The sequence below is a fragment of the Elephas maximus genome, chromosome 3, assembly GCF_024166365.1.
Source record: "Elephas maximus indicus isolate mEleMax1 chromosome 3, mEleMax1 primary haplotype, whole genome shotgun sequence".
Lineage (NCBI taxonomy): Eukaryota > Metazoa > Chordata > Mammalia > Proboscidea > Elephantidae > Elephas > Elephas maximus.
Genome location: NC_064821.1, coordinates 25,463,438 through 25,535,526, shown reverse-complemented (window position 1 = coordinate 25,535,526; position 72,089 = coordinate 25,463,438). Strand labels below are relative to the sequence as shown.

The 72,089-nt window shown below is 39.2% G+C and overlaps 1 protein-coding gene and 1 pseudogene across 1 annotated transcript; both read right to left on the bottom strand.

The window, feature by feature from the left end:
• Window positions 1-29,656: 29,656 nt before the first annotated feature.
• On the bottom strand, window positions 29,657-35,937 carry LOC126071144 (olfactory receptor 7E24-like; annotated as a pseudogene).
• Window positions 35,938-55,077: 19,140 nt separating this feature from the next.
• LOC126071143 (olfactory receptor 18-like) lies at window positions 55,078-56,013 on the bottom strand. The gene has a single exon (XM_049875407.1). The coding sequence runs from the start codon at window positions 56,011-56,013 to the stop codon at window positions 55,078-55,080; it is 936 nt and encodes a 311-aa protein (XP_049731364.1).
• Between the last annotated feature and the right edge of the window lie 16,076 nt (window positions 56,014-72,089).

Sequence of the window (72,089 nt, the reverse complement as noted above, 5' to 3'; positions counted from 1 at the left end):
TTGAGGAGGCAGCTCTTCCCCAGTTGTACTTTGAGGGGCTTCCAACCTGAGGGGCTCATCTTCTGGTATATATCAGACAATGTTCTGCTGCTGTTCATATGGTTTTCACTGGCTAATTCTTTTCAGAAATAGACCACCAGGTCCTTCTTCCTAGTCTGTCTTAGTCTGGAAGCTCAGCTGAAACCTGTCTACCATGGGTGACCCTGCTAGTATTTGAATACTGATGGCACAGCTTCCAGCATCACAGCAACACACAAGCCCCCACAGAACGATAAACTGATGGACAGCATGGGGCTCTGATAAATATAGGCACAAATATTCCCAATGAAATACTAGTAAACTGAATCCATAAGCATATTAAAAGGTTTATACACCATGGTCAAGTGAGATTTATCGCAGGAATGCAAGGTGGTTTAATCATTAGAAAATCAGTTAACACCACATCAAAAGAGCAAAAACAAAGAACCACATAATCATCTCATCTGAGGCAGAAAAACTTTTAAGAAATCCAACACCCACTCTCACCATTGCTATTCGATATTGTGCTGAAAGTTCTAACTGGAGGAATTAGGCAAGAAAAAAAAAGCATCCAAATTTGGAAAGAAAAAGACAAAGTATCCCATTTTGCAGCTAGCTTTTCTGTGTATAGAATACAGGCAATCAATGCTTTACAAATGCGATCCATTCCTAAGTGTATATTTAAGTCGAATTTGTAGGTAATTCTTAACAGATGCGTGTGGTTCTTATTTAGTGTAAGAAAAGCCTCCAAGCCTTTTCCATAAACTAAAAGCTGCACTTGCAGCAAGTGAAGGTGATTGTGATGAAGAATTTGTTGTAAGTAGTGTTGGTTCAATTGTTTCAAAGTAAGAGAAAATTTACATAACAATAAAGGACATGTAGGAATTGTCTGTAAAGTTCATAATCCTGGGTCTTTCTGTACCTCAAAGATCCACCAGAAATGAATTCAGCAAAGTGGCAGGATATGAGGTCAACACAGAAAAATCAGTTATGTTTTTATACACCAGGAACAAACAATCAGAAAGGAAATACAGGAAAGAATTGTATTGAAAATAGCTTCTGAAAGAATAAAATACCTAGGAATAAATTTAACTATGAAGGTGAAAGACTCGTATACTGAAAACTATAAACATTACTGAAAGAAGTTAAAGATCATCCAAATAAACAGGACATTCCATGCTCATGGATCAGAAGACTTAATATTATCAAGATGTCAATACTACCTGAAGCGATTTATAGATTCAATGCAATTTCCTTCAGAATTCCAACATCTTTCTTTGCAGAAATGGAAAAGCCTATTCTCAAATTTATATAGAACAGCAAAGGGCCCAGAATAGCCAAAAGTATTGAAAAATAAGAATAGAGTAGAAGGACTCAGACTTCCCAATCTCAAAGCCTATTTTAAAGCTTCAGTAATCAAAACAGTCTGGTACTGGTATAGTGATAATCATATAGGCCATTGGAATAGGATTGAGAGCCCAGGGGTAAGCACATGCATCTATGGTTGATTAATCTTCGATGAGTTTACTAAATCCATCAAATGGGCAAAGAACATTCTCTTTAATAAATGGTGATGGGACAGTTGGATTTCTACATGAAAAAGAATGAAGTTAGACCCATACCTCATGCTATATAGGAAAATGAACAAAGACCTTAAAATTAGACCTAAAGCTGTAAAACTCTTAGAAAAAAATAGGCCTAAAACTGAAAAACTCTTAGAAAAAAAAATAGGGACATACTCTGCAACACCAGATTCTTAGATATGACACTAAAAGCACAAGTAACAAAATAAAAAATAGATAAATGAGATTTCATCATAATTAAAGACCTCTATACATCAAAGGACTTTATTAATAAAGTGAAGAGGAAACCAACAGACTGGGAGAGAATTTTTAGGAGCCACATTGCAGATAGTCTTTAAAGCCAGAATATATAAAGAATTCCTACAATTTAACAAGAAAAATATAAAAAAAAAAAATCAAAAAATGAACAAAAGGCTTAAATATAAAAATAACTAACAAATGCTGAAAAGTTGCCCAACTTTGTTAGCCATTACTGTTGGTGGTGGTGCCATCAAGTCAATTTTGAATCCTAGCCACCTCATGTGACAGAGTTGAATTGTCCCATAGGGTGTTCCAGGCTGCAATATTTCCAGTAGCAGATTGTGACCTCTTTCTACCTCAGAGCCACTGAGTGGAGTCAAACGTCCAACATTTAGGTTGGCAAACAAGCACCTAATCATTGGGCCAACAGAGCGCCTTTCATTAGCCATTAGGGAGATGAAAACCAAAACCGCAATGAGATATCACTTCACTGACATTTGGATGGCTAAAATTAAAAAATAAAGTAACAGATGTTGGTTACAAACAAAAACAGATGTCGGTTAGGACATGGAGAAACTGGAACCCTGTCCATTGCATGTGGGAATGCAAAATGGCATCACTGCTCTGGAAAACAGATTGGTGGTTCCTCAAAAATTTAAAAGTAAAGCCACCATATGAGCCAGAAATTTCACAGTCTGAAAGCACCAATGCAAACAGACACATGTCCACCAATGGTTACTGCAGGACTATTCACAGTGGCCAAAAGGTGAAATCAACCTAAATATCCATCAGCAAACAAATGGAGAAACAAAATGTGCATACAATGGCATATTAGTCAGCCACAATGAGAAATGAAGTCCTGCGTCATGCTACAACATGAATGAACCTTGAAAACATTAACCTGAGTGAAGTAAGTCAATCACAAAAGCACAAATATTGTACGATCTCACTTATATGAATACCTAGAATAGCCAAATGCATAGAGACCTGAATCAATTCAAAGGTAATGAAATTTTGTTTTTGGCTTTTGGACCAGCATTGGGAGGGAAGGGGAAAAGGGAAATCATTGATTAAGGAACATTGAGTTTCTTTCTTATGATGAATGAAAATTTGGCAAAGGATATTGGTGATAGTTATACAAAATGATTGATGTAATTGTTGTTGTTTTGTTAAGTGCCATCGAGTCAGTTCCGACTCATAGTGACCGTATGTACAACAGAACGAAACACTGCCTGGTCCTGAGCCATTCTTACAATGGTTGTTATGCTTGAGCTCATTGTTGCAGCCACTGTGTCAAACCAACTCGTTGAGGGCCTTCCACTTTTCCGCTGACCCTGTACTCTGCCAAGCATGATGTCCTTCTCCAGGGACTGATCCCTCCTGACAACACGTCCAAAGTATGTAAGACGCAGTATGGCCATCCTTGCTTCTAAGGAGCATTCTTGTTGTACTTCTTCTAAGACAGACTTGTTCATTCTTTTGGCAGTCCATGGTTTACTCAATATTCTTCACCAACACCACAATTCAAAGACGTCAACTCTTCTTCGGTCTTCCTTATTCATTGTCCGGCTTTCACATGCAAATGATGTGATTGAAAATACCATGACTTGGGAGAGGCACACCTTAGTCTTCAGGGTGACATCTTTGCTCTTCAACACTTTGAAGAGGTCCTTTGCAGCAGATTTGCCCAATGCAATACGTCTTTTGATTTCTTGACTGCTGCTTCCATGGCTGTTGATTGTAGATCCAAGAAAAATGAAATCCTTGACAACTTCAATCTTTTCTCCGTTTATCATGATGTTGCTCATTGGTCCAGTGTTGAGGATTTTTGCATTCTTTATGTTGAGGTGTAATCCATACTGAAGGCTGTTGTCTTTGATCTTCATTAGCAAGTCCTTCAAGTTCTCTTCACTTTCAGCAAGCAAGGTTGTGTCATCTGCATAACGCAGGTTGTTAATGAGTCTTCCTCCAAACTTGATGCCCCATTCTTCTTCATATAGTCCAGCTTCTCGTATTATTTGTTCAGCATACAGATTAAATAGGTATGGTGAAAGAATACAGCCCTGACGCACACCTTTCCTGACTTTAAACCAATCACTATCCCCTTGTTCTGTCCGAACAACTGCCTCTTGATCCATGTAAAGGTTCCTCATGAGCACAATTAAGTGTCGTGGAATTCCCATTCTTCATAGTGTTATCCATAGTTTGTTATGATCCACACAGTCAAATGCCTTTGCATAATCAATAAAACACAGGTAAACATCTTTCTGGTATTCTCTGCTTTCAGCCAGGATCCATCTGACATCAGCAATGATATCCCTGGTTCCACGTCCTCTTCTGAAACCGGCCTGAATTTCTGGCAGCTCTCTGTCCATATATTGCTGCAGCCATTTTTGAATGATATTCAGCAAAATTTTGCTTGCCTGTGATATTAATGATATTGTTCTATAATATCCACATTCCGTTGGATCACCTTTCTTGGGAATAGCCGTAAATATGGATCTCTTCCAGTCAGTTGGCCAGAAAGCTGTCTTCCATATTTCTTGGCATAGACAAGTGAGCACCTCCAGTGCTGCGCCTGGAAACATCTCAATTGATATTCCATCAATTCCTGGAGCCTTGTTTTTCTCCAATGCCTTCAGAGTAGCTTGAACTTCTTCCTTCAGTACCATTGTTTCCTGATCATATGCCACTTCTTGAAATGGTTGAATATCAACTAATTCTTTTTGGTGTAATGACTCTGTATTCCTTCCATCTTCTTTTGATGCTTCCTGAGTCGTTTAATATTTTCCCCATGGAATCCTTCACTATTGCAAGTCGAGGCTTGTGTTTTTTCTTCAGTTCTTGCAGCTTAAGAAACGCCGAAAGTGTTCTTTCCCTTTGGCTTTTCATCTCCAGCTCTTTGCACATGTCATTATAATACTTTATTTTGTCTTCTCGAGGGGCCCTTTGAAATCTTCTATTCAGGTCTTTTACTTCATGAATTCTTCCTTTTGCTTTAGCTGCTTGACACTCAAGAGCAAGTTTCAGAGTCTCCTCTGACTTCCAGCTTGGTCTTTTCTTTCTTTCCTGTCTTTTCAGTGACCTCTTGCTTTCTTCATGGATGATGTCCTTGATGTCATTCCACAACTCGTGTGGTCTTCATTCACTAATGTTCAATGCATCAAATCTATTCTTCAGACAGTCTCTAAATTCAGGTAGGATATAAGCAAGGTCATATTTTGGCTCTCGTGGACTTGCTCTGATTTTCTTCAGTTTTAGACTGAACTTGCATATGAGCAATTGACGGTCTGTTCCACAGTCGGCCCCTGGCCTTGTTCTGACTGATGATACTGAGCTTTTCCATCATCGCTTTCCACAGATGTAGTCAATTTGATTACTGTGTGTTCAATCTGGCGAGGTCCATATGTATAGTTGCCATTTATGCTGGTGAAAGAATGTATTTGCAATGAAGAAGTCGGTGGTCTTGCAAAATTCTATCATTCAATCTCTGGCATTGTTTCTGTCATCAAGGCCATATTTTCCAACTACCGATCCTTCTTCGTTTCAAGCTTCCGCATTCCAATCGCCAGTAATTATCAATGCATCTTGATTGCATGTTCGATCAATTTCATACTGCAGCAGCTGATAAAAATCTTCTATTTCTTCATCTTTGGCCCTTGTGGTTGGTGCGTAAATTTGAATAATAGTCATTAACTGGTGTTCCTTGTAGGCGTACAGATGTTATCCTATCACTGACAGCATTGTACTTCAGGATAGACCTTGAAACATTCTTTTTGACGATGAATGCAACACCATTCCTCTTGGAGTTGTCTTTCCCAGCGTAGTAGACTATATGATTGTGCAATTCAAAATGGCCAATACCAGTCCATTTCAGCTCACTAATGCCTAGGAGATGTGTTTCACTTCATTTTTGACGATTTCCAATTTTCCTAGATTCATACTTCATACACTGCAGGTTCCGATTATTAATGGATGTTTGCAGCTGTTTCTTCTCATTTTGAGTGGTGCCACTGCAGCAAATGAAGGTCCCGAAAGCTTTACTCCATGCACGTCATTAAGGTCGACTCTACTTTGAGGAGGCAGCTCTTCCCCAGCCATCTTCTGAATGTCTTCCAACCTGGGGGGGCTCATCTTCCAGCACTATATTAGACAATGTTCCGCTGCTATTCATAAGGTTTTCACTGGCTAATGCTTTTCAGAAGTAGACTGCCAGGCCCTTCTTCCTAGTCTGTCTTAGTCTGGAACCTCAGCTGAAATCTGTCCTCCATGGGTGACCATGCTGGTATCTGAATACCAGTGGCATAGCTTCCAGCAACACACAAGCCCCCACAGTACAACAAACTGACAGACATGTGGGGGGATGTAATTAGTGTCACTGAATTATACATGGGAAAAATATTGAATTAGCAAATGTTGTCTTATGTATACTTTCACACACACACACAAAAAGAATAAAATATAAGACTGCTCTTTATGAAGGTGACGCGGAATAAGGAATATCCCTCTCCATTCTAGAATTTAAAAAAAAAAGTGACATCTGGGGTCTTAAAAGCTAGCAAGCAGCCATCTAAGATGCATCAGTTGGTTCCAATTCACTTGGAGAAAGGGAAAATGAAGAACACCAAAGACACAAGGAAAATGTGAACCCAAGAAAAAGAAAGGGCCACATAAACCAGAGGCTCCATTAGCCTGAGACCAGAAGAATTAGATGATACCTGGCTACCACCAATGATTGCCCTGACAGGGAACACAACTGAGAATCCCTGATAGAACAGCAGAAAAGTGGGACGCAGACCTCAAATTCTAGTAAAAAGGCCAAACTTAAAGGTCGAGACTGCAGGGACCCCAGAGTTCATGGTCTCTGGACCCTCTGTTAGCCCAAAACTAAAACCATTCCAGAAGCCAACTTTTCAGACAAAGATTAGACTGGACTATAAGACATAAAATGATGCTGGTGAAGAGTGTGCCTCTTAACTCAAGTAGACACATGAGGCTATGTGGGCAGCTCCTGCCTGGAGCCGAGAAGAGAAGGCACAGGGGTACAGGAGCTGGTTGAATCACAGGAAATACAGGGTGGAGAGAAGGAGTGTGCTGTCACATCGTAGGGAGAACAACTAGGGTCACATAACAAAGTGTGTATAAGTTTTTGTATGAGAAACTGACTTGAATTGTAAACTTCCACTTAAAGTACAATAAAAAAAAAAAGAAAAAAATCAATCTAATTAAAGGACCCTAGGTTAGTTGCAGAAATCCTGGTGGCGTAATGGTTAAGTACTATGGCTGCCAACCAAAAGGTCGGCAGTTCAAATCCACCAGGCAGTCTTTGGAAACTCTGTGGGGCACTTCTACTCTGTCCTGTAGGATCAGTATGAGTCAGAATCAACTCGATGGCAACAGGTTTGATTTTTTTGGTTTAAGGTAGCTGTAAAATCTGCTGCAAAAGACCTTGTTAAAGTGTTAAAAAAAAAAAAAAAGCAAAGATGTCACCTTGAGGACGAAGGTATGCCTGACCCAAGTCATGGGGTTTTCAGTCACCTCATATGCATGTGAAAGCTGGATGATGAACAAGATCAATAAAGATTACAGCCTTGGAAACCCTATGGCACAGTTCTACTTTGTCCTATAAGGTCCAGACTCCACGGCAATGGGTTTTTAAGCTGCTCCCTGGAGCCCTGGTTGAGCAGTGGTTAAAAACACGACTCCTAACCAAAGTCAGTCGTTTGAATCTACCAGGTGCTCCTTTAAGACTCTATGTGGCAGTTCTACTTTGTCCAATAGGGTCACTAACAGTCCGACTGGATGCCATTTTTTTTTTCTTTTTTAAATAAGGAGCCCTGGGGGTGCAGTGGTAAGCACTTATCTGCTCTCTGAAAGGTCAGCGGTTAGAACCAGCCACTCCACAGGAGAAAGATTTGGCAGTTTGCTTCCATAAAGATTACAGCCTTGGAAACCCAATGGAGCAGTTTGATTCTGTTCTATAGGGTCACTGTGAGTCAGATTCTACTCAAGGGCAATTAGTTTAGTTTTTTGTTTCTTTGTTTGTCTTAATGTATTTTTGTTTGTGAAATGTATTTTATTTTTTCAAAATGCAATGTAATAAATTCTTTGATTCAGACTGTTTATAAACATCCTATAAGAGATGTGTAATAAAATGTGTGCCTCCATTTTTTTGGATGTTTTACTGCTCTTAAACCTCACCCTCCTCCTGCCTTCTGCCTCACATCTAGGCAAAGTGGTAAGACAGCCTAGTTGCTCCCTCTTTTGGCATTGGCAGTAGATTCAAACTGGGCAAGGCCCTGCTGGTGTGCTAGAACCCTCAGTCCAGGCCCAACCCTAACCACAATAAAAATTTCAGCCAGGCACTTTCTTTGTTCTATCTCAAGGCACATTTAAACCAGCATGGGAGCCTGTTCTGATCTCCCTAGACAGTCTCCTTATATGAGTGATAAACCTTTTCATATACTTTTGGAATATGAACGTGGCCTCTTCATTCACACCATTTGAACCAAATTTTGGGGAGCAATGGTGTCCGCTCTAACTTTTCAGAGGATTCACAACAACTAGAGCCACATAAGCTGTACTCAAAATCTTACCATGGGTGTTTGTCAGTTTGTCTTACTGTGGTGGCTTTCATGTTGCTCTGATACTGGAAGCTTTGCCACCATATTTCTAACACCATCAGGTTCACCCTTGGTGGACAGGTTTCAGTGGAGCTTTCAACTAAGACAAAGGAGGAAGAAAGACCTGGCAAGCTACTTCAGAAAAAATTAACCAGGGAAAACCATATGAATAGCTGCAGAATATTGTCTGATATAGTGTCAGAAAAGTTGAAGGCAATCAAAATAAAACTGGGGAAGAGCTGCCTCCTCAAAGAAGAGTCAACCTTAATGATGTGGATGGAGTCAAGCTTTCGAGACCTTCATTTGCTGATGTGGCACGACTCAAAATGGGAAGAAACAGCTGCAAACAACTCAACATAAAGAAAACAAAAATCCTCACAACTGGACCAACAAGCAACATCATGATAAACAGAGAAAGATCAAATTAGTCAAGGATTTTATTTTATTTGGATCCATAATCGATGCCTGTGGAAGCAGCAGTCAAGAAATCAAAGGATGCATTGCATTGGGCAAACCTGCAGGAAAGTCCTTTTTCAAGTGTTAAAAATGCAAAGATGTTACTTTAAGGACTAAGGTCCTCTTGACCCAAGCCATGGTGTCTTCAATGGCCTCATATACATGTGAAATATGGGCACTAAATAAGGAAGACCGAAGAACTGATGTCTTTGAATTGTGGTGTTAGGAAAGAATATTGACGCTTCTATGGACTGCCAGAACTAACAAATCTGTCTTGGAAGAAGTACAGCCAGAATGCTCCTTAGAAGCAAGGATGGGGTGACTTTGTCTAACATACTTTGGAGATTTTATCGGAGGGAACACTCCCTGAGAAGAACATCATCTTTGGTCAAGTAGAGGCTCAGCAAAGAAGAGGAAGACCCTCAATGACATTCACCGACACACTGGCTGCAACAATGGGCTCAAGGATAACAGCGATTGTGAGGATGGCGTAGGACCAGGCAGCAGTGTCGGAACTGACTTGAAGGCATCTCACAACAACAACAACAACAACAATTTAAAATCAAAATTCTTAATCAGATACACCAAAAACCAAACCTGTTCCCCAATTCCAACTCACAGCAATTCCATGTGTTACAGAGTGGAACTGCTCCAAAGGGTCTCCTTGTCTTTACAGGACATTGCCAGATCTCTCATCCAAGGTGCCGCTGTGTGGGTTGGAACCATTAACTTTTCAGTTAGTTGTTGCTGTTAGGTGCTGTCAAGTGGAATTCGACTCATAGCAACATCATGTGACAAAGTAGAACTGCCCCATAAAGTTTCCTAGGCTATAAGCATTACAGGAGCAGATCACCAGGTGTTTGTCCTGTGGAGTCCCTTGAGGGCTGAATGACCAACCTTTTGGTTAGCATCAAGAGTTTGACCATTTTTGCCACCCAGGGACTTCCTTAATGAAATTGCATTTTTATATGCATTTTATTAGAAGCATTTTATTTTTCGTGAGTTTTTGCCATTGCTTTCTATTCTGACATACATTCTCCTTGGAAATTAAATGTTTACTTGAGTGTGTGAATTGTCTTTGAAAAATCTTTTCAACTATAAATCCTAACCTTTAGCTTTAGTGGCCTTCACTTTTGATAAATATGATTTTGTTAAATGCACAAAAACATATCACATTGCTGATTCAAAATGAAATTCAGTATAATTCCCCCTTCAATGATTCAACAGTAATTAACTGCTAACGAACACTCTTTTCTTATTTTTTCATTTCATTTTCATTTTATGCAGGGTTGTTTGTATATAACTCTACACAATGTCAGGAAAACAACTATCTTTGAAGTTGCTTTGCTCTGTTGTCACCATTTTTAGAGGTTTGATAAAAGTGCTTAATTATGTTTCCAATCTTAAACATTTAAAGCGTTTGTTTTTTCATGAAAATCCAACCAGTACTTTTACAGTTGAAGAACTCAGGACCATAAGAAATCTCAAAGCTGGCCTGAAACCCAGGCATCTTATGCCTAGCTCACAGCTTTCCAAGCTAATCCTCCCTAGTACAGAGATTGCAATTTTTAATTCAGGTCTCTGAAAGTAACTCAGGTCTTCAACTCTCTTGGCAAGTAACAATGTGATATAATTTGGGAAAAATGCAAATGAAAAAAGTGCAAAGAATGATATCATAAATACCTGAGTGGTGTTTTCAGCCATAAAATAGCAATGATAAAGGAACTTACCTTATAGGCAGAGTTGTTGTAAGAAATCACTTTAAATAATGTACATATATTATTGGATGGTGCAAAAGGTTAATACTCTCAGCTGTTAATCAAAAGGGTGGATTTCTAATCCACCCAGAGAAACCTCAGAAGAAAATCCAATTTTACTTCTAAAAAGTCTGCCATTGAAAACACTTTGGAGCATAGTTCTACTCTGACACACATGGAGTCACCATGAGTTGGAGTCACTTTGGCAGAAACTTATAGTAGTTTATGTGTGTGCGTGTGTGCGTGTGTGTGTGGTAGTACTAGTCGTAGTAGTAGTTCTCACTCCTGGTTGATAATTATAATTACCTTTGGGTCTCTTAAAATATCCAGACTCTCTAGCCACAGCCTAGAACCAGTTAAATCAGAATCCCAGTACATGAGACCCTTGGTGATTATAATGTACGTTACAGCAAGTGTGAATCACTGTCTTAGAGCATTGCTATATACTTACTACATGCTCCATTAAGGTTATCTAACATTATTACCATTAATACTCACTGCCTCTATTAAATATGTAAATGTTTAATAATATTTACTTCAGAACTTCTACTTTATAGAGAAAAAGTATATAAATATAAAATATTTCCATTAACATTTATGTTTTCTCCTATCCCTGCAGATCCCATTCTCCAGAACATTCATCCCAAAAAGCTACCACTAACTTGAATTTAGGAGAGATATTTACCTGGCAATGTTTCCGTAATGTTAGCATAGATTTATATATCCAAAAACAGTTTTTTCAAAAAACTTACCTAAATAGTATATCATACTATGCATGTTGTCCTTGAAATGTCATTTACCACAAAGTAGTATTTTAAGTTTCTCTGTGAAGTACATTCATCTGGTTAAAATCTAGTTTAAATAATACATAGTGTTACCTAGGGGATGAACTTCATTTTATTTTTCAATTTGTTATTAGGACAATCCCATGAAAAATTCTTATGCCACTCTCCATTCACACAAGTGAGAATTTCTATAAGATACATAAATGACGGATAGTTGTTTGAGTTGTGACAATTAATGTGTGTTCATTTTTTCTGTTAATTGTCAACATTTGCTTTCCCAGTAGAAAAATCAACTACATGCTCTCATTGTTAAGATAACACATAGCGACCCTATAGGACAGAGTATAACCACTCCATATGGTTTTCAAAGCTGTAATTTTATGAAAGCAGACAGACACAACTTTCTCCTACAGAGCAGCTGGTGGGTTCGAACCACCAAACTTTCAGTTAGCAGCCAAGTGCATAACCACTGTGCCACAAGGTACAGAATCACAAATATCACTGAATTCTAGGTAGTAATAATCATCAACCCATGATAGCTGCACATGAAATCCCAATTACAATAGGAAATAACACTTCCATATATCAGATCTCCAAAGTGGGCTATAAAATGAGTTGTTACTCAAGGAAAACACTGTGATCACAATATCCATGCCACAAAGACTCCTATAAACCATGGCCTTATTCATCTTTTTCCTGATGAACTCATCAAATCCCAAGAGGAGGAACTGATGCTTCTGCCTCTGTTTGGTATTTTGAACCAAAGCAGGTGCAACAAGAAAAACACTCATTCAGCTCTGATGGAGGGGACAGAGCCTGGGAACAAGGCTGAGTGCCATATTCTTCATCCACTGGAAGGTTGGCACTTAATATTTAATTATGGTTTTCTAACCAGAGTTGGAATCATTATGGGAGTAGCAGGTTAATTGATGAAATGCAATGCCATGAAAGAGTTTGTCGCTTTATTTTCAATTATATGGCAGATAGGTTAAAGCCCACCTTGTCTCAAGAAACTTGAACATGAATAAATGGAAATCCTAAAACATGTCTCAGTCCACATAGTAAGAATTTTCTTTTCCTTCTCTTTCTCCCTCTTCTTTTTTTCTGTTTTCATTTAATGAAAATCTACCCAACTATTAAATATAATGTTGTCGATTCTATTAAATGGAAAATAATAGGTACAGTAGAAAATTTACGACATAGACACACATGAGCCCTGTTTTATCTTGTTTATGTATTCAAGCAATAAGACTCCATTCATAGAGAACCTAGCCTGTGATACTCTAACCTTCCATTTCTCTTTCCTGGTGATCCAGGCAGAGCTTGGAGGGAAACAACTGAGTCCCATTCATCTCTCTAGTCCTTCTGGACATCACAGGAAGGAAGGAAAGCACAGACAGAAAAACACTCAGTGTGTGGAAACCACAGTGGGTATGCTTTGTTCCTGTGAACTAATAACAATAATCAATATTTAACACAGATACTTTGTTTTGGTGGCCTAATGATGTGACAAGTTGGTGTAGGCTCTAACCAAAAAAAAAAAAAACCAAACCTGTTGTTGTTGAGTCAATTCAAACGCACTGTGACCCTATATGACAGAGTAGAATTGCCCCTTAGTTTCCAAGGATCGCCTGGTGGATTTGAACTGCCAACCTTTTGGTTAGCAGCCGTAGCATTAACCACTTCTCCACCAGGGTTTCCGTGTAGGCTCTAGGGAAGTAGAAATGAATGAGACTCCATCATTTTCCCTCTGAGCTTTTCAACTGGAGTGATTCCTGAAGAGAAATAGCAGGCTGGGATGACAAGTTAGAATATTGGATAGGTGCCCAGTGATAAGGAAGCCTGGTAATGCAGGGGTTAAGCACTCAGCTGCTAACCAAAGTACCAGTTGTTTAAACCCACCAGCCACTTTGTAGGAGAATAATGTGGCTGTCTGTTTCTGTAAAGATTCCAGCCTTGGAAACCCTAGGGGACAGTTCTACTCTGTCCTATAGTGTCACTATGAGTTGGAATCAACTTGATAGCAATGGCTTTGGTTTTTGGCCCCGCAATAAGGGGCAGAGGTGGTTCAAGGATAGAATTCTTATTTTTCATGCAGAAAACTGGGTTCGATTCTCAGCCAATGCACCTCATGCCTGTCAACCACCCATCACTGGGTGGAGCCTTGTGTGTTGCTATGATGTTGAACGGGTTTCAGTGGAGGATCCAAAAACCAGGCAGTGAAAACCCTATGGATCACCATGGCCTGATCCACAACTGATTGTGACACCCTGTGAATGGAATCTCACTGCCCAGATTGAAACCTGGATTCACCCCTTTCTACACCAAAAATTGATTAAAATACATAAAATTGCTGTGCTCCATTCCTCATCCATAAAATAATAATAATCTCTGCACCTATATCTTGGGGGTGATTGTGCAGATGAAATGAAAAAAGCTATATAACAGATAGCTCAGAGCTTGGAACCAGGAAACCCTCAATACAGTTTGGTCATGGTGTAGTTATTCACATCATCACCATCATTATCATCACCCTCAACTTCATAATCATTTAGGAGTTCTTAGGGATCAGTTTAGAGGGAGTTATTTCCTGCTGTGATGGTGGCAATGCCTATGGAAGCTAGAAATGGTGTTACAGAAGAGCACAAGTCTCAATGAAAGTCCTCAGAAACCCACAATGCTAAGAACATAAACTTCATAAACCATTTAACTGTAACATTTTATTCTGGGCCCTACATCCTAACTGGAAACGCTGGTGGTGTAGTGGTAAAAGGCTGTGGCTGCTAACCAAAAGGCCAGGAGTTCAAATCCACTGGGCTCTCCTTTGGAACCCTATGGGGCAGTTCTACTCTGTCCTTTAGGTTTGCTATTAGTCGGAATCCACTCAACGCGCAATGTTTTTTCTTTTTTTTTTTTAATGAGAATCTAACTATCCCAATTGTGCTGTTGGTCCTCATGATTTAAAACAATGACCTCGATAGTCCCTGCTGAGTTCCTTTCTCCCTCAACACTCACTGGGCTGCGTGGTGTCTCCGCTGGGGCACGGCCAAGGAGTGTGAATCCATTGCTATTCCAATGCCTGGCAGGCGATGAGGGCTGAGGCTTCTTCCTCAGGACTGGCAGGATCACAGACTCAGGCTGGGCGTCCTGATGTGGATGAAGACTCTGGGAGGAAGATACACACGCCTGAAACTTGCTGGACTAGGATGGGCACTCTGAATGGCTGGAGACACAGGCTAATAATTTATAGTCGAGCAGTATTGAGAATGCAATCCACAGAGCTCATAATTAGCCTAACTGATCTATGTTCTTCGAGACTCTGAGGGCTTGTTACATTAACAGATGAGGGAGGAAGAAAGTAAATTTCCTGGAAGGGTCAGGGCCCTTACCCTTAACAGGAGGAATCAAACCTGTATTCTCACTTCTGTCTGGTAAATTGGAGGGTTCTTAATATGAAGTTCAGACCCCTTTTTATTTCACATTTAAAGAATCAGTGGGTGACTTTGATGTCAACAAATGCAGAGAATTGATCAATCAATTCACTGAGAATGAGAATTTCTGTACCGAGAATCTGATACTATTTCCATATCTCATTTAAGATTTATGCTTCTAAAAAGAACATCCTAGCTGAGATAGCTCTAGGAAAATAATAGAGGGTTTTAAAAAAGGAAGCAAGTATACAGGAAGCCAGCAATTCAGTCCACATTTTGGATTCAAGCACTCCCCAAGTAAAGCCCTCGAATTTGATGACGATGATCTCCTTCAGCAACAATTCTCAGTTGTGATGAACCCATTCTTCTCAGAACTCTTTCCTCATTGGTTTCAGGTAACAAATCCATAAAGACAGTAAAATATCTTTGTGAAGGAAACATACGGAATATTTAATATCCTTTTCTTTTCAAGAAAAAACAAATCAATTAGGGGACACTATGAAGCAGTCAAGGAGGGCATTGGCAGTTCAGTGATCGAATTCTCACTTCGCACTCCGATGCACCTCATGTGAAGCCACTACCCAAATGAAAGTGGAAGCTTGCGTGGTGCTATGATGCTGAACAGATTTCCCTGGTTTTCCAGACTAAGACAGAGGAGGAAAGATATCCAGGCAATCAACTTCCAATATCACCCAATGGAAATCCTGTGGATCACAATAGTCTGATCTGCAGCTGATCATGGCGAGGATGCAGGACTAGGCAGCATTTCCTTCTGTTATGGGCAGGATGGCCATGAGATGGGAGCTAACAACCACAACACAATCAAACGTGTTTTATTTTATCCAAATGCAGCACAATATATTTTCTGATTTGGAATATATTTTAAATAAACACCCAGTAAGAGATAGTACCACATTACTGGATTCTAAATTAAAATAAGTGTTCCTAAACAGAGATCATTTTTGCATGTCAATTATCTTCACTGGTTTGAGTAGGCAATCCTTTGGATGAGCCTGGCACTATGGTCTTCCCTGTTCCTTCCTTATTAGCATCTTTGAGCTTTAGGAACAAATCATCTCACCACCACCCCTCAAGCATAAAGCTTTGTCTAAATGTCAGCAAAGTTAAAAAGTTACAGTCCTGGGTGAGGTGTCTGAGCACCTCCTCCTTGAATGGTCAGGTATGGAAAAATCTCCATGTTACAGGTTGTATAGGCTAGTGGTATCAAATATCTGGGGAGGGATTTTTCTCTGTCCCTCGGTTATGATGCTAATGGGCAGCATGTGTAGCATTAAGCTTATAGGCCACCTAAGTGGACATAACTCTCCGAGGCAAGACCAGCAGAGGGGAGGCTCCCATTGTGTTCCACATCTATGATGCCAAGTCGGGGGGCAAGTGGAAAGCAGGCATGGAAGAATGAATACACACTGGGACAATTTCCAGAAGATGGGAGGGATAGGCTTGTCATATACTATTTATTTGTCTCACCCATGACACAAAATCTGGTGTGCATGGAAAAATTGTCATCTCTGCCTGGACAGCTTTTGAGCCAGAGGTGACTGCTTTCGTGTTGTATACTGTCTCCTTCTTATTGGATGTAATAAAATCTACTTTCCATGTGCTATCGTGTGGAGCAATCCATGTTAATTATTGGTGCCCTTTTTCTAATCGCCTCCTGGCTCTCTAGAACCAGGTACAACCTGGAATTGCATTGCACATTTGCCATGTTGTGCTGCAGTTATGGCTCAGCAGAGCAAGGTCTGATGATATTGTCCCTCATGGGTTTTCATACTCTTTGGTTTTCTGACATCCATCTTCCATAGAGGTAAGTGCTCACCCAAATATGTGGGTTGTCTTAAAAAAAAACTTTCAAATACAAACCCTACTCCTTGGCTTTGGTGGGCATCAAATTTTGATAAATGCACAAAATCATAATATCATTCAATATAAAAATGGAATTAATGTATGATAAGTTAATCAGTAAACATTAATTAACCTTTAAGAAACACTGTTTTCTTTTATTCATTTCATAAAATTTATTTGAATCAATTCTAAACCATCTCAGGGAAGTCTGGTGCTGAGTTCACTATAGCTTTATTTTGTTTCCATTCTATATTGGTTTCAGGAAGTATATTAAATGTATTTATCATTCTAAGTATTTGGAAAGCTTCATTTTCTTATCAAACCAACCCTCTTATTTACAGTTGAAGTATTTAGGATTGGGGAGAACCCAAAATAATATCTGATATCCAGCCATTTTGTGCCTACATAAGAGCTTTTCAAGCCAATCCTTCCTGATAGGGAGATTGCACTTCTCCTCATCTCAGCTCCCTGATGACAATTCAGTTCTTCATTTCTTGAAATGTCACAGTGTGATTTAATTTGGGAAAGTGAAAAAAGTAGAGAATAATATGGAAAACACATGGGTAGTTTGCACGTTTATAAAAATGTAAATATTAATTGAACTTAACTTTTGGGGTTGTTGTAAGTAATTAAATCAAATAATACATATGAAGTGCTTAGACCTGTGGCTCTCAATGCTTATTTATCATTATAATTACCTATGGATCTTTTAAAATATACTAATGAATGAGCCACAGCCAAGAACCAATTAAATCAGGAGAGGCGGAGCCAAGACGGAGGAATAGACAGACGCTTCCAGCAAGCCCTCTTTACAACAAAGACCTGAAAAAACAAGTGAAACGAGTTTATTTGTCACAAGCTGGGAGCCCTGAACATCAAAGGCAAGCTTAGACAATGAACTGCAGGGCAGGAGGAGGAAGAGACCCTTCAGAAGTGCAGAAGAGTTATTGGACCTGAATCACAGAGAACCCTCAGGCACCATTCCAGGAGCGCCGGCAGCGGTGGCAGTGTGCTGGTACAAGCGTTCGGCCACAGTTTCCTTAGGGACAGGCAGTGAGCCACACAGCCTACTCGCACGTCTGGAACCTAAGAACGGCGTTCTTGGCAAAAGCTAAGCACTTGCGTATACTTTACCAAGCCTCCCCCAACCCCAAGCCGGCTTCAGCAGCTGAAACCCTGGGCCTGAGATAGACCTTGGTGAACACCTAGAGCCATCTGCCTGGCCTTGGGAAAGGAAAAAAAATGCAATTGGGGAAAAAAGATAATTTGCTAGCTCCATTAACTGGGGGAGCTCAGGACAGAAGCGGCTCCTGTCCAGGAATAAACCATCCATGGACCTTGAGCACCTTTCCCTTCTGCATGGACCTGTGTGGGCCTATTTCAGGAGAATAGGCCTTTGTTGGCAAACTCCAACCATTTCAGCTGTGCAGTGCAGAGGTGGATGTTTGACGTTTGACATTGCTTTGCCTGTTAAACAAGGTCCTCACCTACCCACATCAGGAACCTAAAGACTGGTAGCTCCACTCATGTTACTCAGCCAGCCGTGACAGGGGTCCAAAGAAAAATGGTACTTCCCAGTCCTTACAACAAAAACCTTGGGTGCCCATGGCCCATCTGCAGAACCCACCCAACAGCACGCTCTAGGGAACAGAGATGTGTATTCCTCAGAGACACGTGGTGGTCGGTTCTCAACTCCCTGCCTTGTTCAGAGCATGACCCCCTGCTGCAATCACATACCGGTATATACGACAATCACTCCTGCCCCTCTAAGACTGTAGGACAGAGTCTGTACCACACACTTGATGATCAGCTACCTGGAAACCTAAGCTGAATTCATACAAGAAAACTGAATGGACTCCTAGACCGATATACCTGATAACAGCTCTAGCCAGCTGGGGACAGGACACCAGAGCTCCAAAGGCGAAAATAATCAAGCTAGCTCACTCAAGCAACCCATAAGGGTGTACCAAAACAAAACAAAGCAAGCAGCTACGACACAGTAAGCAACCATAAACTAATACAATAACTTATAGATGGTTCGGAGACAACAGTCAATATCAAGTCACATAAAGAAATAGATCATGATTGTCTCAACAGGCTCTCAAAATAAAGAATCCAGAGATCTTTTAGATGAAAGTACATTCCTGGAATTACCAGATGCAGAATACAAAAGTTTAATATATAGAACCCTTCAAGACATCAGGAAGGAAATGAGGCAATGTACAGAACAAGCCAAGGAACACACAGATAAAGCAACTGAAGAAATCAGAAAGATTATTCAGGAACATAATGAAAAGTTTAATAATCTGGAAAAATCCATAGGCAGACAGCAATCAGAAATTCACAAGATTAAGAATAAAATTAAAGAATTAGACAACTCGATAGAAAGTCAGAGGAGCAGAATTGAGCAAGTAGAAACTAGAATTTCTGAACTCAAAGATAAAGCACTTGGCACTAATATATCTGAAAAAAAATAAGATAAAAGAATTAAAAAAATGAAGAAACCTTAAGAATCATGTGGGACTCTATCAAGAGGAATAACCTACGAGTGATTGGAGCACCAGAACAGGGAGGGATAACAGGAAATACAGAGAAAATTGTTGAAGATTTGTTGGCAGAAAACTTCCCTGATATTGTGAAAGATGAGAAGATATCTATCCAAGATGCTCATCGAACTCCACATATGCTAGATCTTAAAAGAAAGCCACCAAGACATATTGTAATCGAACTTGCCAAAATCAAACATAGAGAGAGAATTGTAAGAGCAGCGAGGGATAAACGAAAAGTCACCTACAAAAAAGAGCCACTAAGAATAAGCTCGGACTACTCGGCAGAAACCATGCAGACAAGAAGGCAATGGGACGATATATTTAAAAAATTGAAGGAAAAAAATCGCCTGCCAAGAATCCTATATCCAGCAAAACTGTCTCTTACATATGAAGGTGAAATTAAGACATTTCCAGATAAACACAAGTTTAGGGAATTCATAAAAACCAAATCAAAACTAAAAGACATACTAAAGGGAGTTCTTTGGTTAGAAAATCAATAATATCAGGTATCAACCCAAGACGAGAACACTGGACAGAGCAATCAGAAGTCAACGCAAATAGGGAAATCGGAAAAAAAAAACAAGATTAAAAAAAAAAAGCCCAAAACATGGTAAGAGTGATGTTATCATATAAAAGAAGACAACATTAAAATAATAAAGAGAGACTAAGAAATGTAATCATACACCTTCCAAATGGATAAGAAGATATGGCGATACAAAGAAATGAATGTTAGTTTTAAATTTAGAAAAATAGGGGTAAATAATAAGGTAACTAGAAAGGAGACAAACTATGCTACTCATCAAAAGAAAATAAAAGGCAAAAATACAGACTCAGCAGAAACAAAATCAACAACAACAAATACAAGAAAGACAATATATAAAGAAAATCTGCTCAGCACATAAAATCAAGTGGGAAAGAGAAGCTGTCAACACACAAAAAAAGACATAAAAGTGATAGCACTAAATTCATACCTATCCATAATTACCCTCAATGTAAATGGACTAAATGAACCATTAAGGACACAGAGAGTGGCAGAATGGATTAAAAAACAAGATCCGTCTATATGCTGACTACAAGAGACACACCTTAGGCTTAGAGACACACACAAACTAAAATTCAAAGGATGGAAAAAAATATATCAAGCAAACAACAATCAAAAAAGAGCAGGAGTGGCAATATTAATTTCTGACAAAATAGACTTTCAAGTTAAATCCATTAAAAAGGATAAGGAAGGACACTATATAATGATTAAAGGGACAATGCACCAAGAAGATATAACCATATTAAATATTTATGCACCCAATGACAGGGCTGCAACATACATAAAACAAACTCTATCAGCATTGAAAAATGAGATAGACAGCTCCACAATAATAGCAGGAGACTTCAACACACCACTTTCGGTGAAGGACAGGACATCCCGAAAGAAGCTCGATAAAGACACGGAAGATCTAAATGCCACAATCAACCAACTTGACCTCACAGACATATACAGAACACTCCACCCAACAGCAACCAAGTATACTTTCTTTTCTAGGGCACATGGAACATTCTCTAGAATAGACCACATATTAGGGCATAAAGCAAGCCTTAGCAGAATGCAAAACATTGAAATATTACAAAGCATCTTCTCTGACCATAAGGCCATAAAAGTGGAAATCAATCACAGGAAGAGCATGGAAAAGAAATCAAACACTTGGACTGACAATACCCTGCTCAAAAAAAGACTGGATTATAGAAGACATTAACGATAGAGTAAAGAAATTCAGAAAATCCAATGAGAAAGAAAACACTTCCTAACAGAACCTTTGGAACACAGCAAAAGCAATACTCAGAAGCCAGTTTATATCAATAAATGCACACACCCAAAAAGAAGAAAGGGTCAAAAATCGAAGAATTATCTCTATAACTTGAACAAATAGAAAGAGAGCAACAAAAGAAACCCACAGGAACAAGAGGAAAGCAAATAATAAAAATTAGAGCTGAACTAAATGAAATAGAAAACAGAAAAAGAATTAATAAGATCAAAAGCTGTTTTTTAGAAAAAATCAACAAAATCGATAAACCACTGGCCAAACTGACAAAAGAAAAACAGGAGAGGAGCAAATAACCCAAATAAGAAATGAGAGGGGCGATATTACAACAGGCCCAAGTGAAATTTAAAGAATCATATCAGATTGCTATGAAAAACTATACTCAAACAAATTTGAAAACCTAGAAGAAATGGATGAATTCCTAGAAACACACTACCTACCTAAACTAACACAAACAGAGCTAGAACAACTAAATTGACCCATAACAAACGAAGAGATCGAAAAGGTAATCAAAAAACTCCCAACAAAAAAAAAGCCCTGGTCCGGATGACTTCACTGTAGAGTTCTACCAAACGTTCAGAGAAGAGTTCACACCACTACTACTAAAGTTATTCAGAGCATAGAAAAGGACGAAATACTACCAAAACTTATTCTATGAAGCCACCATATCCCTGATACCAAAACCAGGTAGAGACACCACAAGAATAGAAAATTATAGACTTATATCCCTCATGAATGTAGATGCAAAAATCCTCAACAAAATCCTTGCCAACAGAATTCAACAACATATCAAAAAAAAATTCACCATGACCAAGTGGGATTCATACCAGATATGCAGGGATGGTTCAACATTAGAAAAACAACTAATGTAATCCACCGCACAGATAAAACAAAAGACAAGAAGCACATGATTTTATCAATTGATGCAGAAAAGGCATTTGACGAAGTTCAACGCTCATTCATGATAAAACTCTCAGCAAAATAGGAATAGAAGGAAAATTCCTCAACATAATAAAGGGCATTTATACAAAGCCAACAGCCAACATCACCCTAAATGGAGAGAGCCTGAAAGCATTCCCATTGTGATCGGGAACCAGACATGGATGCGCTTTGTCACCACTCTTATTCAACATTGTGCTGGAAGTCCTAGCCAGAGCAATTAGGCAAGATAAAGAAATAAAGTGCATCCAGATTGGCAAGGAAGAGGTCAACGTATCTCTATTTGCAGATGACATGATCTTCTACACAGAAAACCCTAAGGAATCCTCCAGAAAACTACTGAAATAGAAGAGTTCAGCAGAGTATCGGGATACAAGATAAACATACAAAAATCAGTTGGATTCCTCTACACCAACAAACAGAACATCAAAGAGGAAATAAAATCAATGCCATTTACTGTAGCCCCCAAGAAGATAAAATATTTAGGAATAAATCTTACCAGAGTTATAAAAGACTTATACAAAGAAAACTACACTACGCTTCTGCAAGAAACCAAAAGAGACTTACATAAGTGGAAGAACATACCTTGCTCGTGGATAGGAAGACTTAACATTATAAAAATGTCTATTCTACCAAAAGCGATCTATACATTTAATGCACTTCCGATCCAAATCCCAAGGACATTCTTTAATGAGATAGAGAAACAAATCACCAACTTCATATGGAAGGGAAAGAGGCCCCAGATAAATAAGGCATTATTGAAAAAGAAGAACAAAGTAGGAGGCCTTACTTTACCTGATTTTAGAACCTATTATACTGCCACAGTAGTTAAAACAGCCTGGTACTGGTACAAGAACTGATACATGGACCGGTGGAACAGAATTGAGAATCCAGACATAAATCCATGCACATATGAGCAGTTGATATTTGACAAAGTCCCCAAAATGGTTAAATGGGGAAAAGACATTCTTTTTAACAAATGGTGCTGGCATAACTGGATGTCCATCTGCAAAAAAATGAAACAAGACCCATGCCTCACTCCATGCACAAAAACTAACTCAAAATGGATCAAAGACCTAAACATAAAATCTAAAACTATAAATATCATGGAAGAAAAAATAGAGACAATGTTAGGAGCCCTGATACATGGTAGAAACAGTATACAAAACATTATAAAGAATGTAGAAGAAAAACTAGATAAGTGGGATCTCCTAAAAAATCAAACACCTATGCTCACCCAAAGACTTCACCAAAAGAGTAAAAAGACTACCTACAGACTGGGAAAAAGTTTTTAGCTATGACATTTCTGAGCAGCACCTGATCTCTAAAATCTACATGATACTGCAAAAACTCAACTGCAAAAAGACGAATAATGCAATTAAAAAATGGGCAAAAGATATGAAAAGAAACTTCACTAAAGAAGACGTTCAGGTACCTAACAGGTACATGAGGAAATGTTCACTATCATTAGCCATTAGAGAAATGCAGATCAAAACTACAATGAGATTTCATCTCACTCCAACATGGCTGGCATTCATCCAAAAAACACAAAATAATAAACGTTGGAGAGGCTGTGGAGAGATTGGAACACTTCTACACTGCTAGTGGGAATGTCAAATGGTACAACCACTTTGGAAATCAATTAGGCTCTTCCTTAGAAAGCTAGAAATAGAACTACCATAGGATCCAGCAATCCTACTGCCTTGAGTATATGCTAGAGAGATAAGAGCCTTCACACGAACAGATATATGCACACCCATGTTTATTGCAGCACTGTTTACAATAGTAAAAAGATGGAAGCAACCAAGGTGCCCATCAACAGATGAATGGATAAATAAATTATGGTATATCCACACAATGGAATAGTACGCATTGATAAAGAACAGTGAGGAAATCTGTGAAACATTTCTTAACATGGAGGAACCTGGAAGGCATTCTGCTGAGTGAAATGAGTCAGTTGCAAAAGGACAAACATTGCATAAGACCACTAGTATAAGAACTTGAGAAATAGTTTAAACTGAGAAGAAAACATTCTTTTGTGGTTATGAGAGGGGGGAAGGAGGGAGGGTGTGAGAGGAGAATTCACTAATTAGATAGTAGATAAGAATTACTTTAGGTGAAGGGAAAGACAGCACACAATGCAGGGAGGTCAGCACAATTGGACTAAAGCAAAAGCAAAGAAGTTTCCTGAATAAACTGAATGCTTCAAAGGCCAGTGTAGCAGGGGCAGGGGTCTGGGGACCATGGTTTCAGGGGACATCTAAGTCAATTGGCATAATAAAATCTATTAAGAAAACATTCTGCATCCTACTTTGAAGAGTGGCATCTGGGGTCTTAAACGCTGGCAAGCAGCCATCTAAGATGATCAAATGGTCTTAACCCACCTGGATCAAAGGAGAATGAAGAACACCAAGGATGCAAGGTGATTATGAGCCCAGGAGACAGAAAGGGCCACATGAACCAGAGACTACATCATCCTGAGACCAGAAGAACTAGATGGTGCCCAACTACAACCAATGACTGCCCTGACAGGGAACACAACAGAGAACCCCTGAGGGAGCAGGAGAGCAGTGGGATGCAGACTTAACGGTCTGACTGAGACTGGAAGGACCCCGGTGGTCATGGCCCCCAGACCTCCTGTTGGCCCAGGACAGGAACCATTCCTGAAGCCAACTCTTCAGACTGGACTGGACAATGGGTTGGAGAAGGATGCTGGTGAGGGGTGAGCTTCTTGGATCGGGTGGACACTTGAAACTATGTTGGCATCTCTGACCTGGAGGGGAGGTAAGAGGGTGGAGGGAGTTAGAAGCTGACGAAATGGACAGGAAAAGAGAGAGTGGAGGGAGAGAGCAGGCTGTCTCATTAGGGGGAGAGTAATTGGGAGTGTGTAGCAATGTGTATATGGGTTTTTGTGTGAGAGACTGACTTGATTTGTAAACTTTCACTTAAAGCACAATAAAAATTATATATATATAAAAAAGAACCAATTAAATCAGATTCTCTGCATGTGAATCCCTTGGTCATCCCAAAGTCCAGCCAGGATTGAGAACCATTATTTTAGAATATTGACAGGCACTTAATAGCGCTCCAATAATGTTACCTGTTACTTTTATCATTAATACCCTCACCACATATTAATTATATTAAAAAGCTATATGAAAAATAGAAACATTGACTAGTATTTACTTCAGAGTCCAAACCTTATAGACACTTTAAATATTACCCATAAAAACGCGAATATTCTAGCTACACCTGCATAATCCCATTCCTCAGCACAGTCGTCCGTCAAATGCAAGCACTGTCACACACTTGGTGGGTATATTTCCACTCAAAGTTTCCATAGTATTAGCATTGCCTTATATATCTATAAACATTTTTCTTGAAAATGTGCCTAAATAGTATCATACCACACATGTAGTCTCCCAAGAGTCCTCATTTATTACAACATTGGGTTTTAAGTGTCCCTGTGAAGTACACACATCTCTTTCAAACACTTTAAATGATGCATGGTATTATCTTAGAGAGGGACTTCATTCTATTTGTCTATCTCTTATTGTAACAATCCTATGAAAATTCTTGTGCTACTCTTCACATCACACAGGTGAGAATTTCTATATGATGTGTGCTTGGAGCATAGTTGTTTGGATGTAAAAATCAATGCATGTCTAAATTTCCTATCAATTTTTAAAATTTAGTTACCTAAAAGAAAAATAAGACCATCAACTACATTTTCTTTTTGTCAAGGCATAGAGTCACAAATATTCATGAAGTTAGTCTACTAAAGGTCATTTCATATAGTTCCAAATGAAAATATCATCCCGTATAGAGAGTAATATTCCCATATCTCAGATTTTCAAAGTATGAATTACTATTTTCAGAAAACCCTACAATCTACAGAATTTGAGCTATAAAGTAACCTGTAAAACATTTAGCCCATTCCCTTAATTCATCAACCAACTCACCAAGTTTTAAGAAGAAGAATGATTCATTCAGCTTCCATTTACTCATCTGGAACTAAAGCAGGTTTGAAAAGAACTGCGATCATTCTGCTCTGGTTAGGGGAACAGAGGACTGCAATAGGAATCGGGAGACCAAGATCTGAGTCCAGATATTTCAGACATTACATATGGACTGCATGTAAATCTCCCAAGCTCTCTGAGCTGGATGTGGGAGGAGTAACAACCATTTCTAGGAAAGATGTGGCAGCTAACGAAGGTTTACCACTTAATACATATTTCGTCATTGTTTATTTAATTAGAATTGGAGTCATTATGGAAGTTGCATATTTATTGATGAAATACAATGCCACAAAATATTTAATGTCCTTTTATTTGATTCTATGAGAGTGGTGGATGCCTAGCATGTTCCAGGAAAATTGACCGTAGAATGCTTTGGAATCTTAAAACATGCTCACGTCCACAGTAAAAGTTATTTTCTCCTTCTCTTCCTTCTTTTTTCTTTTCCCTCCATTTTTGTGAAAATCTGCACAATTTTCAGAAAATAATTGAATATTGTAAATTCTATTAAATGGATGGTAATAGGTCCAACAGTAATTCCATAATGTAGACACATTCATGTCTTAGTTCATCTTGTCACTAGTCTTATGGGACATCCTTGGAGGGATGAACGCTCAGTGTATGAACTCCATACAGCCTACCCTCTGTTTCTGTGAACCAAGGAAGGATCTATTCCATATTTAACACAGTTTTGTTGTTGTCGTTATCGTAGCCTACTCTGCCAAACATGGGATAGGCTTTGGGGATCACAAATGAATTCAAAACTAAGTTGTCAATCTCTGAGGTACATGCGCTAAGTTTCACTCTGTTGCCCTACACTCCAGGAAGTTTTAAGCATAATTTCAGAGATTTTAATCAAAGATATACCTAGGGTATACCTTTTAACTGATTCTCGTTTCCTACTAGAAATGGAATCTAAGACTCAGATATGTCTCCCTTTGAGATTGAGAGGGGCTAAATTTAAAGAATTTGAATTTAAAGAAAGAGTGGATAGCTAAAGACAAAATTCAGGAGCAGGGGCAAGAAACAGGCCTTCCCAGAATTATCACCTGCCAACTCTTTCTGTGATTCCCTCCTACGATCTCAGATATCCTTCCTATAGTTGATACAGCAAGGGGCACCCTCTGGAAGAGCACAAAGAATAGCTTACAGTGACCAGGAACGAGAGATGACAGGGCAGGTTGACAGGGAAGAATATGGTCAGGTGCTCTGTGTCTGGAGTCAGACTGTACAGACTGAAGCCTGGCTTCACCCCTTCCTAGCCCAAGACCTGGTACAAGTTACATAAAAAGGCTGTGCTCCTGTCCTCATTTGTAAAATGATAATAATGTTTGTTGCCCTTTTTGGAAACTGGTAGCGCAGATGCAAGAAATAAGTTACGTGGAACTTTTAGCTCAGAGCCTGGCACTGTGAAGCCCTCAGTAAAAAGGCTCCTGATGTTGTACTAACATCATCACATTATTATTATCACCCCACCCCTTATGATCATTTTGGAGTCCTTGGGTGGTACAAACGGTTGACATTCTCAGTTGCTAACTTATAGGTTGGAAGTTCAATGTCACCCAGAGGTGCCTCAGAAGAAAGGCCTGGTGATCTACGTGCAAAAAATCAGCTATTGAAAACCTATGAAGCACAGTTAGGCTCTGAGACACACAAGTCATCATGAGCCAGAATCAACCCAGTGGCAACTGGTGGTGGTGGTGTTAGTTGTAGAAATTCTCAAAATTCTATGGTTTTTAATCTTGCATATACTATTAAATTGAAAAAAAAATTGATGTCATTGAATGTTAATAATCATAAAAACTTAAGCCATACAATTATTCTCTCAGGAGTTAATAGAAATCTATATAGAAGGACTAGTAGACCATCCAATACTGGATGTATCACTATCAAAATGTCTTCACTTTTTCTTGCAAGTCAGTGAATAACTTATTCAAAATTAAACAAAGAGTAGATATAACAAATCTATGCCCTAACTAAGCTAGCTTTTGAGTATAGAGAGCAATGATCTTCAGCCCTGCCCTAAAACTGCTCAAGGTCTCACTGTGCAAAGATGAAATTGTAAGGTCTTCTGTCAGGCATCCAGCTTAAAGCACACTTTGAATATCAAAGGTCCTCATCGGTGAGGTTGACTGGAGATTGACCTCAGTGGTAAAAGGCAGAGTAATTGAAACTAGCTGGTCCACAGGTTTTCAGAGCCCACGCTACTGCAGCAGGAGCTATGTGTGGCGTCTCTAAAAGAAAGATGGATATCTGCGTAGTGAAAGACAGAAGGAGCCCAAGGACACATTCAATAAGACAGAAGACAGTGAAGCATGGTTACAAAGTGGAATTCCAAGGCCCCCCTTCCCTGAGGACGTGAACTTTTGCTAGCTTAGAGTAATGAAAAACAGATAAAGTTAAATTTCCTCATAAGGACTTGGGTGACTTAATGATCCTCAGGTACCATTAGAGTCACACAACAACTGAAACGCCAACGTCAACTTCAACTGTACACACTTTCCAAGGTATATGATCTACAACCAACCTTTCTCCTGAGAACATTTGTAAGCTTCCATTTGCAGACACATGATGATATATCTTTATTCTCCACGTTATATCAGTCAGGGTTCAATCAAGAAGAAAGAAACAACACTAGTTATTTTTGATGAAGATGATTTAGTATAGGTAAGTATTTAAACAGTCATCGAAAGACTAAAAGACATAAAAGAAAAAATGTGGTAACAGAGAGATACAATCTGCAGGCAGCAGCAACCACACCAAAGAAGAAGGTGGGTAGCGAAAACATTAGGCTTATTGGGGGTGGGAGAAGGGTGGTGATCATTACAGACAACTATTGGAAGAACCTGACAAGAAAGCCAAACGGAAAATCAGAGCAGTGATGTGAGAATTTCCACACTGGCATCACAAAGTATAGTATAGAAAGGGGAAGTGGGAGCAGAGACACAAGAGCTAAATAACCAGCACATATGATTTGCTCTACGGCGTATGGTCTCTGTGAGTTAAAACCGACTTAACGGCACCTAATAACAACAACGGCATGCTAGAGCGAGAGGAGATATATGAAGAAATATTACCAAGAATATTGAGAAAAACCATATTGCCTGTTGCTAGAGTAAGTCCTCTCATATCTTCTCCCTTGTGAGCTCTGATGACTTTAAGATCTTCAGCATCTTCTCATAGTTGTCATTTTTTTAACAATGATTTCACTGAGATCAGTACTCTTCAACCTTGGTTGCCCACTAGTACCTGCTGGGGTGCTTTAAAAAACTTACCCCATACCCCACTCTAAATAAATCAGACTCTCTGGTGTTGGAACTCCAGCAGGAGTATTTTTTTTTTCACATTTTATTGTGTGTTAGGCAAAAGTTTACATAGTAAATTTGGGTTCTTTCTAAAAATTCGTATACAACCTGTTCATGACATCAGTTATATTTTTCTTAATATTTCAACATTCTCATTATTTCCATTATTTTTGTTCTGTTTCCACTGATATAGCTTCTCTTCTCTTTATCTTCCCAACATTCTTTTGGAGTAAATAGTGACCTTTTGGCCCATATAGTTAAGGCACAGGTCTTTAAATTAAGATATTCTGCTGAGGAGTCTCTGCAGGGCTCTCTTGATGTCTGTATTCCTCAGGCTGTAGATGAAGGGGTTCAGCATGGGGGTGACAACAGTGAATATCACTGAGGCCACTGTACTCATCCTGAGAGAAGGTGAGACAGCTGAGCTCAGGTATACACCAACACCTGTTCCATAAAATAAGCAAATGACTGACAGGTGAGAGCCACAAGTGAAAAAAGCTTTAGACTTTCCACCCGATGATGGGACTCTCAGAATGGAGGAAACAATTCGAATATAAGAGAAAAGAATCCCTGAGATTGGAACACCACCAAAGATGGTACCAACCAAATACATTAATATGGTATTGGTGGAGGCATCAGAACCGGCAAGGTTGAAAAGTTGAGAAGGGTCACAGAAGACACTAGGGATTTCCACATCGGTGCAGAAGGTAAGTGTTGACACCATCATGCAGTGTAGCTGGGAGTCAAAAAAGCTGGTGAAAATTGACACCAGAACCAGCAAGCCACATAGACGGGGGTTCATGATGACTGGGTAGTGCAGGGGATGACAGATGGCCTCAAACCGGTCATAGGCCATCACTGTCAGGAGTAGACTGTCCAGATATGCAAAAAGATATAAAAAAAGACAACTGAATCACACAGCCTACATAAGAGATGTGTCTTTGGTGTGTGTGAGTATTCACAAGCACCTTTGGGACTGTGGTGGAGGTACAGCCAATGTCAGCTAAGGACAGGTTGGAGAGGAAGAAGTACATGGGAGTGTGGAGGTGGTGGTCGGAGATCACGGCCAGGATAATAAGTAGGTTCCCAGCCATTGTGACCAGGTACATGGACAGGAACATTCCAAAGAGGAGGGGCTGCTGTCTCGGATCCTCCGAAATGCCCAGCAGGAGGAATTCAGAGATATGTGTAAGATTCTGTGGTTCCAGGTAGCAGAGACAGCTTTTGTGAAAGAAAATAGAGGATTAGGAAAAGGAAACAAGTAAATGGGCACCCAGCTCTGTGTTTCTATTTTTAATTCAGGTAATTCACAAGGAAAGCATTCACACTTAAGGACCATACAGCACATTCAGCAACATTTCTCAGTTGTGGCGAACCCATTCTTCATAGGACTCTTTCTCCTTGGTTTCATCCTTTTCTACCCACATCCACTTTAGAGACACTCCGCTGAAGAAAGTTACAGAAGCAAGAACATTTAGGGACACCAAATCCATACAGTCACTAAAATATCATCCCTTCTTAATGAAGGAAATGTGTGGATTAAGAAATATCTTTCTCCTTTGAAGAATAAAATCGGTCTAATTAAAGGACACTAAAATGCTTTAAAATGTATTATATTTTATCAAAATTCATTGCAATAAATGCCTTTGACTTATTTTAAGCTTTCAAAACATACTATATTGAATTTTTTTTATTGACACTGAAAATATATTAAACATTTTCCCCCATGGGGGGGGGAATTCCTCTGATGGGACTATTTATAAACACCCTATGAGAGCTATGCAATAAAAAAGTCTGCCTCTATTTGTTTCGTTGTTTGACTGCTGACAGCTCTTAAACCTAACCCTTCCTGCCTTCTGGGTAAGCTAATAAGAGAGTCCAGGTGCTCTCTCTTTTGGCGATGGTAATAGATTCAAACCGGGCGAGACTCTGCCGATGTGCTAGAACCCTCAGACCAGATCTACCTCTTAACAACAACAAAAAATTCCCTGCCAGGCTCTTTCTTTGCTTTTTCAAGATACATTTGGACCATCTTGGGAGCCTGCCAAGGTCTCCCTAGACAGTCCTCTTTTTGAGTAATAAGGCTTTTCATCCACTCTTGGTTGCAGGGGCGGGGGGGAGTGGCACAGGCAGGTCTCATCAGCCTCAACATTGGAGCCAAATTCTTGGTGGATGAGAGTCCATCCTGACTCTCTAGAGTGCTGAGTCTCATTCATCTCTCTAGACCTACTGGGCACCCCTGGAAGGGAGGAAAGCAGAGGCAGAAAAGCACCCAATATGTGGACAACAGATTGAGTACACTTTGCTCCCCTGAACTAAAAAAGATAATCAATATTTAACCAAAATTTCTTGTTTGGTTGCCTACACTTTGCCAAGCGTGGTGTAGGCTATGTTGTTGTTAGATGCCATTGACTTGGGACCAACTCATCATGACCTTATATACAACAGAACAAAGCCTTGCCCATTCCTGTGCCATCCTCACAATTATTGCTATGTTTGAGCCCAGTGTTGTAGCCACTATGCTGATCCATCCCATCGGGGGGGGTTTTGTAGGTTCTAGGAAAGCAGAAAAGAATGAGGCTCTGTCATTTCCCTATAAGCACTCCACCTGGGTGACCCAAGTAGAGAAATAGCAGATTGTGTTAACAGGTTAGAATATTGGCTAGGTACCCTGTGAGTGGGGTTTCACTGCCCAGATTCAAACCTGGATTCACTCCATTCTCCACCAAAATATATATATATAAAATTGCTGTGTTTCATTTCTCACCTATAAAGTAATAATAATCTATACTCTTATATTTTGGGAGAAAATTTTACAGATGAAATTTTAAAAGTCCTAAAACATATAACTGAGATCCTGCCACCAGGAAACCCTCAACACAGTTTGCCATTGTTATAGTTACTGGCATCATCATCATCACTGTCATCATCCTCAATTTCATAATTTAGAAGTCCTTATTTATTTATTTATTTATTTTTTAGGGGACAGTTTAAAACCAAAAAAAAAAAGCAAAAGAAGGAAAAACCATTGTAGGTGTGTTGATTCTGACTCATAGCGACCCTATGGGACAGAGCAGAACCATCCCATAGGTTTTCCAAGGAGCAGCTGGTGGATTCAAACTGCTGACCTTTTGGTTAGCAGCCAAGCTCTTACCACTGGCTGTTTAGAGGGATTTGTTTCCTGCTCTGGTGGAAACAATGTCCATAAAAAAAAGCGGTAGAGGACAGCAGAACTCATGAAGGTGAGTCCTCAGATTCCCACCAGTACAAAGGACTAAACTTCATAAACCTCTTAGTTAAAACCTTCCATTTTGGTTTTCCTTCTTGCTATCCCAACTCTGTTTTTGGTTCTGATGATGAGGAAACAATGGTCTTGACAGTCCCTCCTGTGTTCCTGTCTCCCTCAACACTCACTGGGTTGCACGGTGTCTCTGATGGGTCATAGTCAAAGAATGTGAATCCACTGCCCCCCTCCTGCCTGGTGAGAGATGAAGGTTGAGGCTCCTTCATCAGGAATGACAGGAAGACAGGCTCAGGCATAGACGTCCTGAGGTGAATGATGACAATGGGAGGAAGAGACACACATAAGTAGTCTGCTGCCCTGGGACAGACACTCTGAAGGGCTGGAGACACAGGCTAATAATTTGCAATTGTATGGCTTTGAGAGTGTATCTCACAGAGCGCGGTATTAGCCTAATTGGTCTATGTTATCCCAATCTCTGAGGCTTGTTAAATTAACAGATGAGGTAGGAGAAAAATGAGTGTCCTACAATGGTCTGGGCATTCCTAATCTCAGGAGGAAAAGCATGTATTCTCAGCTCTGACTTGCAAATTGCAGGAATTGTAATATGAAATTCACTTTTTTTCTAGTTGAAAGAATCAATGAGTAACTTTGATATCAGCAAAATCAATGAATTGATCAGGAAATTTAGGGAGAATTACAATGTCTATACCAAGAATGGAAACCCTGGTGACGTAGTGATTAAGTGCTACGGCTGCTAAGCAAAGGGTCGGCAGTTCGAATCTGCCAGGTGCTCCTTGGAAACTCTATGGGGCAGTTCTACTCTGTCCTACAGGGTTGATAGGAGTCGGAATCGACTCGGCAGTACTGGGTTTATACCAAGAATCTGATACTATTTCCATATCACTTTTAAGATTTGTATCTCTAAGTAGAATATCCTACTTTCCTTCCCATAGCCTTTTCTTGGGGTTTGGGAATTTATGCATTGAAAATTTATTTATTTTTGTGTGTGTGTGTGAATTTGAATGACAGAACTAGCTCTGATTTTTCTCTTTAGTTGATGTATGTTCGTATAATAGAAAACAATTTTTTGAATACTTGTTTGGTTACTTCATTATTTGTGTGAAATCTCAGGGTTCTACTAGGCTGCAATCAATGTGTTTCCCAGGAGACTTCAGTAAACTTAAGGCTTGATAGAGTTGTTGTTGTTAAGTACCGTCAAGTCAGTTCCAACTCATAGCAACCCTATGCACAACAGAATGAAACACTGCCCGGTCCGGAGCCATCCTTACAATCACTGCTATGCTTCAGCTCATTGGTATCAATCCACCTCTTTGAGGGTCTTCCTCTTTTCCGCTGACCCTGTACTCTGCCAAGGATGATGTCCTTCTCCAGGGACTCATCCCTCCTGACAACACGTCCAAAGTATGTAAGATGCAGTGTCGCCATCCTTCCTTCTAAGGAGCATTCTGATTGTACTTCTTCTAAGACAGATTTTTTCGTTCTTTTGGCAGCCCATGGTATATTCAATATGCTTCATCAACACCACAATTCAAAGGCATCAATCCTTCTTCGGTCTTCCTTATTCATTGTCCAGCTTTCACATGCATATGATGCGATTGAAAATACCATGGCTTGGGTCAGGCGCACCTTAGTCTTCAAGGTGACATCTTTGCTCTTCAACATTTTAAAGAGGTCCTGTGCAGCAGATTTACCCAAAGCAATGTGTCTTTTGATTTCTTGACTGCTGCTTCCAAGGCTGTTGATTGTGGATCCAAGTAAAATGAAATCCTTGACAACTTCAGTCTTTTCTCCATTTGTCATGATGTTGCTCATTGGACCAGTTGTGAGGATTTTTGTTTTCTTTCTGCTGAGGTGCAATTCATACTGAAGGCTATGGCCTTTGATCTTCATTAGTAAGTGCTTCAAGTCCTCTTCATTTTTCAGCAAGCAAGGTTGTGTCATTTGCATAATGCAGGTTGTTAATGAGTCTTCCTCCAATCCTGAAACCCTATTCTTCTTCATGTAGTCCAGCTTCTTATATTATTTTCCAGCATACGGATTGAATAGGTTTGGTGAAAGAATACAACCCTGACACACACCTTTCCTGACTTTAAACCAATCAGTATTCCCTTGTTCTATCTGAACAACTGCCTCTTGATCTATGCAAAGTTTCCTCATGAATACAATTAATAAGTGTTCTGGAATTCCCATTCTTCGCAGTGTTATCCATAGTTTGTTATGATCCACACAGTTGAATGCTTTTGCATAATCAATAAAACACAGGTAAACATCCTTCTGGTATTCTCTGCTTTCAGCCAGGATCCATCTGACATCAGCAATGATATCCCTGGTTCCACATCCTCTTCTGAAACCAGCCTGAATTTCTGGCAGGTCCCTGTTGATATACTGCTGCAGCCATTTTTGAATGATCTTCAGCAATATGTTGCTTGCGTGTGATATTAACAATAAAAAAATGATATCGCTCTATAATTTCCACATTCATTTGGATCACCTTTCTTGGGAATAGGCATAAATATGGATCTCTTCCAGTCGGTTGGCCAGGAAGCTGTCTTCCATATTTCTTGGCATAGATGAATGAGCACCGCCAGCGCCGCATCTGCTTGTTGAAACATCTCAGTTGATATTCCATCAATTCCTGGAGCCTTGTTTTTTGCCAATGCCTTCAGAGCAGCTTGGACTTCTTCCTTCAGTTCCATCGGTTCCTGATCATATGCCACCTCTTGAAATGGTTGAACATGGACTAATTCTTCCATCTTCTTAAGGCTTGACTGGGAGAGGATCCAATACCAAGATAATTCACATGGCTATGGCAGGATTCACGTCCTCACAAGCTATTACCAGAGGTCCTCCTAAATTTCTGGCCACATGGACCACTTCATGGGGCAGTTCTCAACATGGCAACTGGCTTCCAACCAAGTGTGTCAGCAAGAGATCAATACAATTCTAGGAAGATGAAGGCCAGAGTCCCTTTGCACTATAAACTTGGAAGTCACACCCCATTTTTTTTTTGCCATACCCTATTTTTTAAAGTGTTTTACCAGGTCTGTACCACACTATGGGAAGGAGATTATTCCGTGGATGAAATAAGAGGAGGCATGGGCCATTGTGAGATTTTTAGGCACTGCCCACCACACAGGCCTTGCCTTCTATTAGGCTGTTAGGCTCTAAGCCCAGCATAGTCATACCCCATCTTTTAATCCCATCGCACCTCATCTTCTCAACAAAACTCACCTAGGGAAGAACTGGAAGATGGGTACATCTACCTCTGCATTGAATACTTCTGTAGACTCCATGATGCTGCTCCTGGCCGTACGTTAGAAGAAGAAGGCTCCCTGGTTTCCATTGCAGAAGCAGAACTCTTCCATAGGCATCATGCAAATTGAACGCATATTGTGCCCTAATTCAATAAATATTTCCAGTGGCTTCTGATTTCTACTTAACTGAAAAGGGCTCCCACCACCCATTTGTCAGTTTGTCCTACTGTGGTGTCTTCCATGTTGCTATGATGCTGGAAGCTATACCACCAGTATTTGAAATATTAGTAGGGTCACCCATGGTGTACAGGTTTCAACAAAGCTTCCTGATTAAGACAGACTAGAAGCCCTGGCTCTGAGTGGTCAAGAGCTTGGCTGATAACCAAAAAGTTGGCAGGTCGAATACACCAGCTGCTCTTGGAAAACGTATAGGGCAGTTTTACTGCAGTTGGAATGGACTAGACAACAAAGGACTTTTTTTTGTTCTTGGTTTTATGAAGATTGATACAATAGCCAAAATAATGGACTCAAACATATCAGTGATGATGAAGATGGTGCAGGAGCAGGCAACATTTCGATCTGTTATAAATAAGTCCACTATGATCGGAGCTGACTAGATGGCAACTAACACAACGAAAAGGGCTCAGTTCACTCCAGAATAAAATTTTCTTTAGACTCTGCATTCAGAGCTTTTGAAGTCTTTTATAAAATGTCCTTTTATCTTATCTAGTTATTTTTGTTGTTGTTGTTGGTTGTTTTTTTTGTTTGTTTGTTTTTTTCCTTGCAGATAAAATGGGGTTTATGGGAAAAATATCTGTAGCACATTTTACATCCTACTTTTGTGGCCTTCCTCGTTCAGGGATCTCTTTTTTGAGGAATTGGAGATTGGTATGTCAATAGCTGATATGAAGAAAACTTGAATATAAATCCAATCTGTTGGATATGTAGAAAAGGATGCTATTTACCTGTATGTAGATCCATAGTAGAGACCTATTTTTGGATATCAAATGACAAAATGGCAGAAGTATAAAAATGTATCGGAGAAGGAGAGGATGGGTGTTGGGACCTTTTAGAATGCTTGGACAGTAGCAAAAATTTAATATTAAACTGAAGTCACTTCATAATGGGTAGTGGGTAGAAAACATTAGAGAAAATGAGAGAAAAATTCCATGAGAAAGACTGATGTGGTGTCTGCCACATTGGGCTCCAAACATACCAAACACACCAAAGATTATAAGGACAGTGCAGGACCAGGCAATATTTCATTCTGTTAAACATAAGACTGCTATGAGTTGGAGCTGACTTGATGGCAACTAACAACAAAGAGGATATCAAATTCTGTAGTCACTTCCAAAGAAGAATGCAGAGGGCAGGTGTATACAAACCAAAGACAGTTGTGTTCTGGTGGTGAAAAGTGAAGATTTGCTTTGTGCTTTTCCCAATTTCCTCTCACATGATGACTATCCTTGAAAGAAACAGAAAGACTGTCACCTTCCTGCAACCTGTTTAGATGTACAATTGAGCAAAGACTACCCTCAATTTTTTATCTCTGTTTAATTATAGAATGTATCAAAACCTAGCCTTTTATTCAATGATTCTTACTCTTACACACACAATTAAATGGAATAATTTGTTGTGGTTGTTGTTAGGTGCTGTCGAGTCAGTTCCCACTCATAGTGACCTTATGCACAACAGAACGAAACGATGCCCAGTCCTGTGTCGTCCTTACAATCATTGTTATGCTTGAGCTCATTTTTGCAGCCACTGTGTCAATCCACCTGGTTGAAGGTCTTCCTCTTTTCCGCTGACCCTGTACTCTGCCAACAATGATGTCCTTCTCCAGGGACTGATTCCTCCTGACAACATGTCCAAAGTATGTAAGATGCGGTCTCGCCATCCTTGCCTCTAAGGAGCATTCTGGCCGCATTTCTTCCAAGGCAGATTTGTTCATTCTTTTGGCAGTCCATGGTATATTCAATATTCTTTGCCAACACCACAATTCAAAGGCGTAAACTCTTCTTCAGTCTTCCTTATTCATTGTCGACCTTTGACATGCATATGATGTGATTGAAAATACCATGGCTTGGGTCAGGCACACCTTACTCTGCAGGGTGACATCTTTGCTCTTCCACACTTTGAAGGGATCCTTTGCAGCAGATTTGCCCAATGCAAAAAAAAAAAAAAGAAAAAAAAAATTTTTTTTTTTTAATGCGTCTTCTGATTTCTTGACTGCTGCTTCCATGGCTATTGATTGTGGATCCAAGTAAAATGAAATCCTTGACAACGTCAATCTTTTCTCCATTTGTCATGATGTTGCTTATTGGTCCAGTTGTGAGGATTTTTGCTTTCTTTATGTTGAGGTGTAATCCATGCTGAAGGCTGTGGTATTTGATCTTCATTAGTAAGTGCTTCAAGTCCTCTTCACTTTCAGCAAGTAAGGTTGTGTCATCTGCATAACTCAGGTTGTTAGTGAGTCTTCCTCCAATCCTGATGCCCCATTCTTCTTCATATAGTCCAGCTTCTCGTATTATTTGTTCAGCATACAGATCAAATAGGGCCTTGGGCATAGAAACAATGCCAGAGATCGAATGATAGAATTTTGCAAGAGCAACAACTTCTTCTTCATTGCAAATATGTTCTTTCACTAACATAAATGGTGACTATACACATGGACCTCGCCAGATGGAACACACAGAAATTAAATTGACTACATCTGTGGAAAGAAACAATGGAAAAGCTCAATATCATCAGTCAGAACAAGGCCAGGGGCCGACTGTGAAATAGACCATCAACTGCTCATATCCAAGTTCAAGCTGAACCTGAAGAAAATCAGAGCAAGTCCACGAGAGCCAAAATATGACCTTAAGAATATCCCACCTGAATTTAGAGACCATCTCAAGAATAGGTTTGACGCATTGAACACTAGTGACCGCAGACCAGACGAGTTGTGGAATGACATCAAGGACATCATCCAAGAAGAAAGCAAGAGGTCACTGAAAAGACAGAAAAGAAAGAAAAGACCAAGATGGATGTCAGAGGAGACTCTGAAACTTGCTCTTGAGCATCGAGCAGCTAAAGCAAAAGGAAGAATTCATGAAGTAAAAGAACTGAATAGAAGATTTCAAAGGGCATCTTGAGAAGACAAAGTAAAGTATTATAAGGACATGTGCAAAGAGCTGGAGATGGAAAACCAAAAGGGAAGAACACACTCAGCATTTCTCAAGCTGCAAGAACTGAAGAAAAAAATCAAGCCTCGAGTTGCAATAGTGGTGATTCCATGGGGAATATATTAAATGACGCAGGAAGCATCTAAAGAAGATGGAAGGAATACAGAGTCATTATACCAAAAAGAATTAGTTGATATTCAACTATTTCAAGAGGTGGCATATGATCAGGAACTGATGGTACTGAAGGAAGAAGTCCAAGCTGCTCTGAAGGCATTGGCAAAAAATAACAAGGCTCCAGGAATTGATGGAATATCAATGAGATGTTTCAACAAACAGATGCAGTGCTGGAGGTGCTCACTCGTCTATGCCAAGAAATGTGGAAGACAGCTTTCTGGCCAAGTGACTGGAAGAGATCCATGTTTATGCCTAGTCCCAAGAAAGGTGACCCAACCGAATGTGGAAATTATACAACAATATCGTTAATATCACAAGCAAGCAAAATTTTGCTGGAGATCATGCAAAAACAGCTGCAGCAGTATATCGGCAGGGAACTGCCAGAAATTCAGGCTGGTTTCAGAAGAGCAGGTGGAACCAGGGATATCATTGCTGATGTCAGATGGATCCTGGCTGAAAGCAGAGAATACCAGAAGGATGTTTACCTGTGTTTTATTGACTATGCAAAGGCATTCAACTGTGTGGATCATAACAAACTATGGATGACATTGTGAAGAATGGGAATTCCACGACACTTAATTGTGCTCATGAGGAACCTGTACATGGATTGAGAGGTAGTTGTTCGGACAGAACAAGGGGATACTGATTGGCTTAAAGTCAGGAAAGTTGTGCATCAGGGTTGTATTCTTTCACCATACCTACTTAATCTTGTAAATGGAATAATAGATCCCATCAAATATCCATAATAATAAAAAACAAACAAATTATACATTTCTTCCTTCAGGAGTTCTTAAAGATCTCTATGGAAGGTACAGTGCTCCAGGCAGGAAGGAAAATACAGGATGTATTGATTCAAAATGTCTTCCCCTTTTCTTATAAGATAGTGAATATTTCATTCAGCGTAATACAATGTAGAGAGGACTAATCTCTGGCTTCACTGTGCTATATTTTGAGTGTGTAGACAAATGATATCCAGTCTCTGCCTCTGCACTATTCAAGGTCTTATTGTGTAAAGATGCATTATAATGGCCTGTCAGGTAACCAGGATAAACCACACTAAGAGTTTAAATAATTTATTTGAACTACATCAGTCATAGAGTAGATGACAATGGAATGGTATCTGTATTTACTCTCCATGCATGTACATTATCTGTTTAATCCTTACAGGGTTGTATGCTAAGTATCATTTAAAATGAAGAACTGGATACCATGAGAGTTTAATAACAAGTCCCAGTACACAAAGCTAATAAGGTAGAGGAGCTGATGTTGAAAATCAAATATTTTCTCTGCAAAATCCATTAGTTGAAAAATTTCATTGGCCTACCCATATGGTGACTATGTTAGTGCCCACTTATTGATCTATTATGTGTACTAAACACTGTTCTAATCAGTACTTTTGATTACACCCTCTTAATCACTCTCTCAGATGAGTGCTTTTGTTATCACAGCTATAGAGAAGTTAAGCAGAAAGATGTTTTATATTATGCTGAAAATCACAGTTTGTAAAATCAAGGTCTTTTTGAATTCTTGAAGTGCACACTTAAAATGCGCTTCTTTAAAATGATGTTAAGGGCTACCCTACGATGGGAAATTGTCATTTGATCCAACCTTGACATCATTATATTTAGTCATTACAATGGCCTTGGGAGGTTAGCACTATTAACCTTAATTTGATGATGAGGACTCTGAGGCTTAATGAGGTGCACTGAGTTTCCAAAAGTGTCCAGTTTATAAGCCAAGATCTGGTTGGAGGTGTGTCATCAAATCCCACACCCTTCCTGTTATCTGTGGCTCCTCTTCCATATCAAAGATAAATACACCACTTTCTGATAGCCATTAGGAAACTCTGACATATTTCCTTCCAGTCTTTTCCCCGTTCATAGAATGAATCAACTTGTATCATCCAATTTAGGCCTTGAAGTTTAAAGAGGAAAAAGAAAAGATTACCTTTGAGAAGAGCCTACCATGACAGAGACATCAAAAAGAAACATTACCTTGGATGTGTCAATTTTGGGGGGGCATCCCTAGGTTTGCAGAACTGGATGTGCAACCTGGTTGTAGGGACCCAAAAAGTCTCATTGCAGTTAACCATAACCAGAGAATGAATACACTACTTTCATGACTTTTAATGAGAGCTATATCTTCCCACAAGCTGGTCTGGCCTCATCCTCTCTCCAGTGCAGTCCATTATCCTTTATCAAAGTTTCTCATCAGGAAAATTTGTAGGGAATTTAACTCAGTGGTAAAAGGCAGGGTAAATTACTTATTGGGCAGATTTTCAGAGAGCCCCAAGTCGCTTCCTCAGAAATCATGTCAATATCTCTAAAGGAGAGAAGCATACCCAGGTAGTAGAACAAAAAAGGAACCCAAAGAAAATGAAACATGATAACACAGTAATGTCTTAATCAAGCTGTTACGAGTGAAAGACAAGAGCTCCCCTTCAGTGGAGACATGACCCTTTGCAATCCTAGGCTCTGGAAAAATAAAATAACATTTGATTTTTTCATAATGATTTAGTGAAGTAATGATTATGGAGCTCCACTAGAGCCACAGCAATTGGATTTGTGATACCACCCCTTTATCCTTTTTTGTACAACCTTGACCAAGACATATCATTTACAACCACCTTTTTTTCCTGATCATGCTTTGTGATGTTCCAATTTTAGACACTTCACAAATAGTTTTAGTCCCTAAATTCAATTTATCAGTTGGGAATCAATAAAGAAAAGTGCAAACGCCATGAAATCATTTCATACAGGAAACTGGTAAAATACTTATACAAGGACTGAAAGGCAAAAAAGGAACAATGCGGCAATACGCAGATAGTAACTGCAGAAAGAAGCTACTACATCAAGGTCTAAGGAAACAGGTATAAGGAAAAACGTCAGGCTTATTAGGATGTGGTGACCATTACTGATCATTATGGGAAGACATAACAGTAAAACCAAATGGGAAATCAGGACAGTGGTTTAAAAATCCTCTCCTCTTCTGCCTGAGCATCACAAAGTATAGAAGAGTGGATTTTGATAAGGGAGGTAATAGCTTATTAACAAGCACACATGGCCAACTGTATGGTGTGCAGGGCAGAGGCAGTGGTGATTCATTGCTGAAATTCTCCCTTTCCATGTTGAAGACCAGGTTCAATTCCTAACCAGTGTACCTCATGGGCAGCCACCACCTGTCAGTAGGGACTTATGTGCTGCTAAAATATTGAACAGGCTTCATCAGAGATTCCAGACTAACATGAACTAGTAAGAAAGTCTTGGCAATCTACCTGCAAAAATCAGTCAATGAAAACCCCATGGATCACTATGTTCATACAATTGATCATGGGAATGGTACAGGACTGGGCAACATTTTCTTCTGTTGTGCATGGTGTCACCACATGTCAGGGAGGCAACTCAAGAGCTCTTAACAACGACGTGACGTAGAGGGAGAAGATATGAGAAGAAATATCATCAAGGTTATTGAGAAAAATCACTTGCCTCTTGTTCAGGTAAGTTCTTTCATATCTTTCCCCTTGTGAGCTCTGATCACTTTCAGGTCTTCAGCATCATTCAGGGGGAGTAAAAGACCCATGACAAACTAGTCATCTTTGAAAGAGAAGTCTGAAAAGATGAGTTGTTCTCTCCTTGGCTATACAGTAGAACCACCTATGGTGCTTTAAAAATCTTATGCTCAAGCCACATACTGGCCCAATTAAATCAGAATCTGTAGTGGTGGGACCAAGTCATCAACTTTTTAGGCTTTCCAGATGATTACATCATGAAATTCAGGTTTGGGACCAGTGACGTGCATTCTCACACATAACCTCCATGTACGGTTCTGTTAGATGCAAAAGTAGTCTCAGCAATACATATTAATTATGGTAAAGGATGAAGATTACAAGTACATAAAAATAGATGTGTGTATTTTACCAGGAAGCCTGGGTCATAGATGAGAAGCTAAAAAAGGCTCCACAGCTATAATGGGATTTGGTCATGCAGACTGACATATCCCAGAATACTTCCTCCATGCAATTAAAGATGTGACAAAAGAAGCAAACTTCAGATATGAAATCTTCAGATTGAAATCTATGAAGAAAAAAATCTATGAGAGCTACAAAAATTATGTAGCCAAAAAGGCAAGACTTCTGGTTGCAGATGTTCATTTTGCTGTCATTTCCAACCCAAACCTAACCCATTGCCATCTAGTAGATCTTCATAGTCATCCTATAGGACAAAGTAGAACTGCCCCATAGAGCTTCTAAGGAGCACCTGTGGATTCAAATGGCTGATCTTCTGCTTAGCAGCCAAACCCTTAACCACTACGCCACCAGGGTTTCCATTTCCAACCCACATACCCAAAAAGATGGCACAAGTGTTGATATTAGGTTGATCTCCTAAGAATCCTCTGGAGAGCTCTCTTGATGTCCCTGTTCCTCAGGCTGTAGATGAAGGGATTCAGCGTGGAGGTGGCGACAGCGTACACCACTGAGGCCACTGCACCCTTCCTGGCAGAAGGGGAGATGGCTGAACTGAGGTACACTCCAATGCCCATTCCATCAAATAAACAAACAACTGACAGGTGAGAGCCACAGGTGGAAAAGGCTTTATACTTCCCACCTGAAGATGAGATTCTCCAAATGGATGAAGCAATTTGAGTGTAAGAGAAAAATATTCCTGAGACTGGACCACCACCAACGATGGCACCGGTACAATACAGTAACATGCTATTTGTGGAAGTGTCAGAACAGGCAAGGGTGAGGAGCTGAGGAGGGTCACAGAAGAAATGAGGAAACCTCACATCTGTACAGAAGGTAAGTAGTGACACCATTGAAAGGTTCAGCTTGGAGTTCAAAAGGCTGATGAAAAAAGATACCAAAACTAGCAACCCATAGAGGTATAGTACCAATCTGTCCTTCTACTATGCTGTCAGCAAACATTCCCTGGAGAGAAAGAGGCACATGGTAGAATTCCTACAAGCCCCACCATGCTGCTCCTGGCCTTGCAGTCAGAAGCCTCTCCAGTTTCTCTAAAACCGGCAGAATTCTCCCATTGATATTAGACCTGTCATAGCCATTCCATGCACAACTTCAACGAATATCCCCAGGAGCTTCTGATTTACATTTAACTAGGGCGGGCTCACTTCACTCTAGAATGTGTTTTTACTTAGATGTCTTTGTGTCTGGAACTCTTGAAGTCTTTTTTTTTTTTTAATTGTGCTTTAAGTGAACTTTTACAGTTCAAGTCAGTTTCTTATATAAAAACTTATACACACATTGTTATGTGACCCTAGTTGCTCTCCCTACAATGTGACACCACACTCCACCCTGTATTTCCCCTGTCCATTCAGTCAGATCCTGTCCCCTTCTGCCTTCTTATCTCACCTCCAGACAGGAGCTGCCCACATAGCCTCATGTGTCTACTTGAGCTAAGAAATACACACCTCACCAGTATCATTTTATATCTCATAAAAAAAATATAGTCCAGTCTAATCTTTGCCTGAAGAGTTGGCTTCAAGAATGGTTTTAGTTTCAAGCTAACAGTCTGGGGGCCATGACCTCTAGGGTCCCTCCAGTCAGTCAGACCATTAAGTCTAGTCTTTTTACTAGAATTTGAGGTCTACATCCCACTTTTCTCCTGCTCCGTCAAGGATTCTCCATTGTGTTCCCTGTCAGGACAGTCATTGGGGGTAGCTGGGCACCATCTGGTTCTTCTGGTCTCAGGCTGGTATAGTCTCTGGTTTATGTGGCCCTTTCTTTCTCTTGGGCTTATATTTTCCTTGGGTCTTTGGTGTTCTTCATTCTCTTTCGCTCCAGGTGGATTGAGACCAATTGATGCATCTTAGATGGCTGCTTGCTAGCTTTTAAGGCCCCAGAGGCCACTCACCAAATTGACATACAGAACGTTTTCTTAATACACTTTGTTATGCCAACTGACTTTGATGCCCCCTGAAACCATGGTCTCCAGACCCCTGGCCCTGCTACTCTGTCTCTCAAAATGTTTGGTTGTATTCAGGAAACTTCTTAGCTTTTGGATTAGTGCAGTTGTGTTGACTTCCCCTGTATTGCGTGCTGTCCTTCCCTTCATCTAAAATAATTTTTGTCTACTATCTAATTACCGAGTACCCCTTTCCCTCCCTCCCTCCTCACCCTCGTAACCATCAAAGAATGTTTTCTCCTGTGTTTAAACCTTTTCTCGAGTTCTTATAATAGTGGTCTCATACAGTATTTGTCCTTTTGTTACTGACTAATTGCACTCAGCATAATGCCTTCCAGATTGCTCCATGTTATTATATGTTTCACGGATTCACCATAGCTGTTTATCGTTGGGTTGTGTTCCGTTGTGTGAATATACCATAAGCTTTTTATCCATTCATCCATTGAAGGGCACTTTGGTGGTTTCCATCTTTTTGCTATTGTAAACAGTGCTGCAATGAACATGGCTGTGCATATATCTATTCATGTGAAGGCTCTTATTTCTCTAGGATATATTTCAAGTAGTGGGATTGCTGGATCATATGGCAGTTCTATTTGTAGCTTTCTAAGGAAGTGCCAAATAGATTTCCAAAGTGGTTGTACCGTTTTACATTCTCACCAGCAGTGTATAAATATTCCAGCCTCTCCACAACCTCCCCAACATTTATTATTTTGTGTTTTTTGAATTGACAGCCTTGTTAGGGTAAGAAGGTATCTCATTGTAGTTTTGATTTGTATTTCTCTAATGCCTAATAACCATGAGCATTTTCTCATGTATCTGTTAGCTGCCTGAATGACTTCTTTGGTGAAGGGCCTGTTCATAACCTTTGCCCATTTTTTAATTGGTTATTTATTTTTGTTCTTGAGGTTTTGCAGTGTCTTATAGATTTTAGAGATTAGACTCTGATCGGATTTATCATAGCCAAAAAATTTTTCATTGTCTGTAAGTTCCCTTTTTACTCTTTTGGTGAAGTCTTTGGATGAGCCCAAGTGTTTAGATTTTAGGAATTCCCAGATATCTAGTTTCTCTTCTGGTGTTTGGGCATTGTTAGTAATGTTTTATATATTCTTTATGCCATGTATTAGGGCTCCTAGCGTTGTCCCTATTTTTTCTTCCATGATCTTTATCATTTTAGATTTTATATTTAGGTCTTTGATCCATTTTGAGTTAGTTTTTGTGTACGATGTGAGGTATGGGTCTTGTTTCATTTGTTTGCAGATGGATATCCAGTTATGCCAGCACCATTTGTTAAAGAGACTGTCTTTTCCCGTTTTAACAGACTTTGGGCCTTTGCCAAATATCAACTGCTCATATGTGGATGGCTTTATGTCTGAATTCTCAATTCTGTTCCACTGGTCTATGTATCTGTTGTTGTACCAGTACCAGGCTGTTTTGACTACTGTGGTGGTATAATAGGTTCTAAAATTAGGTAGAGTGAGGCCTGCCACTTTCTTCTTCTTTTTTCAGTAATGCTTTACTTATCCAGACCCTCTTCATTTTCCATATGAAGTTGGTGATTTTTTCTCCATCTCATTAAAAAATTCCATTGTAATTTGGATTGGAATTGCGTTGTATCTGGAGATCGCTTTCGGTAGAATAGATATTCTCACAATGTTGAGTCTTCCTATCCATGAGTAAGGAATGTTTTTACACTCATGTAGGTCTCTTTTGGTTTCTTGCAGTAGTGTGTTGTAGTTTTTTTTGTATAGGTCCTTTACATCTATTGTTAGATTTATTCCTAAGTATTTTATCTTCTTGGAGGCTATTGTAAATGGTATTGATATGGTGATTTCTTCTTTGGCGTTCTCTTTGTTGGGGTAGAGGAATCCAACTGATTTTTCTATGTTTATCTTGTATCCTGATACTCTGCAGAACTCTTCTATTAGTTCCACTAGATTTCTTGTGGATTCTTAAGGGTTTTCTGTGTATAATATCATATCACCTGCAAATAGAGATACTTTTACTTCTTCCTCACCAATTTGGATGCCCTTTATTTCTTTTCCTAGCCTAATTGCTCTGGCTAGGACCTCCAACACAATGTTGCATAAGAATTGTGATAAAGAACACCTTTGTCTGGTTCCTGTTCTCAAGGGGAATGTGCTCTCAGACTCTCACCATTTAGGATGATGTTGGCTGTTGGCTTTGTATAAATGCCCTTTATTGCATCGAGGAATTTCCCATCTATTCCAATTTTGCTGAGAGTTTTTATCATGAATGAGTGTTGGCCTTTGTCAGATGCCTTTTCTGCATCATTTGATGGGATCATTTGGCTCTTGTCTTTTGTTTTATTTATGTGGTGGGTTACATGGATTGTTTTTCTAATGTTGAACCATCCCTGCATAGCTGGTATGAATCACATTTCGTCATGGTGAATTATTATTATTATTATTTTGGATTTGTTGTTGAATTTTATTGGCTAGAATTTTGTTGAGGATTTTGGCATCTAAGTTTGTGAGGGATATAGGTCTGTAAGTTTCCTTTTTTTGTTGTGTCTTTGTCTGGTTTTGGTATTGGGGTATATCACCTTCATAGAATGGGTTTGGGAGTATTCCACCCTTTTCTATGCTCTGAAATATCCTCAGTAGTAGTAGTAGTGTTAACTCTTCTCTGAATGACTGGTAGAATTCTCCAGTGAAGCCATCACGTCTAGGGCTTTTTTGGGGGGGGCGGGGGGGAAGTTTTTTAATTACCTTTCAATCTTTTCTTTATTATAGGCTTATTTATTTGTTCTACCTCTGTTTGTGTTAGTTTAGGTAGGTAGTGTTTCTAGAAATGTGTCCATTTCCTCTGGGTTTTCAAATTTGTTAAAGTATAATTTTTCATAATATTCTGTTATGATTCTTTTAATTTCAGTTGGGTCTGTTGCAACATCGCCCATCTCATTTCTTACTTGGGTTGTTTGCTTCCTTTTCTCCTTTTTCTTATGTCGGTTTGGCCAATGGTTTATTAATTTTTTTGATTTTTTTCAAAGAACCAGCTTTTGGTCTTGTTAACTCTTTCAACTTTCTTTCTATTCCCTATTTCATTTAATTCTGCTCTAATTCTTATTATCTGCTTTCTTCCGGTGCTTGAGAGTTATCTTTGCTGTTCTCTTTCCATTTGTTCAAGTTGTAGGGTTAATTCTTTCATTTTGGCCCTTTCTTCTTTTTGGTTGTATGCATTTATTGCTATAAATTGACCTCTGAGCACTGTTTTTGCTGTGTCTCAAAGGTTCTGGTAGGATATGTTTTCATTCTCATTCAGTTCTATGAATTTCTTTATTCCATCCTTAATTTCTTCTATAACCCAAGAGTTTTTGAGCAGTGTTGTTCAGTTTCCATGTGTTTGATTTTTTTTTTTCTTTCTTTTTCTGTTATTCATTTCTACTTTTATGGTTTTATGGTCAGAAAAGATGCTTGGTAATATTTTGATGATTTGGATTCTGTTAAGGCTTGCTTTATGCCCTAATATGTGTTCTATTCTGGAGAATGTTCCATGTGCATTGGAAAAGAAAGTATACTTGGCTGCTGTTGGGGAACTGTTCTGTATATGTCTATGAGATCAAGTCAGTCGATTGTGGCATTTAGGTCTTCTGTGTCTTTATTGAGCTTCTTTCTGGACGTTCTGTCCTTCACCAAAAGTGGTGTGTTGAAGTCTCCTACTATTATTGTGGAGCTGTCTATCTCTCTTTTCAATGGTTTTAGAGTTTGTTTTATGTATTTTGGAGCCTTGTCATTGGGTGCATAAATATTTATTTTGGTTATGTCCTCGTGGTTTATTGACCCTTTAATCATTATATAGTGTCCTTCCTTATCCTTTGTGGTGTATTTAACTTTAAAGTCTATTTTGTCAGAAGTTAATGTTGCCACTCCTGCTCTTTTTTGATTGTTGTTTGCATGATATATTTCTTTCCATCCTTTAAGTTTTAGTTTGTTTGTGTCCTTAAGACTAATGCATGTCTTTTGTAGGCAGCACAAACACAGATTGTGTTTTTTTATCCTTTCTGCCACTCTCTGTTTCTTTATTGGTGCATTTAGTCCATTTACATTCAGTGTTATTATGGATAGGTATGAGTTTAGTCCTGTCATTTTGATGTCTTTTGTGTTGCTGACAGGTTCTTTGTCCCACTTAATTTTCTGTGCCGAGTCGTTTTTCTTTACATATTGTCTTTTCCTCTTTTTCATTGTTGTTGCCTTTGTATTTGCTGAGTCTGTATGTTTTTCTTGGTGTTTATTTTGATGTGTAGGATTGTTAGTTTCCTTTGTGGTTACCTTAATATTTACCCCTATTTTTCTAAGTTTAAACCAATCTTTTATTTCTCTATATTGCCTAGACTTCCTCTCTATATAAAAGATTGCTGACTATATTTTTTATTCCCTCTTTATTGATTTAATGTTGTCATCTTTTACATAATGACATCTCTATTTCCCTGTTTTGAGTGTTTCAGCTTTGATTTATTTTTGTGATTTTTGTATCTGGGTTGATATCTGGTTGCTCTCTCTTGTGTGGTAGTTTTGGGTTGTTATCTGATGTTATTGATTTTATAACCAAAGGACTCCCGTTAATATTTCTTGTAATTTTGGTTTGGTTTTTGTAAATTTCCTAAACATTTGTTTTTCTGGAAATATCCTAATTTTGCCATCATGTTTGAGAGGCAGTTTTGCTGGACATGCAATTCTTGTCTGGCAATTTTTTTTTTCTTCTAGGCTTTATATATGTTATCCCATTGCCTTCTTACCTGCATAGTTTCTGCTGAGTAGTCCAAGTTTAGTCTTAATTCACTCTCCTTTCTAGGTGACTTTTTTTTTTTTTTTATCCCTAGCCACTCTTAAAATTCTCTCTTTTTGTTTGGTTTTGGCAAATTTGATTATGTCTTGGTGACTTTCTTTTGGGATCTACCTTGTGTGGGGTTCGATGACCATCCTGGATAGATATCTTCTCATCTTTCACAATATTAGGGAAGTTTTCTATCAAAAAATCTTCAACAATCCTGTCTGTATTTTCTGTTATCCCCCCTGTTCTGGTACTCCAATCACTCACAGGTCATTCCTCTTGATAGAGTCCCACATAACTCTTAGGGTTTCTTCTTTTTTTTTTTTTTTTAATTCTTTTGTCTGATTTTTCCTCAGACATGTGGGTGCCAAGTGCTTTATCTTCAGTCTCACCAATTCAGACTTCCATTGCCTCAATTCTGGTCTTATGACTTTCTACTGAATTGTCTAATTCTGAAGTTTTATTGTTAATCTTTTGGATTTCTGTTTGCTGTCTCTTTATGGATTCTTGCAGCCTATTAAATTTGTTATTATGTTCTTGCCCAATCTGCTTAAGTTCTTCTAATGCTTTGTCTGTGCATTTGTTGCTTATTCTTTGTTTTGCCTGAACTCCTTCCTGGTATCTTGAAGGGTTCTCTATATTAATCTTTTGTATTCTACTTCTTATAATTCCAGGAAGTTCTCTTCATCTGGAAGATTTCTTGAGTCTTCGCTTTGGGAGCTTGCTGAAGCCATCGTGGTCTGCCTCTTTATGTGATTTGATATTGACTGTTGTCTCCAAGCCATCTATAAGTTTTTGAATTTATTTATTTTATGTTTGCTCATTGTGTCCTAGCTTCTTGTTTTGTTTTGTTTTGATATGCCCAAATAGGCTGCTTGAGTGAGGTAGTTTGATTATTGTCATCTTTGGAGCTCTAACATCCTGTCACCAGCTGGTTAAAGCTGTTACTAAGTATGTGAGCCCAGGAGTCCATTCGCTTTTCTTTTATGGATTTAGTTCAGGTGTCCAAATAGTCACCAAGTGTGTGGTGCAGGCTCTCACCTACAGTCCTAGATGAGCAGGGGTGATTGATGTAGGCACAGGTGTCTGGGTGCTGTAGGGGGTCACGTGCTTAGCAAGGCACCCCTGACAAGGACCCCTGAGTGTCTGTGAGGAAAGCATGTCCCTGTTCCCTAGGGTGCATAGGTGGGTGGGTTTTGCATCCAGACTATGGGCACCCAATGCTGTTGGCTGTAAGAACTGGGAGCCATTACCCCTGTCAAAGGTGCCTAGTTGTCATTGGCAGAGCCACCAGTCCTGAAGCCCCTGATGTGGGTAGGTGAGGACCCTGCTTAAGAGGCAGAGCAGTGTCAAATGACATGAACTTGCCCCTCCACTATGTAGGTGAAACAGTTGAAGTTAGACTTCAGGCACATACCTTGTTGTACTGTGCTAATAAGGGCCTATGATGTTGAAATGGGCCACAAAGGTCTATGCAGGGGTACAAGGCATTCAAAGTCCGTGGACCCCTTATGTCTGTGCCTAGGCAAAGGAGCTGTTTCTCCCCTGAGTTCCCAGTTTAGGGGAGATGGCAGATTATTTTTTCCCTGTTTGTTAATGTGTTCCCTCTCCAAGGCCGGGAGAATGGCTCAGGGTGCGTGCAGGGTCCTTCTACCACCCCAGGGGATGCAGCCAGCTGGGACCCAGTGCAAAGCAGGAAGGGGGCAGGTAAAGAGGTTAGAGGTTTTTCCCGAACCCATTCCATGCCCAAATTCAGCAAATATCCCCAGTGGCATCTGATATCTGCTTAACTAGAAAGGGCTCACCTTGTGCAGGTTGTATTTTCTTAGGATTTCTTTATGTTTAAAACTCTGGAATTCTTAATAAAATGTGCATTTTACTTATTTGATTTATTCTTAGTGGATAAAGTGAAATGTATGAGAATTATGGTTTGCTGAAAAACTTGAGGATTGTTTTCTGGTTAACTTCTATGAAGAAAGCCTGAATATATACCCAATTAAATTGAATACAGAAGAAATGATACTATTTATGATTGTGTGCATAAACGGCAGATCTTAATTTTGGAATGACAATATGAACAAAAAGACCTCTTGAAAGAGTTAAAAAGTATAGATGTCACTTTAAGGCTTAAGATGCCCCTGACACAAACTATGGTGTTTTAAATTGCCTCGTATGCATGTGAAAGCTGGACAGTGAATAAGGAAGACCAAGGAAGAATTAATGACTTTGAATAATGGTGGTAGTGAAGAATATTGAATAGACCATGGACTGCCAAAACCAAAAGCAAATCCTTTGCCATTGAGTCGATTCTGACTCATAGTGACCTTATAGGACACAGCAGAACCACCCCATAGAGTTTCTGAGGAGCGCTTGGTGGATTCAAACTGCTGACCTTTTGGTTAGCAGCCGTAGCACTTAACTACTACCCCAGCAGGGTTTCCATGGACTGCCAAAAGAAGAAACAAATGTGTCTTGGAAGAAGTACAGCCAGAATGCTCCTTAGAAGCAAGAACGGCAAGACTTCATCTCACATGTTTTGGACCTGTAATTAGGAGGGACCAGGCCCTGGAGAAGGACATCATGCTTGGTAAAGTAGAGGGTCAGCGAAAAAGAGGAAGACTCTCAATGAGATAGATTGACACAGTGCCTAAAACAATGGGTTCAAGCACAACAATGATTATGAGAATGGCATGGGATCCGGCAGTGTTTAGTTCCATTGTACATAGGGTCACTATGAGTTGGAACAGACTCAATGGCGCCTAACAACAACAGCAACAAATATGACCAAATGACAGGCATATAGATACAGATTGAAGTGGTAGGGGTTGGCTGAGTTTTGAGACTCTTTAGAATGCTTGCAAAGTAGCAAAATTGTAATATTAAATGAATGTAATTTCATAGTGGGTAGAAGCCTTCTGATAGTAGGGTCTTGCCAAATCTGAGCTTAGTATATGAAAACCAAAATAGTTATGATGGTCTGGTAAAATGTGGTTCTTCCAGTTTCTGATCTTATGATAAATATCCTTAAAGGAAACAAAAAGAACATGATATTCTTACATTCCTTTTTTAAATGTCCAATTGAGAAATATTTATCATAACGTTTTTAATCCCTTTGATTTTTGTGGAGTCTCTGGGTGGTGCAAATGGTTAACACATTCAGCTGCTAACTGAAAGGTTAGAAGTTTGAATCCACTCAGGGGCACCTTGAAAAAATTCACGGCCATCTACTTCCACAAAAACAGCCATTTAAGACCTTGGAAATCCAGCTTTACTCAGAAACACATGGGTCACTGTGTTAATTATCTAGTGCTGCCATAACAGAAATACCACAAGTGGATGGCTTTAACAAAAAGAAATTTATTTCTCACAATCTAGTAGACTAGAAGTCCAAATTCAGGGAGTCAGCTCCAGGGAAAGGTTTCCTCTGTCAGCTCTGGAGGAAGGTCCTTCTTGTCAATCTTTCCCTGGACTAGGAGCTTCTCCATGCAGGAACCCTGGGCCCAAAGGATGAGCTCTGCTCCTGGTGCTTCTTTCTTGGTGGAATGAGGTCCCCATGTCTCTTTGCTTGCTTCTTTTATATCTCAAAAGAGATTATCTAAGACACTATCTAATCTTGTAGATTTCATCAATATAACTGCCACTAATCCATCTCGTTACATTGTAGTGATAGGATTTACAACACAGAGAAATCACATCAGATGACAAAACGGTAGAGAATCATACAATAATAGGAATCACAACCAAACCAAGTTGACAGATATTTTAGGGGGGACACAATTTAATCCATGACAGTCACCATGAGTTGAAATTGACTTGACTGCAACATATGGTGGTAATGGTCTTATTTGCACATATTACCAAAACTCACTCTTTATTCTGTGATTCTTAATCTTGCATACACTATTATATTGAAAAAAAATTATGTCATTAAATGCTTATAACAAAAACAAAGAAACCATACATTTATTTTCTGAGGAGTGAATAGAGATCTACAGCGAAGGAAGGTCTAGTGGTCCATCTGACAACTGGATGTACTGATGTTAAAATGTCTTCACTTTTTCTTGTGAGACAGTGAATGACGTATTCAACATTAAACAAGGTAAAATGTACCAAAACTATCCCCTGATTAAGCTAGATTTTGAGTATATAGACCAATGATATCCAGTCCTTGCCCTTAAACTGCACAGGTTTCATTTTGTAAAGGTGAAAATGTAAGGTTTTCTCTCAGGCATCTAGGTTTAACCACAAATTGAGTATCTAAGTTCTTCATCAGTAAAGTTGGACAAGGATTCAGCTTAGTGGTAAAGTGCAGAGTAATTTAAACTAGTTATTGCACAGGTTTTCAGAACCTACATTGCTGTATCAGGACCTATATGTGACATCTCTAAAGAAAATATGAATGTCCCTGTAAAGAAAGAGGAAACCTGTTTCTAGGGTAATTTTTCTCACTTCTTCTCCCATGTCAGCTCTGATAACTTTAAGATCTTCATCATAAACTCATGAGGTATAATGAGCCCAAGACATATATATTAGTCATTTTTGAACAACTCACTTAAATCTATAACCTTGGAAGTTGGCTGCCCACTAGTACCTGCTGGGTGTTTTGAAAAATCCTGTCTCAGCACACACCTCAGTCTAAATAAATCAGAATCTCTGTTGGTGCAACTCAGACATGAGTAGTTTTAGAGATCACCAAACGTTTGCAATATGAAGCCAAAACTGAGGACTGGTAGCAAGAATTCTCACAGCTAAACTACATAAATAGATAAGATGGATATAAAGGTATGGAAAATAGGCATGAACCTTGGAAAGGGTAATGATTTTTTTTGTTTTTTTTGGAGTTGTGCATTTCACCAAGATGCCTTTGTCTTAGGTGACAAAAACAAAAGGCTCCATAGGTATTATAGGACTCAGTTGAGCAGATTTATGATATACAATAGATTCTAGAACATCCCCCAATTCCCAATATGTAACAAATAAGCATTATTCTGATATGAAACACTAAGAGGAATGAAAGCCATGAGAGCTACAAAAATTATATCACCAAAATTAGCATATTTTCCAGCTCCATATATTTGGTTTTTCTGCCTATGCTAATTGATGGAACAAAAAAGATGGCACAGGTGTTAAAAATATGCTGTTCTGCTGAGGAGTCTCTGCAAGGCCCTCTTGATATCCCTGTTCCTCAGACTGTAGATGAAGGGGTTCAGCATGGGGGTGACAGTGGTGTACATCACTGAGACCACTTCACCACTCCTAAGAGAAGGCGAGACAACTGAACTGAGGTACACTCCAAGGCCTGTTCCATAAAATAAGCAAACGACTGACAGGTGCGAGGCACAGGTGGATAAGGTTTTATACTTCCCACCTGATGATGGAACTTTCAGAATAGAGGAAACAATTTGCAAGTAAGAGAAAAGGATCCCCGAAACTGGAACACCACCAAAGATGGCACAAATACAATATACTAATATGGTATTGGTGGAGGTGTCAGAACAGGCAAGGTTGAGGAGTTGTGGAGTATCACAGAAGAAACTAGGGATTTCCACATCTATGCAGAAGGTAAGTTGTGACATCCTAAAGCAGTACAGCTGGGAGTAAAAAAGTCTAATTAAAAAAGATACCAGTACAAGTAGACCACAGAGGTGGGGGTTCATAATGACTGGGTAGTGCAGGGGTTGACAAATGGCCACAAACTGGTCATAGGCCATTGTAGTGAGGAGCAGACTGTCCATATAGCCAAAAAAATTTAACAAAGACAATTGAATCAGGCAGTCAACATAGGAGATGATTTTGTGGCATGTGTGGATGTCATTAAGCATCTTTGGGACTATGGTAGAGGTGAAACCAATGTCAGCCAGGGATAAGTTGGAGAGGAAGAAGTACATGGGAGTGTGGAGGTGGCTGTCAGAGTGGACAGCCAGGATAATGAGTAGGTTCTCAAACACAGTGACCAGATACATGAATGAGAACATTCCAGAAAGGAGGCTCTGCAGTTCTGGATCATCTGAGAGGCCCAGGAGGAGGAATTCAGAGAAGCGTGTTATATTCTGTGGTTCCATGTAGCAGAGACAACTTCAGGAAAAGAAAAGACGGGATCATAAAAGGAAACACGTAAACGGGTAACAAGCAAGGTGACGACATTTTGAATTCTGGAAATTCACATGTAAAGCATTCACAATTAAGAACTATACACCACTTTCAGCAATATTTCTCAATTGTAGCAAAACCGTTATTTTGCTCTTTCTTCATTGATTTCTGTACCCACTTCTATACATACCCACTTCAGAGGCACTCGAATGAAGAATATTAGAGGAGCAAAGACATGTGTGAATTTGTTAAATACATTTAGAGATAACAAATTCATAAAGACAGTAAAACAACTCAAGAAGAAATACAAGATTTCAACAGACCATAACAAGAGATAAAAGCAGTAATCAAACACATAATTAAACACATCCCAAAAAAGGAAGCCCAGAGCCAGGTGGTCACTTGGAAATTCTACTAACCATTTTCAGAAGTGACTCCAGTGTTTCTTAAACTTTTCAAAAGAAAAAAAAATGAGATAATGCCACTTAATTCACCCTATGAGGCTAGCATTACCATGATACCGAAAGAAGACAAACACACAAGCAAACAACAGGCCAATATCCTCATGAATGTAGATGCAAAAAATCAACAAAATATGAGCAAACTTACTCCAAAAGGATATTAAAAGGATTATGCACCACAATCAAATAGGTTTTAGCCCACAAATGCAAGGGTGGTTTGACGTTAGAAAATCAGTGCAATATACCACCTCAATAGAGCAAAGGAAACGAACCGCAGGATCTCAATCAGTGCACGAAAGGCTTTTAACAAAATCCAACACTCTTTCATGATAAAAAAAAAAAAACTCTCAACAAGATAGGAATAGAAGGGAAATTCCTTATCTTGTTAGACGGCACTTATAAATATTCTACAGTTAACATCAAGCTAAATGGAAAAAAACTGACAGCTTTCCCTTAAGATCATGAACAAGACAAGGCACACTGGCTCTCACCACTGCCACTCAATATTGTACTAGAAGTTCTAGAAAGAGCAATTAGGCAGGAAAAAGAAAAGGCATCCAAATTGGGAAGAAAGAATTAAAACTATCCTTTTTTTGCAGATGACATGATCCTAAATATAGAGGACCCCAGAGAATCCACAAGAAAGATATTAGAACTAATAAATGAATTCATCAAAGTGGCAAGATACAAGGTCAAAAGACCAAAAAAGTGGGTTTTTATACATCAGATATAAACAATCTGAAAAAGAAATTAAGGAAACAATTCTACTTACAGTACAATCTAAAAGAATAAAATACCTAGGAATAAACTTAACAAGACAGGTGAATGACTTATACACTAAAAAGTATAAGACGTTACTAACAGAAGTTAAAGATGCCCTAAATAAATGGAAGGACGTTCCATGCTCGTGGATTGGAAGACTTACATTGTCAAGATGTCAATACTAACTAAAACAATCTGTAGATTCAATGAAATATCCATTAAAGTTCAACAGCCTTCTTTGCAGACATGGAAAAGCCAATCCCCATATTTATATGAAACCACAAAGGAACCCAAATAGCCAAAGCAATCTTGAAAAAAAAAAAAAAAAAAGGAGAACTCACACTTCCTGATCTCAAAATATACTGTAAAGCTATAGTAATGAAAACAGTCCTCACTGGTATAATGATAGACATATAGACCAATGGAATTGAATTGAGATTCCAGAGATTAGCAGGCACATCTACAGCCAATTCATTTTGAGAAGAGTGTTAAACCCATTAAATGGGGAAAGAACTGTCTCTTTAATAAATGGTGCTGGAATAACTGGATTTACACATGTGAAAGAATGAAGCTGGACCCGTACCTCATATCATATATGAAAATTAATTCAAAATGTGTCAAAGGCCTACATGTGAGAACTAAAACCAAACAAATCTTAGAAGAAAACATAGGTGCAATACTTTGGGACACGGTTTTTAACCATAGATTCTTAGATATAATATCAAAAGCACAAGCAACAAAAGACAAAATAGATAAATTGTATCCATCAAAATTAAAAACTTCTGCCCATCAAAGCACTTTATTAACAAAGTGAAGAGATAACCTACAGACTGGGAGAAAATTTTAGGAACCATACATCGCATAAGGGTTTAATAACCAGAATGTATGAAAAACTTCAGCAATTTAACAAGGAAAAGACAATCTAACTGAAAAGTTGAAAAAAGACTTGAATAGACGTTTCACCAAAGAGGATATGCAAATAGCCAACAAGCACGTGAAAAGATGCTGACCTTCATTAGCCATTAACTTCATTAAAGCCAAAACAAAACAAAAAACATTGCTGTCAAATTGACCCCCATTCATAGTGACCGTATAGGACAGATCTTTGGTAGACTTCACATTTTGATAAGTATGTCTTTGTTAATGTACAAAATCATACAGTACCACTGATTCAAAATGACATTCAGAGCAATTTCTCTGTTCAAGATTAAACAATAATTAACTGGTAGTGAACACTCTGTCCTCCTTTTTCATTTCATTTTCTTTCTATGCAGGCTTATTTGTATACCATACACGATCTCTGGAAAAACATACACAATCTCCAGAAAACACCTGGTGTTTGAGGCCACTCTTTGCTTTTGTTGTCAGCATTTGAAGAGCCTTGGTAAAAGTGCTTAACGATTTCTAATCTTAAACATTTAAAGCATTTGTTTCTCATCAACCAGTTTCTCATCCAACTAAGTATATTTACAGTTGAGGAATTCAGGATCAGGGACATCCTAGAGTCAGATCATAAAACCCACCCTTAAAATGCCTAGTTAATATTTTTTCAAGTTAAGCTTTCTTGGTACCAAAACCAAACCAAATTTGTTGATGTCGAGTCAATTCCAGCTAATAGGGACACTATAGGATACAGTAGAACTGCCCCATAGAGTTTCCGAGGAGCAGCTGGTAGATTCGAACTGCCAACCTCTTGGTTAGCTGCCCAGCTCTTAAACCACTGCACCATCAGGGCTCCAAGCCTTCCTGGCAAGAGGATTGTAATTCTCCTAAATTTAGCTCCCTGAAGGCAAATCATGTTGTCGTTCCCCTTGGATGGACACAATGTGATATAATTTGGTGGAAATGTGAAAAGGAGAAAAGTACAGAGTAAAATATCACAAACTCCTGGACAGTTACCTCATCTCTGAAATGAGGACAATAATTGAATCTACGGTTTAGTGGTTAAGAGCTACGGATGCTAATCAAAAGATCAGCAGTTTGAATCCACCAGTCTCTCCTTGGAAGCTAACTCTATAGGGCAGTTCTACTCTGTCCTATTGGGTCACTATGAGTTGGAATTGACTAGACAGCAACGGATTGGTTTTTTCTTTGCTTGTTTGTTTTATACTGTTGTTGTAGTAAGAAATTAAAATAAAAGATATATGCTGTTGTTGTTAGGTGCCATCGAGTTGCTTCCAACTCATAGCAACCCATGCACAACAGAATGAAACAATGCCCAGTCCTGTGCCATCCTCACAATTGTTGCTGTGCTTCAGCCTATTGTTGCAGCCACTGAGTCAATCCACCTCGTTGAGGGTCTTCCTCTTTTTCGCTGACCCTCTACTTTACAAAGCATAATGTCCTTCTCTAGGGCCTGATCCCTCCTGATAACACATCCAAAGTACCATCCTTGTTTCTAAGGAGCATTTGGTTGTACTTCTTCCAAGACAGATTTGATCATTCTTTTGGCAGTCCATGGTATATTCGATATTCTTCTCCAACACCACAATTCAAAGACATCAATTCTTCTTCAGTCTTCCTTATTCATAATCCAACTTTCACATGCATAGGAGCTGATTGAAAACACCACAGCTTGGTTCAGGCACACCTTAGTCTTCAAGGTGACATCTTTGCTTTTCAACACTCTAAAGAGTTCTTTTTGCAGCAGATTTGCCCAGTGCAATGTGTCTTTTAATTTCTTGACTGCTGCTTCCATGGGTGTTGATTGTGGATCCAAATAAAATGAAATACTTGACAATTTCAATCTTTTCCCCATTTACCATTATGTTGCTTATTGGTCCAGTTGTGAGGATTTTTGATTTCTTTATGTTGAGGTGTAATCCATACTGAAGCTATGATCTTTGATCTTCATCTGTACTGCTTCAAGTCCTCTTCACTTCCAGCAGGCAAGGCTGTGTCATCTGCATAAGGCAGGTTGTTAACAGGTTTTCCTCCAATCCTGATGCCCCATTCTTCTTACAGTCCAGATTCTCAGATTATTTGCTCTGCATACAGATCGAATAGGTATGGTGAAAGGATACAACCCTGACACACACCTTTCCTGACTTTAAACCACACAGTATCCCCTTGTTCTGTTTAAACAGTCGTCTCATAGTCTATGTAGAATTTCCACATGAGCACTTTCAAGTGTTCTGGAGTTCCCATTCTTTGCAATGTTATCCATAATTTGTTATGATCCCCACAGTCAAATGCCTTAGCATAGTCAATAAAACACAGGTAAACATCTTTCTGGTATTCTCTGCTTTCAGCCAGGATCCATCTGATATCACCAATGGTTCCCAATCCTGGTTGATCATTATAATTACCCATGGGTCTTTTTTTTAATATATTGATGCAGTAACCACATCTGAGAACCAGTCAAATCAGAATTCGTACACAGAAGGTTCTCAGTGACCCTAATGTAAGCTACTGTAGTGAATCACTGACTTGGAATATTTCCTTGTGTTTAGCAAATGCTCCATTAAGATTAGCTATTATTATTATCATTACCACCCACTGTACATATTAAGTATGTAAACATTTAATAATATTTGCTTCAGAACTCATATTTTATGAACACTTAAAATATTACCTAGAGCATTTAAGTTTCCTTCTATTTCTGCATGATCCTATTCTCCAGCATATCCATTTCCCCAAGGGCAGCCACTGTCATGAATTTGGTAGGAACACTCACCTGAAAATGTTTCTGTGATGTTAGTATTGGTTTATATATCCATAGAAAGTTTTCTTGAAAATTTACTTAAATAGTATTATACTACACATATTTACCCCAAATTGCTGACTTTTACCACAACATGATATTTTAAGTCTCTCTGTGAAGCTCATAAATTTAGTTAAAATCTACTTTAACTAATGTGTAGGATTCCCCAGGGAATGAACTTCATTTTATTTTTCAACTGCTTATTACAACACTACTATGTAAATCTTGGGCTTCTCTCCATTCACACGAGTGAGAATTTCTATAAGATGTATGAATGAAGGATACTTGTTTGAGTTGTAGCTATCAATGTGTGTTCAATTTTATATTGCTTGTAACTGTCAATATTTGCTTTCTCAACAGAAAGAGTCAGATTTATGATCTTATTGTCAAGATATAGACCCACAAATATCACTGAAGTTGGTCTAGTGATAGTCACTGTTCCATGATACTCCACATGAAATCCTCATCTTTATAAAGAATAATATTGCTATATCTCAGATTTCCAATGTGGGCTGTAAAATGAGTTACTACTCTTAGAAAACCCTGTGATCCACAATATTCATACTAGAAAGACCCTGTAAACCACAGCCACGTTCATCTAATTTACAGATGAATTCACTGAATCCCAAGAGGCCAAATTGATGGTTCTGCTTCTATTTGTTCATCTTAAACCAAAGTAGTTGTGAGAAGAAAAACTCTTTTTTTATCTTGTTGGAGGGGACAGAACATCAGATGGAAGTGAGGGGAATGAGGTCTGGGTCCCATATCTTTCATTTCTGGAAGTTTTGCAGTTAATATTCTATCATGGGTTTTTAATTGGAGTTCGAATCACTATTGAAGTAGCATGTTTACTGATGAAATACTGTACATGAGAGACCCAATTACTTTATTTGCAATTATAGGGCAGAGAGATCGAAGCTTCTCATCTCAAGGACTAGAGCATGAATGAATTGAAATGCTAAAATATGTCTCAGTCCATACATTCTCTTTTGCTCTCTTCTTTTTCTGTTTTCTTATTACGAAAATCTAACAAGTTATTAAACATTATGTTGTATACCTAATTAAAGGAAAAAAAATATGTTCCATAGAAATTTCATAACATAGACACACTCAAGCCCTATTCTATTTTATTTATTTACCTGGGCAGTGAGACTTCATTCGCAGGGCACCTAGTGAATATTTAACCTGCCAACCCAATGTACTATTTATTTTCCCTGGTGACTCCAGGTGGAGAGCTTGGAGAGAAATAACTGAGACTCATTCATCTCTCTCATCCTACTGGACATCTTAAAAGGGATGAAAGCACGAGCAGGAAAGCACCCAGTGTATGGAGGACATACACTTTCCACTAGTTCCTGTGAACTAAAAAAGGGTCATCAAGATTTAACAGATATTTTGTATTGTTGTCCTCAGCTGTGCCAAAAGTGATGTAGGCTCTAGGAAAGATAAATGAATGAGATCCAGTTTTCCCTGCAAGCACTCCACCTGGGGTGACCCAAGTAGAGAAATAACAATGTGTTGACAGGTTAGAATATTGGCTAGGTGACCTATGAATGGAGTCTCACTACCCAGATTCAAACCTGGATTCACCCTTTTTGACCCTAAAACTAGTTTTAAATGCATCCATCATCTGTAAAATAACAATAATCTATATATCTATATATTGCATGTGCTTGTACAGATAGAATAGAAAAAACTACCTAACACATAGCTCAGAGTCTAGCACCAGGAAGCACTCAAAACAGTCAGTTGATATTATGACTACTGTCATCATGAGCGTTGTTATTATCATCCTCAACTTCATGATCATTAAGCAGTGCTTAAGGGACAGTTTAGAGTCCTTGGGTTGTGGAAACAATTAGACATTTGGTTATTAACCAAAAGGTTGGTGGTTCCGACCCACCCAGATGTGCCTCTGAAGAAAAACATGGTGATCTTATTTTAAAGGTCACAGTCATGAAAACCCTATGGAGCGCATGTCTACTCTGCAACATATGGGGTTGCTATGAGTCAGAATTGACTCCACCAGCAACTGATTTTTTGTTTTTACAGTAGGTTTTACAAAAAAAAAAAAAACAGTTACTGTCAAATGGACTCTGATTCATGAACACCCCATGTGTATCAGAGTAGAACTGTGCTCCATAGCATTCAATAGCAAGTCTTTTAGATGTAGATCCTCAGGCCTTTCTTCCAAGGCATGTCTAGATGTACTTGAACCTTGATCTTCCCATTAGCAGCTGAGGGCATTAACCATTTGCAGCACCTAGGGACTCCAGGGGACAGTTTAGAGGGTCTCATTTCCTACTGTGGTGGGGGCAATGCCTACAAAAGTTGAAATGGAGGTTGATGAGAGCAGAGCTCTGAATGAGATTCTTCAGATCCCCACCAGTACAAAGAACTTAAAATTCATGTACCTCTTAGCTGAAACTTCTCATTCTGGACTCTCCTGTCTTGCTATCCTGACCGTCCTATTGGTTCTGATGATGAAACCAATTCTCTTGACAGTCCCTCATGCCCTCCCGTCTCCCTGAACACTCACTGGGTTACATTATGTCTCTGCTGTTCATGGTCAAGAAGTGTAGATCCATTGCTCCTCATGTCCATGGTGGGAGATGAGGACTGAGACTCCTTTCTCAGGACTGGCAGGAAGACAGACTGAGGCATGGGCTTTTTCATGTAGATGACCACTCTGGAAGAAGAGCTGCAAGTTTGTAACCTGTTGTACTGGTGAGGCACTTTGAAGGGCTGGAGACACAAGAAAATAATTTATGGATGTTTATCTTATCTTTGAGAATACAATTCACAGAGCTCATAATTACCCAAATTGATCTATGTTACCAGTCTCTGAAGGCTTGTTAATAAAGGAAGGAGGAAAAAATTGAAAGTCTTGGAAGGGTGAGGGCCCTTCCTCATCTGAGGAGAAATCACACTTGTACTTCTCACTTCTGACATATAGGTTAAAAAAAAAAAAAAAAAAAAAACTCCCTTTGAGTCAATTCCGACTTGTGGAGGCTCCATGTGTTACAGGGTAGAACTGTGCCCCACAGGGTTTGCTTGGGTACAACCTTCAGTGAAGCAACAAGGCAGTTGATTTGATTCAAAGAGAGTCAGTAGGAGAAGAACAGAATATCATCAAGACAAGAGTTGTACCCTAATCTTGGAGGAAAAGTAAAACCAGAATGCTCCTTAGAAGCAAAGGTGCTGAGACTACATCTCACATACTTTGGCCGTGTTATCAGGAGGGATCAGTCCCTGGAGAAGGACACCATGCTTGGTAAAGTAGAGGGTCAGTGAAAAAGAGGAAGACCCTCAATAAGATGGATGGATTCAGTGGCTGCAACAACGGGCTCAAGTGCAGGAACAATTGTGAGGGTGGCACAGCACTGGGCAGTGTTTCTTTCTGCTGTACACAGGGTTGCTATGACTCAGAACAAACTCGACGGCACCTAACAACAACAATCTTGAAGGTGACATTTCTGTACTTTTCGCATAGACTATGCCTTGAAACAACTCACTAGGTCTTTCCCACACACGTTGGGAGGGGATTTCATCAGAGCATGAACACCATCATTTGTGTTATTGGGAGAGTCTTAAATGATAGCCTTCACATAGACCCTGGCCTCTATCATGTTTTGGGGCTCTAAACCCAGCTTAGTCCTCAACCCATCATACCCCATTCTCTAAACCAAAATTCCCTGTGGAAAAACTGACAGATAAGCAGATCTACCTCTGCTTTGTGTACTTCTGCACACTCTACCATGCTACTCCTGGCCATGTAATTGCGATAAGCATCCTTAAAAAAAAAAAAGTTCATCTTATATCAGCAGAGCCCCTCTATCAGCATCAAGCCATACCACATCCATTCTGTGCCCAAATTCAACAAATATTCCCAGTGGCTTCTGATTTCTGCTTGACTAGAAAAGGCTCACTTCACTGAAGAATGTGATGTTCCTTAGATATCTTTGTGTTCCCAGTTCTTGAAATCTGTAGTAAAATGTGCTTTTTGCTTATCTAGGTATTCCCCCAAGTAGATAAAGTGGAATGATGGTGTGTTGTACATTTTACATCCTATCCATGTGGCCACCTGGGTGATGTTTCTCTGTTCTGAAGGACTTTAAGATTGGTTTGTCATTAGCTGATATGAAGAAAACTTGAATATATGCCCAATGACATTGAATATGGACAAAAGAATGCTATTACCTATGTGTGGATAAATGGTTGAGGGTAATTTTGGGGAGATCAAATGGCAGGTGTGTAGAGGTGGGTTGGAAAGATAAAGGATAAGCCTTGAGAGTTTCAGAGTCTTTGGACAGAGCAAAATTTATTATTTAACATTCACTGGAAAGAGGGGATTTCACTTTAGAGTCACGGCTAAAGCTGAGTGTAGAGGACAGGTGTATGTATACCAAAAAGAGTTGTGTTCTTGTGGTAAAAGGAGAGATTTGCTTTGTGCTTTTCCCACCTGTCTCTCTGAATGAGTATTCTTAAAGGAAAAAGAAAGATACTACATTCCCGCATTCCATTTTTAGATAGCCAGTTGAGGAACATCCACCCTCAATTTTGTATCACTGTGTTATTTACAGAACTTATCAAACCCTACCCTTTATTCTATGACTTTCTTGCACATACAATTCAGTCGTGAATAATGGATCCCATCAAATGTCAATAATAATAAAAACAAACTATACTTTTTCTTCTTTCAAAAGTTCTTAAAGGTCTGTATAGATGGTATAATATTCCAGGAAGGAAAAAAAAATACTGGATATATGGATGTCAAATTGTCTTCACCTTTTTTTTTTTAATAAGATAATGAGTAATTTGTTCAACATTATACAAAGTAGGGATGGGGCTAATTCCTGGACTTACTGCAGTACATTTTGAGTATGTAGATAAATTATATTCAATTGTTGCCCATGAACTGCTCAAAGTCTTGTTGTGTAAAGGTAAATTGTAATGATCATCAGGCATCAAATGTAAAGCACAAATGGAGTTCCGATAATTTATTTGAATGGCATCTGTGTTACACTAGATGACAACAATGATGATATCTATATTTATTGAAGTCTTACCATGCATGAGAGGCATTATCTGCTTAATCCTTACAAAGCAATAAGCTAAATACTATTGAAAATAAGAATCAAAGGCCTTGAGAGTTAAATAATAAGTCCACACAACTAGTGAGTTAGAGGAGCTCAAGTTGAAAATCAAATATTTTCTTTGCAAATCTCATTAGTTGAACTACTCTACTGACCTACTCATATGGTGACCATGATTGTGTTCACCTATTGACCCGTTACTATATACTAAACACTGTTCTAATCAGTACTTTTGATTATCTCCTCTTAACCACCCTCTCAGATGAGTGATTTTGTTTTTACAACTATAGAGATGAAGACGTTAAACAGAAAGGCATTTTATATTATGCCTAAGATCACAGTTTGTAATATCAAGTTCTTGAATTCCTGGAATGCACACTTAAAATAACTTCTTTAAATTGATATTAAGGGCTAGCATTAGATGGGAAACTACCATTTGATCCAACATTGAAAACATTACATTAGTCACTACAATGGCCTTGAAAGATGATCACTACTAATCTCAATTTGATGATGAGGACTCTGAGGCTCAGTGAGGTCCACTGAGTTGACAAATGTGTCCAGTTTATAAGCCAAGATCTGGTTGGAAGTGTGTCATCAAATCCCACACCCTTTCTATTATCTGTGGTTCCTCTTCCACATCAAAGATAAATACATCATGTCCTGACAGCCAATAGGAACCTCTGACATATTTCTTTCCAGTCTTTTCCCCATTCATAGCATTAATTAACTAGTATCACTCATTCTAAGCTTTGAAGTTTAAAGAGGAAAAAGAAAATGTTACCTTTGAGAAGAGTCTACCATGAGACATCAAAAGGAAACTTTACCTTTGGTACATCAAATTTTTCAGCCATCTTCAGGTTTGCCAAAATGCATATGCAACCTGGTTCTAGGGTAGATGGGATCCATAAAGTCTCATTGCAGTTAAATGTAACCAGAAAATCAGAACACAACTTGCATGATTTTTAATAAGAGCTATTTCTTCCCAGGAATTGGTATGACCTCATCCTCTGCCAAGTGCATTCCATTCTCCAACGTCAACGTTTCCCACTAGGAGAGTTTGTAAGTGATTTAACTCAGTAGTAAAAAGACAGAGTAAATTACTCTGTTGATTCAGCAGGTTTTCAGAGCATTCCAAATTGCTCCCTCAAAAACTATGTCAATATCTGTGAAGGACATATGCATACCCATGTAGTAGAACACAGAAGGAGCCTGAGGACAAGGAAACAGGGTAACAAGGTAAAGTCTTAATCAGACTGTTACAAGTAAAAGGCAAGTTTCCACTGGCTGAAGACATGACCCTTAGCTACCCTTAGCTAGTGGATTATTGATCCTAGATCACCAACTGAGCAACAACAACTGGAAATATGATGTTGTTATTGGGTGCCATCAAGATGATTCCAAACTACAGTGACCCTATGTGCAAAAGAACAAAACACTGCCTGGCCCTGAGCCATCCTCACAATCATTGGTATATTTGAGCCCATTGTTGCAGCCACTGTGTCAATGCATCTCGGGGGTCTTCCTCTTTTTTTCTGTCCCTCTACCTTTCCAGGCATGATGTCTTTATCCAAGACTGGTCCCTTCAGATAATAAGTCCAAAATATGTGAGAAGTCCCACCATTCTCGATTTCAAAAGGCACTCTGACTGTATTTCTTCAAAGACAGACCGGTTAGATCTTCTGGCAGGGAATGTTATATTCAATATCCTTTGCCAACATAATAATTCAAAGGCATCAATTCTTCTTCAGTCTTTCTTATTAATTGTCCAGCATTTGCATGCATATCAGATGATTGAAAACACCATGGCCCGAGTCAGGATCCCCTTGACCTCCAAATGACATCTTTCCTTTTTAACACTTTAAAGAAGTCTTTTACGGCAGATTTGCCCAATGCAATGGGGTTTTTGATTTCTTGAGTGCTGCTTCCAGGGGTGTTGATTTTGGGTCAAAGTAAAAATGAAATATTTGATAACTTCACTATTTTCTTCCAATTGTCATGATGTTCTTATTGGCCCAGTTGTGAAGATTTTTGTCTTCTTTATGTTGAGGAGTAATCCACACTGAAGGCTCTAGTCGTTTATCTTCATCAGTAAGTGCTTCAGGTCCTCTTCACTTTCAGTAAGCAAGGTTATGTCATCTGCATTTCACAGGTTGTTAGTGAGTTTTCCTCCAGTCCTGTTGCCCCATTCTTCATATAGTCCATCTTCTCACCTTATTTGCTCAGCATAAAGATTAAATAAGTATGGTGAAAGGATATAATAGTGACTCATACCTTTTCTTATTTTAAACCATGCAATATCCCCTTGCTCTGTTAGAATGACTACCTCTTGGTCTATGTACATGTTCCACGTGAGCACAATTAAGTGTTCTAAAATTCCCATTCTTTGCAATGTTATCCATAATTTGTTATGATCCACACATTGCATGCCTTTGCATAGTCAATAAAACACAGGTAAACATCTTTTTGGTATTCTCTGCCTTTAGCCAAGATCCCTCTGACATCAGCATTGATATCCCTCTTTCCACATCCTCTTCTAAATCGGGCTTGATTGTCTTTGAGTTCCCTGTCAATGTACTACTGCAACCACTTTTGAATTATCCTCAACAAAATTTTACTTGCATGTGATATTAATAATATTGTTTATGTTGTTGAAAGAGATTTGCAATGAATGTCGTTAGTCTTGCAAAATTCTGGAAATATGATCCCCCCACTTTAATCCTCAGTTGTACAATCTTGAACAAACGTGTCATTTGCAACCAGCTCTTTTTCCTGGTCATGCTTTGTAATGTTCCAATTTTAGACACTTCACAAATACTTTTATTCCACAAATACAATTTATCAGTCAGGATTCAATAAAGAAAAGTAAAAACACCATGAAGAGCATTTAATGCAGGAAATAGGTAAAATAGTTACACAAGGACTAAAAGGCAAAAGGAGCAACCTGGCAATACAGAGATAGTAACTGCAGAAAGAAGCTACCACACCAAGGCTTAGGGAAACCGGTATAAGAAAAATGTCGGGCTTATTAGGGTGTACGACATTCACTGATCATTACTGGAAGAACCTAAGAATAAAGTCAGATGGGAAATCAGAACAATGGTTTAATGATTCTCCCCTCTCCGGTCCCAGCATCACGAAGTACAGTATAGAAGGGAGAGTCTGGAGAATGGAGGCAATAGGGTATCAACAACCACACACGACCAATTTTATGATGTACGGGATAGTAGCAGTGGTGGTGCATTTGTAGAATTCTTCCCTTCCATGTGGAAGGCCTAGTTTGATTCCCAACAAACGTGCCTTAGGGCAGCCACTACCTTTCAGTAGAGGCTTGCATGTTGCTAAAGTGTTCGACAGGATTCAGCAGAGACTCCACACTAAGATGAACTAGTAAGAAAGGCCAGCAAATCTACTTCAAAAAAAAAAAAAAATCAGTCAGTGAAAACCCTATGTATCACAATGGTCTGATACACAATAGACCATGGGGATGATGCAGAACTGGGCAGCATTTTCTTCTGTTGTGCATGGGGTCACTGTGTGTCAGGGAGCCAACTCAAGAGCAGCTAACAGCAACATGATGTGAAGGGAGAAGTATGAGAAGAAACATCATCAGGAATATTGAGAAAAATCATACACCTTTTGTTAGGGTAAGTTCTCTCATATTTTTCCCATTGTGAGCTCTGATTAATTTGAGATCTTCAGCATCTGTTCAGCAGGAGTAAAAGACCCATGGCAAAATAATCTTTGAAGGAAAATCTGAAAATTTCAATAGTTCTCTCTTTGGCTGCACAACGACACCATCTGCGATGCCTTAAAAATCTTATGCTCAAGCCATATGCTATTTCAATTAAATCAAAATCCATAGCGGTAGGAAGAATGCATAGATATTCTTTCAGCTTCCCAGATGATTCTATTACAAAGTCAAGGTTCTGGACCAGCAACAGGCCTTCTCACCCATAACTTGTACATACAGTTTAGTTAGATGCAAAAGTATTGGGGTAATAGATACGAATTATGGTAAAGGACGAAGATTCTAAGTACATAAAAATAGAGTCGTCCATTTTACCAGGAAGCCTTTGTCCTCCATGAGACACTACAAAGCCTCCATAGCTATAATGGGATATGATCATGCAGACTGACATATCCCAGAATATTCTACTATCCCATTAAAGATGTGATAAAGGAAACAATGTTCAGATATGAAATCTCAAGGTTAAAAGCTCTGACAGCTACAAAAATTATGTAACCAAGAGGCAAGATTTATGGATGCAGATATTATGTTTTTCCATCTTTTCCATCTAACAGGCAAAAAAAAAAAAAAAAAAAAAGTGGCACAAGTGTTGAGATTAATCTATTCTACTGAGGAGCCTCCACAGGGCCCTGTTGAAGTCCCTATTCCTCAGCCTATAGATTAAGAATTTCAGCAGGGGGGTGGCCACAGTCTACATCACTGAGGCCACTGTATCCTTCCTGGCAGAAGACAAGACAGCTGAACTGAGGTACACTCCAAGGCCTGTTCCATAAAATAACCAAACAACTGTAAGGTGAGAACCACAGGGGGAAAAGGCTTTATACTTTCCACTGGAAGCTGAGACTCTCAGAATGGAGAAGGTAATTCAGGTGTAAGAGAAAAGTATCCCGGAGACTGGAACATCACCAATAATGGCACCAACAGAATACAGTAATATGGTATTTGTGGAGGTATCAGAACGTGCAAGGTTAAAGAGTTGAGGAGGGTCACAAAAGAAACAGGGGTTTTCACATCTGTACAGAAGTTAAATTGCGACACCATTGAAATGTGTATTTGGGACTCCAAATGGTTGATGAAAAAAGATACCAAAACTAGCAAGCCACAGAGGCAAGGGTTCGTGATGACTGTGTAGTGCAAGGGGTGACAAATGGCCACAAATCAGTCATAAGCCATTGTGGTGAGTAGCAGACTGTCCAGATACTCAAAGAGATTTAAAAAAAAAAAAAAAAAGGACACTGTCAGCCAACACCCATAGGTGACGGATTTGCTCTGTGTCTGGATGTTCACTAGCATCTTTGACTGTGGTGGAAGTGAAACTGCTGTCAGCAAAGGTCGGGGAGGAGAGTAAGAAGTACATCAGGATGTGGAGGCAGGAGTCAGAGGTGACTGCCAGGATAATGAGTATGTTCTCAGCCACGACAATCAGGTACATGAACAATAACATACAAAAGAGGAGGAGCTGCATTTCCAGATTCTCAGAGAAGCCCAGGAGGAGGAATTTTGAGACCCCTGTTAGATTCTGAGGTTCCACATACCCGAGAAAGATTTTGGAAAATGAATAGTATTGTTAAAAGGAAACAAGTAAACAGGCACCCAGCACTGTGTCTGTATATGGAATTCAGGAAACTCACAAGTAAAGCACGCAAACACACAAGTGTTCACACTTAGGGACCTAATACCCAAGTACCTTCAGCAATATTTCTCGGGTGTAGCAAATAAAACCACTGTACTTCTCAGAACTCTTTATTCGTTGTTTTCTCAGTTGTTCACTAGTTTCTGTACACAACCATTTTAGAGATGCTGGACTAGAGAATGTTAGAATGGCAAGGACATTTTAATATAAAAAATTCATAGAAAGAGAAAAAAATGAGGAACCTCTCTGAGGAACCCCCATGCATCTGTCAGTTTGTCATACTGTGGGTGCTTGCATATTGCTGTGAGGCTCGAAGCTATGCCACCGGTACACAAATACCAGCAGGGTCACCCAGGGCTGACAGGTTTCAACTGAGCTTCCAGACTAAGACAGACTAGGAAGAAGAGCCTGATGGTCTACTTCTGAAAAGAATTAGCCAGTGAAAAGCTTATGAATAACAGAAGAATATTGCCTGATATAATGCTGGAGGATGAGCCTTTCAGTTTGGAAAGCAATCAAACGATGACTGGGGAAGAGCTGCCTCTTCCAAGTAGAGTAGACCTTAATGATGTGGACGGAGTCAAGTTTTGGAGACCTTCATTTGCTGAAGTGGCATGACTCAAAATAAGAAGAACCAGCTAC

Coding starts and splice junctions, on each gene's coding strand:
- LOC126071143 (XM_049875407.1), bottom strand. CDS start 56,013: ATGGAACCACAGAATATAACACGCTTCTCTGAATTCCTCCTCCTGGGC.